Source organism: Mustela erminea, chromosome 7 (assembly GCF_009829155.1).
Source record: "Mustela erminea isolate mMusErm1 chromosome 7, mMusErm1.Pri, whole genome shotgun sequence".
NCBI classification, from domain to species: Eukaryota; Metazoa; Chordata; class Mammalia; order Carnivora; family Mustelidae; genus Mustela; species Mustela erminea.
Window position 1 is genome coordinate 62,109,237 of NC_045620.1, and position 64,232 is coordinate 62,173,468.

The 64,232-nt window shown below is 41.4% G+C and overlaps 1 protein-coding gene and 1 long non-coding RNA gene across 2 annotated transcripts; one reads left to right on the forward strand and one right to left on the reverse strand.

The window, feature by feature from the left end:
- Window positions 1–28,825: 28,825 nt before the first annotated feature.
- LOC116595459 lies at window positions 28,826–32,274 on the reverse strand. Its single transcript, XR_004287686.1, has 3 exons — window positions 32,144–32,274; window positions 29,243–29,504; window positions 28,826–28,935 (listed from the first exon to the last, which is right to left on the reverse strand). It is a non-coding gene; the product is annotated as an uncharacterized LOC116595459 (long non-coding RNA).
- A 10,746-nt stretch (window positions 32,275–43,020) lies between these two features.
- Window positions 43,021–59,882, forward strand: CALM2 (calmodulin 2). Its single transcript, XM_032351841.1, has 6 exons — window positions 43,021–43,139; window positions 49,760–49,790; window positions 57,536–57,679; window positions 57,772–57,878; window positions 58,371–58,506; window positions 59,241–59,882. Exons 1-6 carry the CDS (start codon window positions 43,137–43,139, stop codon window positions 59,267–59,269), a joined length of 450 nt encoding a protein of 149 aa, XP_032207732.1. The 5' UTR covers window positions 43,021–43,136; the 3' UTR covers window positions 59,270–59,882.
- The last annotated feature ends 4,350 nt before the right edge of the window (window positions 59,883–64,232 follow it).

Below are 64,232 nucleotides of genomic sequence, written 5' to 3' on the forward strand. Positions count from 1 at the left end.
TGTTTTTGTTTTGGGAAAAACACTGGGTTTTTGGTTATGCAGAGGAAAACTCAAGAGCTGATTCTAGAATGGACAAATTGAGAAAAGAGGAAATAAATGGCTGTGTATACTAATATAGAGGGCTGTCTTTCCAGTGGGCAGACAGAGCTACCACTCACTGCAGAATTATTCTAGTATTCACTTGGTGGAGGAGAAGCTTTCCTCTTCTCTCTTAGGGAAAACACAGAGTTGGGGCCTGGACTCCAGGTAGGGGAGTCTGGCCAAGGGTCCTCCTGTCTATGGGAATTAGGTTAGCTCTGCAGTCAGAGCAGACCGAAGGCTGTGAAAGAAGGCAAGAAGGGCACCCAGGCCATGGAGCAGGTGCCTCTAGGAAAGTCTATAGGCAGCTTCCAACTTAACTGATTTTATTCTGCAATTATAACTCTATTGCCAACCTAAGCTTTTAGAAATTTTGTTAACCTTACAGCCTTAGGAAAATGAGAAGCTTATAGCCACACTTGTGACAGAGTGGAGCAAAGAAGTGTGATCTTTCCTTAGACCCCTGACCTACAGCCTGTTGAAGGAAGCACAGTGGTCCTGGAGCCCATGTGAGGCACCACAGATTGGTCCTGGGGAAGGAAGAGACTCATGAGGATCCAAGTGAAGAGAGAGACTCAAGTTCAGGTCTTGCTCAGGTAGACAGGTACAGAAGGGAGAGTGAAACAAATCTCCTTCACCATATAATAGAGAGAGAGAGAGAGAGAGAGACCTTCAGAAGGAGAAACTACAATGTGCAAATTACATGGGCCTGGTTTATTGGCTAGCAGCCATCTGGGTTGCCCTTAATATACACTGCAATTGGCCAGAGTCTCAGAGGTTGTCCTGCCCTCTCTATACTCCACACCAGCTGTTCAGGGAAACAGCCAAACTGTAGCAGCCTCCAGCTCATTTCCCAGGAACGTCACCACCAGCTGCTCTGCAGAGCCCTGAGCCAGTAACTAGAGGCAGCACTGAACCTTAGGTCATTGTTCCCAACCCTGCTGCAGGTGAGGAAACTGAACAGTTCTGGGGCACTGTATTTCATCATAGTGAAATGAAGAAAAGAGGTGTCCTTAGACTAGGCATGGAGGAGATTGGAAGGACAAGAACTGAACAGGTATTAGGCGACACGGTAAATAATTGGCAAGCTGGCTGGGTGTCCTAGGCCAGCCCTCCAACCTCCATTTCAATGAGTGGGAACTTAGGTTCAGAAAAGTAATGTGACCCATTCAAGGTCACTCTATTGATTAGAAGGGTTCAGGACTTGGGTCTCAAGCCTCCAACTCCTAACTTAATGCCCCTTTTGGACAGTCAATCCTCAGGTGAATTTCTTTTTTAGCTAGATACAGGGGGACTAGCTCTCACCCCTCCATGGTATGCATGTCTAAAACATACTTAATTTTCTTCTAAAACATACTTAATCTAAGACCTGTTTTCAGTTTCATCTGTAGTATGTATCCCTGAGGCAAGAGAAATGGTATCCCCTGGAAAGCCAGTTGCTGGGGATATTGGGTTCAAGGAGCTAAGGAAGTAAATAACTTGATGAGTGAACTTAGAAAGGCCAAGATGTTAAACTCAAAGCCAACCAGGATTTAATTTATTTGTTACTGAGGTCAATGCCATTTTTACTGCACACTAATAAAAGTCTGAGCTCTGTTGCCAAGATTCAAGAGAAATTTTAGTTGTCATTTTTCTCTCTACTAGTAAGAAAATGGAGACTGTCAAATCTGGGAAGCCTGGAAGAAAGGAAATAAAGGAGAAATACAGAACATTTCTCCCCCCCACCTGTCTGTACTGTCTGTTTCTGGGATAGATGGAGTCATGTCATCTTGCTCATCAATGTCATGGCTGCTCTAGGAACCAAGGTCCCTTCCTGGGGTGAACTTCCTTCCTTGGAGAGGAAATAAGAAGTTACAGCCACACTTGGAACTTAGTGGAGCAAAGGAGTATGATCTTCCCTTAGACCCCCTACCCTGGAGACTGTGTGAGGCACCACAGATTGGCCCCTATGAAGGATAGGAACCACCTCCAGCTCCACACATGCTCAGTTCGCTTTAGTAAGTCATTAAAAAAAACTTTTCTCTGGAATTTCTTCTCTAGTTCTCACTGTACTTGCCTGGGATTACACAGATTGTGCGCCCTGAGACCATCCTTCATAGGCCACTCCTGTGCTCTACTGATGTCCCTTAAAGAATGGCAAAGCTCACAGGCTGGTAAAGAAAAATCAAAATAATATGAATAACAGCAATTAAAACTGACCACCTATTGAACAGCTACTACTTTTGGGCTAGGAGCTTCACACAGCTTTGTTACCTCACAGATTCTTCATCTCCACCCTGGAGCCCTACAAGGTAGCTTTTATTATCCTCATTTTGCAGATGAGGAAGCAGATATAGAGAGGTTGGAAAGTTTGAATACCTGGCCCAGGAAAGATTAACAGTAGCCAGCGACATGACATTAACCAATTAGGGGGAAGAACATGTGGATGGCAGGGGCACTGGGGCAGATTCTCCGGCATGACCTCTGGGAAGCAGCCTCGATTCACAAACATGCTGGACTGGCAGCCTTCTGTGGGGTCACTACTCAGGATCACTTCCTCCCCTGCTCTGGCTCTTTAAGCAGCCTCCTGACTGTAGCTCACTTCCCTGTACTGTGTGCTTGCAGGGAAAAGGTGTGCAGGTCTGCACAGACAGGGATCCCAGCCTGCTGGGCAGTTGTTACTCAGGACTGTGCCTACTTGCTATTCTCTTGTCTTGGAATGCCTTTCCTGCCCTCTCCCCTTTGCTCTGTGGAGATGGCTTTACCTTGGCTCGGTGGTCCCCACTTCCTCCTATTACCTACACCTAACCCTAAGTTTCTTTCATGGTGATTATCATTCTCATCATTATTTACATGGATTTTTTTTTAATGCACAGATTTTATTTAGAGTAACTTTAGGTTCCTAGAAAAATGGAACAGATGGTACAGAGTTCCCTCTTAAGCCCTCACCATCCCCCAACCTCTCCCATGCATTACCACCAACCAAGGACCACAGTTTATGTGAGTCATTACTTTTTGTTGTACATTTTATGGGTTTGGACAAATTTATAATGACATGTATCCATCATTATGGTATCATGCAGTGTTTCACTGCCCTCTAAATCCTCTGTGCTTTGTCTATTCAAGCCTCTCTCCCCACTAAACCTTGGAAACCACTCTGTCTTCATAGTTTTGCCTTCCCCACAATGTCATGTAGACTTACACAGTATGGAGACTTTTCAGATTGGCTTGTTTTACTTAGTAATAAATATTTAACTTTTCTCCATGTTTTCCATGGCTTAACAGCTAATTTCTTTTTACCGCTGAAGAATATTCCACTGTATGGATGTACCACAGTTTATTTCTATCCATTTACCTGCTGAAGGACATCTTGGTTGTGTCCAGGTTTGGGCAGTTATGAATAAGGCTGCTATAAACTCCTGTGTACAGGTTTTTATGTGAACATAAGTTTTCCAGCTCCCCTGAGTAAATATCAAAGAGCACAACTGCTGGGTTGTATGGTTAAGAATATGTTTAGTTTTGTGAGAAACTGCCAAATTATCTTCCAAAGTGGCTGTACCATTTTGCATTCCCACCAGCAATGAAAGGGAATCCCTGTTGTTCTACATCCTTGCCAACATTTAGTGTTGTCATGTTTTGGATTCTGGCCATTCTAAAAGGTATACAGTATAATCTCATCATTGTTTTAATTTGCAATTCCCTAATGACACATTGTGTTGGGCATTTTCTCATACGCTTCTTTGCCAACCGTATTTTCTGCGATGAGGTACAGATCTTATGCCCAATTTTTGAGCTGTTTGTTTTCTTGTTGGGTTTCAAAAGTTCTTTGTATATTTTGGTCTAACATTCCTTTTCAGATAGATCTTTTATAAATATTTTCTTTAGTCTGTGGTTTGACTTTTGATTCTCTTGGAAGATATTTACTTTTTATCTCCCCAATGAGAATGCATATTCTATGAGATTGGAGACTGTGTTTTATTTATAGCAGCCTGGCACATGGTAGGCATTCATTAAATATTAGGAAGAAAGAGAGAGAGACACAGAGAACTAGTATATCAGTGTTTTATTATTTTGGTTAATGTTAGTGTGTTCTTAAAAGACAAATCCACCCCTCAGCCTGTTGACAACATTAAGTTTGGAAGCCCAATAAGGGGCAGCCCCAGACTTTGGAAAATTTGTCAAGGTATGCTATGGCCTTGGGCATGCTCTTGGAAGCCAGCTGGCATCACGCCCTCTCATGCTATGTATCTATTTTCTAACCGATTGAATTTCCTGTAAGTGATGGTGAGTATTAGAAACTGAGACCTGCTCCCAAGTATTCTGCCTACAAAGGGGCGTGAAGTCATGTCCAGCTTTGGCAGTCCTGTGTTAGAGTACCCAAGGCACTGCCCTGAGGAGACCACTAGTCCCTGGCACTGTTCTGGGGACCATTTGCATGCAATATACTTGGCACCAGCCACTGAGCTCTCCCAGCTTCTGCCTTTTCCCTCCACCAACCCCTGAATTCCTCTAGCTAGGAGAGTTGATCTGGGTCTGGAATTTGTTACTGTATAACCCTCTCAGAAGTAGGTGTCATCTATTACTGTTAATCCCCCATGGACCCTTGTTTTCTTTGCAGCTGGGAGAGAGGGTAGCTAGATGAAAAGAGATGAGTGTGGTGGTAATATTCTTGAAAATGGCTCATTTCTTGAGCAGCTACCGTGTGCCAGGGCCTATGCTAAGCACGTTACACATATGATTTTACCTAATCCTCAAAAAAACTCTATAACACAGGCACAGTATTACTGTTATCCCTGTATTTCAGATGACCAAACTGAGTTAGGGAGACTAAGTACATTTACCAGAGTCAAACCGCAAATGAATGGCAGAGCCAAAATTCAAACACAGGACTCCATGCCATGCTTTTGATGACCACAATAGCCCTCCTTTTTCTTGCACCCCCCACAAAAAATTATGTATCTCTTTCTTACAACTTTTTCTTACAAAATTGGTCCTTAATATCTGTGATTCGGGCTGCCCTGCCTGCACCCTGGGATTTTCCCCAGGGGCATCCACTTCCTGGCTATCTTTCCAGGGGCTGATCCTCCCAACCTTCCTCCTCCTCCAAAGAAAACGTGCAGCTTCAAGGCGAAGGTGCCCCAGCCTCACACTCCAGTCCTCCAGTCCTCCTAGACTCTTATTAGCAGTATCTTCCCATAAGCCATTCAAGGAGACTTTGTGGGTTCCAAAATAGAGTCATTTAAATGGTTTATTGCTTCATAAACAGTGTTCTGCAAGGACGCTGCAGGCCCATGTTGATTGAAACAGTCAGTTCCTGTATTTTCAAGTTTGGATTTACCTTTCCCGGCTGTGGGTACTTCCTTATTCCGGGCAGGCTGACCTTTGGAGGAGCTTGGGGAGAGGGGGAAGTGGAGACGGTTGATGTGCTGGGCTGGCAGAATGCCCTTCTTGCTTTCCCAGGCCTGCGTGATGAGGAGCCAGGGGAATATTCTTCCTCTCTCTTTCAGTCTGAGCAAGCAGGGTGTATCCAAGGGGAAGAAAGTCTCAGGGACACGGGAGAAGGGATGGGGAGACCAACAGAATCTGCGAGTCTCCATCCTGACAGCCCTAGGGTGGAGCCTCACCTGGATAACAGCAGAGGGAAACTGTACGCATTCTCTTGTCTGATGCTCACAATTTCTGGTATGCTGCCCTGTGATGAGGAATGGAGTTTTGACTACCCTGGGTTTTTATATAGCTAACAAGTGGCTGTATCAGGCCTGTCCTGGTAGGGAGTAGGATATGCTGACTATGCTTCAAAGGAAGGGTTGCATTTAAAGAGGTGAGGGCAGGATTCAGGGACAAGCAAAAGCTGGTGAGGCACCCAGAGATGAGCAACAGCGGGAAGCTCTGACTGCCCACAAGCCTGAAAGATCAAGGATTGAAAAGAGTGAGACCAAAGATGGGAGGGAACTGAACCAAGTGGGGGCGGACCGAGAGTCACAGAGGGACACAGCCACTGCCAGGACCAGGCTTCAAAGCAAGAGGCAATAGAGGAGAAATACCCTGACCTTTTTTCTTTCCAGCTTTCCCATCTTTCCCATGCCTCCCATTTGCTGAACCCATCTAAAACCCAGGTGATACAGTCTTGAGGTCAGTCACGTGGACACACAGCAGGATAGAAAGAGAGGGAACATGCTGGTGGGCTGGCAGGGCACAAATGAAGCATTACCAGCATAGTATTGGATCTGGATTTTGAGTCATGGGTTCTTACGAGCTCTTATGCCTCACAGCCTTCTAGCTGAGATGACCTTCCACCACGCAGCACCTCTGACTCTGCCACAGCCCCCTTAGAGACTAAAGCTCTGACTTGGCTCACCTATTTGTTAATTTGAATGATCATTTTCTTACTTCTTTCCTTCTCCCTGTTCCTGTAGGAACCTTTCCCAGGGAATGAATTTGCCTGGACCCAGGCTTCTGGCCAACTAGATCCCACCACAGCTCTGACTGCTGGTTCTGTTTTCTTTTCTTTTCCTCCCCATCCTCCCTCCCTTCCTTTCTTTCTTTTACCTTTTTTTTTTTTTTTTTTAAGGAGGAGAGGGTTGTGCTTACTTGGCCCAGCAATGGATCCTGGAGAAATCTCTTTCAATTTCTTTCTTTTTTTTAAGATTTTATTTATTTATTTGACAGAGAGATAGTGAGAGAGGGAACACAAGGAGGGGGAGTGGGAAAGGGAAAAGCAGGCTTCTTGCTGAGCATGGAGCCCCATGAGGGGTTGATCACAGGACCCTGGGATCATGACCGGAGCTGAAAGCAGACGCTTAAGCGACTGACTCACCCAGGCACTCCTCTCCTTCAATTTCTGACCAGCCATCTCTCGTCCCCAACCTCTACCCCTACCAGTTAGTTCAGTGTTTCTACCTTTTCTACCTAAGTTTTCTGCATTATTCTCTACAGATTCTTCTGTCCTTAGCAGCCTTTGGTGGCATTATCGTTGCCCTGTCACCATTTTTCTAGGCAGGGACTGAGTGATTGCTCTGACCGCCCAGACCAGAAAGAAGCTCACACTGTACTGATTCTCTCGGTGGCGCCCAGATCTAGTGTGAGCTTGATTAAGCCATGAGAGGTGACTGCATGGAAAGTATTGGAAGGTTGAAAGGCGGCCCCTGTCATATATTAGGGAACCACCTTCTGAAAGAGAAGGATAAGGAAGAGTTTATCTTGCAATGTGTCTAAGACTCACCAGCAAGGTATTGACTAGACACTTGGGAACTTCTGGAAGAGTCCCTATGTAGTCTGTCAAACTGTATTTTCTCCACACACTTTCATCCAGGTTCATCCACTTACCTCTCCCTTGCAGCTTTGAGACTGGCTAAACCTGGAGTCTGGACTCAGGCTGGTCAGAAGTTTGCCTCACAATACCATTCCTTTGGGTAGTGGGACTTCTGGGTATTCCATTCAGACCTGAATTCCTGACTTCTCACCTATGCCCCTCTAGCCTTAGAGGATCTCTGCTGTCTGCCTTGTATTTCAATCATCACCTTTACAAATGATGATGATTGGTGATGATAGCCAACATTTCACATTATTTAGCTACTGTTCCTAGTACATTACAAATTTCAGACAATTTTGTCTTCACAACATTATTATTATCCCCATTGCACAGATGAAGAAACCAAGGCTTGGAGAGATTTTTACATGATTTGGCCAAAGTCACACAGCTAGTAAGTCACACACAGAGCCCAAGTCCAAACTCTGGTGAAGTCTTCAGAGCTCACATTGTAGCCATGAGTCTGTATTGCTTATTGATGGGGGGAGAGGGGGTCCCTTTTTACTTCTCCTTTTTTTAAAAAAAAGGCTTTGTTGAATTATAACTGATATACAATTAACTGTAAATATTTAAGAATACAGTTTGAGGCATTCTGACGTATGTATATGTTCATAAAACTGTTGCTGAAATCAAGATAATGAGTAAGTCTGTCACTCCCCAAAGCTTTCTTGTTCATCCCTCACTCCCCCCATTGCCTCCTGTTCCTAGGCAACCAATTATCTGCTTTCTGTCCTTATAGATTGATTTGCATTTTCTAGAATTTTATACATGGAAGCAGATAGCAAGTAGTCTTCATTTCTTTTTTTTTTTTTTTTGCCTGACTTCATTCAACATAATTATTTTGAGGTTCATCCATGTTGCTGTATGTAATAATAGTTTATTCCTTTTTAGTGCTGAGCAGTATTTCATTGTACAGATGCACTAAAATGTGTTTATCCATTTAGCTCTTGATGGACATCTGACTTATGTCTAGGTTGGGGCTATTATAAATAAACCTACTATGAACACTCAAGTGCAAGTCTTTTTGTGGACATAGGCTTACATTTGCTTAGGGTAAATACCTAGGTGTGGAATGACTGGATTACGTAGTTAGGTGTATGCGTAATATTACAAAAAATGATAAACCACTTCCAAAATAGTTGTGCCATTTTACATCCCTGCAAGCATTGTATGAGGAGTTCTAGTTGCTTCCTTTCCTTGCCAACATTTGGCATAATTAGTTTTCTTAATTTTAGTCATTCTAGTAAGTATATAATAGTTTTTCTTTTTTCTTTTTATTTGAGAGAGAGAGCGAGCGAGCATAGTAGTTGGAGGAGGGGCAGAGGGAGAGGAAGAAGCAGACTTGCTCTGAGTGCAGAGCCCAACTTGGGGCTCCATCCCACGACCCCAAGATCATGACCTGAGCTGAAATCGAGAGTCAGATGCCTAACTGACTGAGCCACCCTGGCGCCCCAGGTTGTACGAGTTCTTTATACAATCTAGAACATGTCTTTTGTCACATAAGATTTTGCAACTTTTCATGTCTCACCTTTTCATTTTTATAACCATGTCATTCACTCATTTATTTATTTATTTGTCAGACAGAGAGAGAGCAAGAAAGCACAAGCAGGGAGAGCGGCAGGCAGAGGGAGAAGCAGGCTCCCTGCTGAGCAGGGAGCCCTATGTGAGACTCCATTCCAGGACCTTGGGATCATGACCTGAGCAGAAGGCAGACACTTAACTGAGCCATCCAGTTGTCCCTATTTATTTATTTTTAAGATTTTGTCAGAGAGAGAGAAAGATCTCTCTTGTGTGAGCACACAAGCAGGTGGAGGAGGGAAAAGCAGCCTCCCTGCTGAGCAAGGAGCCCCCAAAGGCAGACACTTAACCAACTGAGCCTCCCAGGCATACCTATAATAGTGTCTTTTAAAGTACAAGTTTTAAATTTTGAATTTTCTTTATAGTTTGCAGGGTTTTTTCCTTAGCAATTGCCTGAAGGGAAGGTATTCTCTCTTTCTTTCTCACTATTGTAAAATATAGATAACATAAAAGTTACCATTTTGACTACTTTTTTTATTTTGACTATTTCAGTGTACAGTACAGTCACATTAAATATAACCACATGTTGTAGTTCATACTTTTTGAATCCTTTTAAGGGATTTTTGGCAAACTCAAGGTCACTTTTTCTCCTTATTTTCTCTTAAATGTTTTATAGTTTTAGCCTTTGCAGACCAATTTCAAGTCAAATCTGATGTATGGAATGGTCAAGGTTCATTTTTGCATATGGTTAAAATTTTGTTTCTGCATCAGTTATTAAAAAAAAAATCATCCTTTCCCATTAAGTTACATGGACACTTCCGTAAAAAAATCAAGTGATTGTTTTTTGACAATTCTGCTGGTTTGTTTTCAACTCAACTCTTGACAGGTTGCCTTCAGATTTTCACATATTGTCTTTCTGGATAGGCTCCCCCACTGGCCACTCTGTTCCAACCTGGATCTTGACCGTCCCTCCTTGCTGGTTGACAGATTTCTAGTGGCATTTTCCAGGTCTAACCTAATCCTTTCCCTATCCCCTAATCTGCTGCATTCAGCCTTGCTCTTGCCCTCCTTATCTGGGCTCTATGCCTGGGACCTAGGACCTGCTGCTGCCCATAGTCCTCATAGTGTCAGAGTCCCAGAGGGCAAGAGCTACAGATGATGGATCCTGTTCTAGCACATAAGATTTCCCAGCCAGTTTCTAAGGAAACCCTCACTTGGGAGACCAGAGATGCAGCCTTCACAGCAATGACATAGCCATGACATAGCCTGAACTTCATTGGTATTAGCCCAGTTGTGAATCCTATTTAGATCAGAAGAAATGAGATTTGAAGAAAAAATACTGATGGATAAAACTGAAAAAGGGAAATGCAGAACCTTGCACATCAGTGTTCTTCCACAAGGAAAGAAAATCATTTAAAAGACAGCACTATGGAGTCCATGGACCCTAATAACTTAGAGGCAGAAGGGCCACAATGGGTGATCCCTGACTCATCAGTCATAATACCTGATTAACAAAACCTGGGAGAGGACTTGGAATGATTTCCTTACATTGGGTGGACTTTTCTACCAATTTGGATGAGAGGAGAATGGCTCAAATTTTCTGGGAGATATCACTCTGTACCCATCAGGATGGACCCAGGGAATGTGGATCTCAGCAGGGACTATGCAGCTTGCCTCCCAGACTGGTTCATGTTAGGGCCTCAAAGCAGCCTGTGTGAGGGGAGTATCTTTTGGAAGGATTTTATTTTTAATTCAACCGAGAGGGGTTATTGCACAGGACATCCAAATCAAAGGTGAAGGTTTATTATGTAGCAAAAACATTTTCCACAAGGAATAAAGAATCCCTGTAGTCAGCACATGCTCAGGGGAGCACCTGAGAGAAGCCATTCCTAGCACAAATATCCCTCCACTCCCGAGAGGCTGAAAGGGCAGGCACCATGAATGCACATGTTGGCTTACACAGGCACCAGGCCCTGCGCTGTTTTTCCAGCCACTAGCCACCCTTAGGCTCTGCCTTTGTGAGCCAACAACTCTAGTCTGGGAGGTGGTCAGACATGTGGGCAGAGTTTTATTTTAAGGTTGTTCTACCCAGTTCACTCAGGGATGACTAAATTTAGGACCATTAACACTGGTCCTAACTAAAGTCCCTACCCTAGCAGGAAGTCACACAGAAATGCACACAGGCTGCCTCCCTAGTGGGCTATGTCAAATGAACAGAATGCATGGGTGTAATGGTTGGGGAAATATAGGGATGGAACAAGGCATGGATTAGCATCATCACCCTCATTACCCCCTTGGCCATGGGCTTTGTCCTAGAGGAAAGTAGGCTGAGATTCATCCCTCTCCCAGGCCTGCTTGAACAGGAGCAAACAGAAAAGGCTTATGCTGATACTCGACTCTGATATTACAGGACTTTAGGGACTTACATGTTTTCTCAGGCTGTTGCCTCCCCAATATAAGGCGCTATGCATACCATGTGGGAGACATAACTTCTGCTGCTGTGGACAATGATGACGGTGAGGAAACAGAGAAGTTTCTTATGGTAAATGTCTAAATGCAGTCTAAAATGAAGACTTTTAGGACATAGTTCCCCATATGCCCAAATTTCTGGCCAGACTCCCAGGTAGGCAGGTTAAGCTGAGGATTTTATGGTTTGAAACCCAAATGGTGTTATGGGAAGAGCACATCTTTAGAGTTAGATACATCTGGATTTAAATCCTGGCCTTTGCAGCTATCATTTGAGTGAGTCTCAGAAGTCACTTGGCTTTGTTTATTCATCTATAAAATAGAATAATATCTATCTCATTGTATTATTATGAGAGTTTTTTTTTAAAGATCTTATTTATTTATTTGACAGATCACAAGTAGACAGAGAGGCAGGCAGAGAGAGGAGGAAGCAGGCTCCCTGCTGAGCGGAGAGCCCGTCTCGGGGCTCGATCCCAGGACCCTCAGATCATGCATGACCTGAGCCAAAAGAGAGTCTTTAACCCACTGAGCCACCCACATGCCCCAAGGGTTATTATTATTTTTTAAATAAACCTGCTTTTAATCAATTATTTATTATATGTCAGCTACTGTGTTAAACACTTTATATTAAACCATTTAGTCTGAACTCATTATTTAAATGGTATGTTTGTAAACTATTTTGTTTATAAAATTCTATGTTTGTAAACAATGTCAACTACAAAGTAGATGCTCAGAAAATGGTAACTGCTGTTATTGCATTATTTCAGTGATTGAAGGAAAGACCTCTTGTTCCTCTTACTTCCCTCTTCCCCAGGCTATAGATGCCAAAACTTGAGAAATGTGGCTGAAAACAGAATCATCTCTGGAAAAGAGCAAACACTGGCATCGAAATGAATCCCAAAGTATAAATGACTGATGATAGAACCCATCCAGAGAGGAAAGGGGAAGGATATGCAGAAGGGTAGAGGGGGCAGGAGTGGGTAAATAAGATAAACTTTGTTGGCCCTGCCTAAATCGCCCACAGCAGTAGAGTTGGGGAGATTCAAAATGATGTTTCAGGGGCCAATAGGGGACTTTCTGTACATTTGTTTTCACCTATGGTTGAGTGGGAATGGAAGGGGGGGTCACAGAGAGCCCAGGAGAGTTCTTTGTCATTGAATTTTAAGGAGCACCTGGGATAAGGGAAATGGAAGTTCCTGAATCCAAGTGAACCTCTGTAGGGGCTGCTAGAGCAATGAGCAAAACTTATCTCTGAGAGGTCTCTGACTACTTCAACCCAGACTCAAAACCTTCTACTCTGGGTGACTCCAGTGTTGGGGGTGGGGATACTGAAACTGACAAAATTATCCAGTAGTGGTGTCTTTTTTTTTTTTTTTTAAGATTTTATTTATTTGACAGAGAGAGATCACAAGTAGAGAGAGAGAGAGGAAGGAGCAGGCTCTCTGCTTAGCAGAGAGCCCAATGTGGGACTCGATCCAGGACCCTGAGATCATGACCTGAGCTGAAGGCAGAGGCTTAACCCACTGAGCCACCCAGGCAGCCCCGGTAGTGGTGTCTTGAAGATCTTCTGGTGGGTGTGCACCTGGGAGGGCTGTCCCTCAGGTGCTTGCCACAGGCCACAAACGTTGAGCTTCTCATAAAAGTATTCTGGTTGTCTGTTCTCATAACTTATAAATCTTCTTCCAGGAAGCAAACATCTTTGAGGGCAATTACAGAAAGCTTGCAGAATTCTCCAATGTAAGGCAGTATTGGAGCAAAGTGAAAACCTTCTGAGAAAGAGTTCTGGGAAATTTGTGTAATGCGTCTCCAAAGATCTTACACTTAAAACAAACAAACAAACAACTTCTTCCTGCCAGCCTGCACTCCTAAGAATCCAAGCCCCACAAAGGTCATAACATTTGAGCTTTTATCGCTTTAGGAAGACTTATTCATATGTTTATGCATTTTTTTTGGTTTGTTTCTTTTTTATTTCAAAATTACTACTTTTTACATATATTTCAATAGACTGAGTTTCACTTCAGAAATGAATATAAAGAGTCATTCTATATCACCTATTAAACGGTCAAAATCCAGAACACTGGCAACAGCGAGTGCTGGCAAGGAAATGGAGCAACAGGAACCCTCATTCATTGCTGGTGGGAATATAAAATGGTGTAGCCACTTTGGAAGACTGTTTGGCAGTTTCTTAAAAGACTAAATATCCTTTCACCATATAATTCAGCAATCATACTTCTTGATATTTATCCAAAGGAGTTGAAAATGTATGTCCACAAAAACTTGTAAATGCATGTTTACAGCAGTTTTATTCCTAGTTGCCAAAACCTGGAAGCAACCAAGATTTCCTTTGGTAGATGAATGGATAAGTAAATTATGGTGCCTCCAGACAATGGTACATGATTCAGCACTTAAATTCAGCATTAAACCACAGAAAGATGTGGAAGAAACTTAGATATGTATCACTAAGTGAATGAAGCCAATCTGCAAAAGCTATATTCTGCCTGAGTCCAACTATATGACATTTGGGAAAAGATAAAACTATGATGACAAACAAGTAAAGTTAAAAAAAAAAAAAAGTAAGTAAAAAAATCAGTGGTTTCCAGGGATTAGAGAGAGGGAGGAATGAATAGGTAGAGCACAGAGGAAGTTTGTGGCAGTGAAATCACTGTGTAGCATACCTTAATGGGGCTACATTTCTTTATACATTTGTCCAAACCCATAAGATGTACACCACCAGGGATGGACCCTACTGTAAATAAGGACTTTGGGTGATTATAATATGCTAATGTAGGTTCATCAATTATAACTAATGTACCTCTCTGCTGGGGGAGGTTGATAATGGGAGAGGCTATGCAGGTGTGGGGGTACAGAATCTATAAAAAAATCTCCGTGTTTTCCTCTCAGTTTTGCTGTGAACCTGAAACTGCTCTAAAATATGAAGTCTCTCAAAAAAAGTGATGCGGGGGGCACCTGGGTGGCTCAGTGGGTTAAGCCTCTGCCTTCGGCTCAGGTCATGATCTCAGGGTCCTGGGATTGAGCCCCTGCATCAGGCTCTCTGTTCAGAAGGGAGCCTGCTTCCCCCTCTATCTCTGCCTGCTGCTCTGCCTACTTGTGATCTCTCTCTCTCTCTCTCTCTGTCAAATAAATAAATAATATCTTTAAAAAAAAAAAGTGATTCTGGTCTTCACGGCTATAACAACAACAATAACAACAACAAAATAGCACAAAACAGACCACTTCACTTTTAAAACCATCTGCCCGAAGTTCTACAAAGATCTACAGAAGATCACAGGATGGGGATGGCAGTCATGAGAAAGGAGGAAAAAGCACCAGGCTGCCCAGTTCACACCTGATGGCTCCTTCCCTTCCTTCCTCTCTGCCTCCTCCCTCATTCATCAAATCCTTGGTAAGCACCTATTTTGTACCATGCACTTAGCCTGGTGCTGGGGATACAGCAACGAATAAACAGAAATTCCTGCCCTCATGGAGTTTAATTTCTAGTAAGGGAGACAGCATGGGCAGAGGGCCTAGGCAGGAATGTGCTCTGGGTGTTGCAGCAACCCTGAGGATGCCTCTGTGGCTGGGGTACACAGGTCAGTGGGAGGGTTGAAAAGTGATGGGGCCAGACCATGTGGGCCTGGAAGGTTACTGTCAGGGCTTGGCTTTACTCTGAGTGAGCTGGGGGAGCCACTGGGAATATGGAAGCAGAGGAGTGACTGGGCCCATCCTACATTATAACAGAGTGCCTCTGGCTCCTGTGTGGAGAAGAGACTTCAGGGGCATGAGTGGGAACAGTGCCTCCAGTGAGGATGCTGCTGTAAGAGTCTGGGCCCAAAACAGTGCTGTCTGGACCAGGATGGTGGCAGTATTACAAGTATTATTCCAGGGGCGCCTGGGTGGCTCAGTGGGTTAAAGCCTCTGCCTTCGCTCACGTCATGATCCCGGGGCCCTGGGATCTAGTCCCACATCAGGCTCTCTGCTTAGCTCCCTGCTTCTTCCTCTTTCTCTGCCTGCTTCTCTGCCTGCTTGTGATCTCTATCAAATAAATAAATAAAATCTTTAAAAAAAAAAAAAAGAAGTATTATTCCAGTTCGGGACTTGTTTTTTGTTTTGTTTCGCTTTTAAGATTTATTTATTTATTTTAAAGAGAGAGAGAAACAGAGACAGAGACAGAGTGGGGGGAGGGGCAGAGGGAGAGAATCTTCTAAGAGACTCCCCACTGAACATGGAGCCCAATGTGGCGCTTGATCCCACGATCCATGAAACCATGACCTGAGCCAAAACCAAAGTTGGACACTCAACTGACTGAGCCACCCAGGTGCCCCAGTTCAGACATGTTTTGAAGTGCTGGTAAGATCTGCTGACAGATGAAATGTGTGGTGCTACCAGGTCCTAACTTAGTTCAACTGTGTTTTCATTTAATGGCAAGTACTAGACCTCTAGGTTTTGGGGCAGAAGCACCAAACCCCATGTACACAAAGTTACAAATGGGTATTTTTCTGGTAGGATGTGCAGATCAGTAGGAACAGCTGTAGAACTGGGTTTTGAAAGTATAGGGACTTGGATAGCAGTATAAGAAGCTATCCTTCACATAAGGCCCTCTTCATGGGTAAAGAGTTCCAGCAGCTTCAACTGAGGACTCAAATTTTAGTGACAGAGCAATGAGTAGGCCTACCTTGGGCCACACAGTCATCAGTGGACAGAGTCACTCAGATGGACAGCTGGGGTAGATACTTCACTAGAGTCAAATTGGGTTCTGAGAGCAAAAGGAACAGGGGAAAATGGGTGTTTAACAGGGAAAAATCTGAGTGGAATCAAGTACCTGATTCCAGCACATAGAGTTTATGAGGTGAAAGGAATGGAAGCTCAGGTTTTGACTGACCAGTGGGCAGTGAAGGATCAGTTGGCTTCAGAATGCTGGCCTGGTCTGGGCTCTGCTGCTCCCTCACTGTGCTGTTGAGGTCTGTGATTACCTGCCTTGGGCACACTCACGTGGACTACAGCAAAGGCTGTAAACCTTGTCTTTACCAAAATCCACCTAGATAATTTCTTCAAAGCCCTTCCCCTCAAAACCCACATTAATTCATAGCCTTATTCTGTAGAAATGTACAATGTGCTTTAGGTTTCTTGAAATTTTGAGACCAGCTGGGGAAGGGAAATGCAGACGAGGTGTCAGAGGGGGGCTGGAAGCAGGGAGTGACTGAGGCAGGCAAAGTATGAAAAAGAACATAAATTACAGGGCACATAGGGAAGGCAATAGCATTTCACAGGTAGGATTAAGAGAATCTTAACATTCTCTCCTACTGTTCACTTTCTGCCTTTACAAAGTCCAAAGAATCTGCATCCTCTGAAAGGTTTGATCCACCCAGTATTTTTTAAGCTTCCAGATTCAATACCCTTGCTACACTGTCACCTTGAATTCCCCATTGGGGGTGCTGCACAGGCAGGAAATGGCCCTGGATTTCTCCCCCATCCACACTGAGCACTCCAGTCTCGGAGCTCTCCCCTCCTCCCCAGCACTTATGCCCACTTACATCTCATACCATCCTATTTAGCACTTGATTACATATTGCCTTGAATTGTTCTCCAGCCCACTCTGATCAGAGCCTCCCACCTCCCAGCCCGCCCCCTCCTACCTCCCAGTATGCTGGATTTTCAATCTCCTCTAGTCTCTCCCTTGCCATTTTCTGTTATTGTATCAAATCACCCTTCTTCATCTCTCTCCCCATTCAGCCCAAGCTTCCTGAAGCATCTCATCACTCTCCCATTTGCCCAGTCCTGCCGCTGCTCCTGTCTGACTGTGCCCTAGCCTGATCAGGGCAGCTCTTCCTTCTCTGACATCTGGGCTCCGATGGTGACATCAGCAAACTCAGCCTTTCCTCAGAGTAGCTTTTCTAAGGATCTCCCACCCCTCCAGCATTGCTGAGAAAACAGAGGCCGTCAGGTAGGAATTCTCTTATCTTCACGTATCCACACCTCTGCCCCAGCAGGAAAAATGTGTTTCCCTCCTTCATGGTCCTTGCCTCCCCCTGGGAGGGGGCTGTGATCTCCTTATCTGGGCAAAGAAGCCCTTCTGAGTGTTCTGCAGCCTTGCCACCACTTCGGCCTCCCCAGACTCCCCCCTCTCCTCTGCCTTCTGTCCCTATCTCATCCTCTTTCTCCTGAGCACACAAACATGTTGCTTCTCCACCATGTTGAGATTCTTCTCCTCCCCAGCCAAAGTCCACAGAAAAGTATGCTCATTCAGGCCATAGCCCAACATGACTGCAAATGTGTGCAAAGGACATGAGTGACCTTCTCATTGTCAAGTCCACAGCCACTTTTGCAGCCCATCTGACTTGACCGTGCTGAAGCTATGACACTACTGACCTTTTATTCTTCTTGTTTCTCTCCCTTCTCTGTTCTCCTGCTCTGCCCCCACCTCCCATTTCAATCTTGTTAAACTCTTCTTTCTCCCTGCTGGTACTCTCCTGTGGATGATCCTTCAGGCACTGGTCATGGGCTCTGGGATGAAATTCAGGTTCTTCTAGACAGCAGAGAAGGGCCTTCACCATTTGCTCCCGCCTCTTCTCCCTTTCCCTATCATATGATTTATCCCCTCCTCCATGCGCCACATTCTCTCCATCTCTGTACCTTTAGTATATTTCTTCCCTTCTTTCTTTTTGCCTCACCAGCAGAACTCCTGTTTATCTTTTAGGGATCTGGTGTTGCCTCATTCCTATGCCCCTCTTTCATGATCCCACCTCATCTAAATTTCTAGAACACCCTGAGCATTTCTTCACATTATGTGAAATGATTTACATGTGTCTGCTCCACTAATTTGTCAGTCCCTCACAGCTGGGGACTGGATCTCTTAAATCTTTTTTTTTTTTTTTTAAGATTTTATTTATTTATTTGACACACAGAGAGAGCACAAGTAGGCAGAGCAGCAGACGGAGGCAGAGGGAGAAGCAGGCTCTCTGCTGAGCAGGGAGTCCGATGCGGAACTCAATCCCTGGACCCTGGGATCATGACTGAGTTGAAGGCAGCCGCTTAACTGACTGAGCCAGCCAGGCACCCCAAAGGGCTGGACCTCTTAGCTCCCATATGCTTGATGCCTGGCACAGCTTGGCATATAATGAATGCTCAACTCATTTATGTTTGCCAAATGAGTGAATGAATTAATGTATTAGTTATTATTCTCAACAAGGCTACTACAGGGTAGTGAATGTGATCAGTCTTCTCAGAGCAATTGACAAACATAAGATACACACACACACACACACACCATGTATAGATACAGTTGTGGTAAAACACATACAAGATAAAAATTTAAAGTGCACAACTTAGGCACATTTAGTATCTTCATGCAACCACATGATGTGCAACCATCACCACCTCCTAATTCCAGACCATTTTTTATTACCCCCCAAAAAGGAGTTCCTGTAACTATTAAGCGGTTATTCTTCATTCCTGTGTCCCTGTAGTTCCTGGCAATCACTAATCTGTTTTCTGTCTCTAAGGTTTTGTCTAGCTTGGATATTTCATGTAAGTAGAATTGTAAAACGCAGTGTCTTTTGTGCTTGGCTTCTTTCACTTAGTGTAATTTTTTTAAGGTTCATTCACACTATAACATGTATCAGTACTTCATTCCTTTTTGTGACTAAATACTATTCCATTGCATGGTTTTACCATAGTTTGTTTATCCGCTCATCAACTGATGGACACGCAGGTTGTTTCCACCTCTTGGCTATGGTTAGTGTTGCTATGAAGATTTATGTATATGGTTTTTGTTTGAACACCTGTTTTCAATTCTTCTGGGTTTATACCCAGGAGAAGAATTGTTGGGTCATATGGTAATTCTATGCTTAATTTATTGAGGAGCTACCAAACTGTTTTCCATAGCAACTGCACCATTTTACATTTATATTTATATTACCATTTACATTACATGAGGGTTCCAATTTCTCTGCATTCTTGCCAACATGTGTTACTTTCTTCTTCTTCTTTTTTTTTTTTTTAGTATAGCCATCCTAGTGGGTGTGAGTGGTAGATATATTTTGAGGTATATGTTCAGCTCAAATGATTTCTATCTATAAATGCCTTATTGCCATCTGCAAAGGGTGGCTTTCAAAGCTGTTTAAGACTAACAGGACTCTGACCCCTACTCATAGTTGATTGGATCAGGGATGGATCCCTGAGTCAATTTGAGCCAAAAGAGCTCCTTCCAAGAGACTTTGTATTTGAGAGAGAGGAATGGGGAAGGGAGAGACAGAGTTGGTTCATACGGCTGGAATGTGAAGTTAGGAGCTGTGATTATCTGTCTTAATCCTACAGGTGGACAGAGCAGAAAAGGGAACTCTCCAGAAAAATGATGGGCAAAACACATTTCCTCTGAGTTTCTGAAAGTCTGCAAGTTCCCAGTTCTATTCTTTCTGTAAGCCAGATATGATTCTTGTCCTTGAGGCCTTTAAGTCACCTTTCCTATTGTGGATAAGCCAATGCCAGTGAATTTCTATTTCTTGGCAAACAATAGTATCCACTCATTGGTTCTCTCGCAATCTACTTGACTAAGAGGGGACCTCAAATGTAGACTAAAGTAGCTGTAAGGCTACTTCCATTTTTTGTGTGTCTCAAAAATGATTTCTTGTGACCTCAATGACCTTACCCCTGCCCCCCAACCCAATGTAAATTTGGAGGCAAGTCCAGTGTATTAATATCATCAAATATTCATGAGGCATCCTCAAGGGCAGGGTGTCCAGCACTTTGCTACCACCTTGATGTGTCTTTTGGCATCTGTTCTAGATTTTTTTCCTGTAATGGCAGAACTCTTTCAGCTCTCCAAGTGTCATGTTTTCTTGTTTAAGTTATCACTATAACTTTTCTTACTCTTAGAGTTTTTCAAGGGCAGAAAGGCAACATGGTGTGGAGGAAAGGACATTCAACTGGGAGTTTTGAAGAACGAAATCCTAGACCCACTCTTTCCATTAGCTTTGCTCTGTAATGCTGAGTCAATCATGAGACTCTCCTGATCTGTTTTCCCATCTGTGGAAGTGGGAGAGAAAAATAATACTTTCTCTGCCTACTTCACAGAGATGCAAGCTAAAATTAGGTCATGGATGTGAACATTTTATGAGGCAAAAATATATAAATTGCTGTATCCATAATGGTAATTAACTCTCTTTTTATCTATCCCACTCCCAGACACCAAGTTCAAGGTCCTCACTTAATTACTTGAATTTAACTCTACCTGCTTATTTCCTTTCTTTAAAATAAGATTTTATTTATTTATTTGATACACAGAGATCACAAGTAGGCAGAGAGGCAAGCAGAGAAGTTGGGGGGGGAGCAGGCTCTCCGCCAAGCAGAGAGTCTGACATGAGGCTCAATCGCAGGACCCTGGGATCATGACCCGAGCCAAAGGCAGAGGCTTTAACCCATTAAGCCACCCAGGGACCCCTGCTTATTTCCTTTTTAAAATGTGGCTTTGTGGGGTGCCTGGGTGGCTTAGTCTGTTTAGTTTCCGACTCTTGATTTCAGCTCAGGTCATGATCTCAATGTTGTAAGATCAAGCCCCAAGTTGGGCTCTGTGCTGGGTATGGAGCCTGCTTAAGATTCTTTCTCTCCCTCAGCCCCCCTGCCAAAAGGTGGCTTTAAATCTTCATTCATTTCTCTTGAACAGTGATAAACACTGTTTAAAATTACAAATAGGGTGCTGGTTGTGCAGTCAGTTAAGCATCCATCTCTTGGTTTCAGCTCAGGTCATCATCTCAGGGTCCTAAAATTGAGCCCTGTGTCCAACTCCACACTGAGCATTAAGTCTGAAGTCTGCTCATCCTTCTGCAACCCCTCTGCTAGTGCTCTCTCTCCATCTCTAAAATAATAAATTTTTTTAAAAATTACAAATAAAGGAAACAAGAGACATGTATCCTGTTCTAAAGCAGGCTAATTTCTTGCCACTTCCTAATGACTGCATTTAGTTTCCTTTAACCTAACATGTCACCGCCTAACATGTCTCCACCGTGCATATTGGTCATTACACAGTGGTTCTCAAACTTGTCTGCACCTTGGAATCAATGAGGAACACTGAAACTTACTAATGCCTGTTTCCCCCTGTGTCCCACCTTAAGGTGTATGGTATATAAGGTACACACACACACACACACACACACACACACACACACACACACACATCAGCTTTTATAAAGATCTAGAGCAGATTCAAACCTGAACACAAATTTCCTTAGGCCTTTTGGGTCACTCCCTGACCCAAAGGAGTACATGAATTTCATCTCAACATTGCTCTGAATTCTAAAGCTAAGGTTGCTGTTTCACCAGGGCATTGTCCCCACTCAGGAAGAGTCACTGTCTTTCATCTGCCTTGGCCCTCAGGATTTTTAACACCATCACCATCTGCTTTTAGTATGTGGGGATGACAGAAGAATGAATGTTTTCAGTCAGACAAGCACTACTGAGTCTTGATCTGTTTTAGTCCACGTGGTACCACAGCCTGTGTGTGTGTGTATGTGTGTATGGTATACCTTAATTGATATAATTGGTCTACAGTATGGCCTCGGGCTTTGGAATTTTAAAAAGATCCCTAAATGATTCAAATATATGCCAAGTTTGGGATCCACTGCCTTTAGGGCTCTTCTTTCATGGAAAAAAAAAAAAAATCCAACTCTAATCATTTGGGGATTAATTCCTAGCTAGGCTCTTACCTGAAATGTTTCCTTTATAAATTGCTATATGAAATAACAGGGGATTAATCCTAAATCTGTCTCTTCTTCCTACTGTGAACACCTTGAACTTCATCAGGTTAATTGAAATACCTTCTAATAAAAGCAGTGAAGCCATTAATGGAGCTTCACTTGTCCACATATACATTTCCTGTTCTGCTGTGGTTTACTCCAATAATTTAGCTATAATTTGCATGATACCTCTGCCTCCCCCTACCTCGGCCCCCAATTCAAATGGCCTTTCACTGTCCCTCAGTGGCTGGCTGGCTGTCTACTTGCTACCTTCACTTCTGGATGGAAAAAATCTCCCTCTTTCTGGTTATATTATCTCCATCTTCTGGATCTAACCAGCCAGCTCGGTGAGCTTGGGCTATACCTTAGACTAAGATATTTCACCATTTGGAGGCAGACTTGATAAAGCAATTATGCACTTCTGTGTTTGTCTAATCCTGCCTGACTAGGGACCAGATTGAATCTGCTAATTCTGGAATCTAAGCAAACTCTATCAGAGACCCTCTAATGGTGCTGGCTGACACCACATCAGTTTTTATAAAGAACTAGAGCAGTTTCGAACCTGAACACAATCTTCTTTAGGCCTTGTGGGTCACCCCCTGACCCAAAGGAGTACGTGAGTTTCATTTCAACATGGAACTGAATTCTAAAGTAAAAGCTATGATTGTGGTTTCACCAGGGCATTGTCCCCACTCAGGAAGAGTCACTGTCTTTTATCTGCCTTGGCCCTCAGGATTTTTAACACCATCACCACCTGCTTTCAGTATGTGGGGATGACATAAGAATGAACGCTTTTGGTCAAACAAGCACTACTGAGTCCTGATCTGTTTTAGTCCATGTGGTGCCACAGCCTGCGATGGTCCTCATTTCTGTCTCTTCTTCTTGTGGTTCACTACCTCCCCAAATGGCTCCAGCCAGTGGTTAATCTGAACCAAGGGTTAGAGTTCAGATTCACCCATGTCATCAATGGAGAAAAATCTCTCCCTCTCTCTCTCTTAAAGTTTAAGAACTTCTTAATTATTTTAGTTGTTTAAATTATTTTATTCTCTTTCTGAAGAAAGCAGTTTTTACATTAAAATATAATTTGAGGCATTTCAAGGAAATTTACCATTACTTTCAAAGACTGAGACATAACGGCATTTCCCTACGTTACTGCTTCAGGAACCCAAAAGAAGTACAGAAAGTTGTGTGATGCCCGAGGCCACAGTTGCTTCTCTAGATTAAGACAAATAAGGGTGAGTTTACTTATGTATTATTAATGGAGTGTCACTCTTAATACTAACTGACTATTGGGCATTTACTGTGTCCCAGATACTATGCTAAGTCCTTTCCATTATTTATTTCAATTATTCCTTGTCCCACCCTATGAAATAGGCATTAATTATTATATCCATTTCACATCTGAGAATATAGAAACTTAGGGAACTTAAAGCTTATACAGCTAGTAGATGGTGGGATCAGAACTTGAACCTATTCTAATCAGTGCAGAGTCCCTGCTCTTAACCTCCAGAATCTTCTGAGATGATCTCACTTTATGGAAATGTGCTTACATCTCAGGAACACAGCTTTCTCTGATTTAAAAAACTAAGGCCTGTACGACTATTGGGGTTATAAATATGAGGGATCAATAGTTTAACACACATGATAGTCACCTGAAAAATAATTATCAATAGGTTGACTGATGAACAGCATTTTATTCTCCAGAGAGGGTTCTGGTTGGTATTAGGAATGGATGGGAGGGGAGCCAAATTTGGCCTCATAGGGGAGGTTTGTGCAGATGCTTCTTCAGCCATGCCTGTGTCCTGTCATTGTTCCTTCCAAGTCTACTCTAAAAGGTCCCTTATTTCAAGACCTAATATAAGAGTGATGGAGCTGGCTGACAAGGCTGAGGACTTTGAAGGGGTTTTGAAGGAAAAGACAGCAATTTCAGAAAATGAATCCTGTGATTTAGAAAGAAATCAGCTGAACTTGTGATCATTCTGCTCTGTTCTTCTTCTTCTTCTTCTTTTTAAAGAAAGGAGAAAAGAGAAAATAAAATTGTTGTCATCACACCCACACCAAAAAACCCCACAATTTCCTTAGGCCTGACAAATTACAGTCTACCCACAATGACTTCAAATTTTAAGATACCTAGATTTTTAGAGCCAAAGGGGACCTTTAAAGATAACTTTTCATCTGAGTCCTTAATTTCATGGAAAGGAAACTGAGGCCTGAGACAGTGAGGCATACGACTGGTTAGTGAAAGCCGACTCTCAGTTTTCCTCCCTTCTCTATCCCATGCCTTCTCTCTTACTTTTGTTTTTTGAATGACAGGATATTCAAAGGTCACTGAGAGAAAACAAAAAAAAAAACCAACAAGATAATTTCTGCCTTTTTAAGAAAGGTCAGAAGAGCTCCAAAACTTCTAGAAACAAGACAGCCAATTATTTAATCTAATTTCAGGAACAGTCTTGATCTTATTAGCTTAGGGACTGAATAAGGAGGCAGAGGCCCCACAAAGCAAGATTTATTACTGCTTTCCATGAAAGCAGAGGGAAAATGAAAATTGGCTTAATGGGGATTTGCGCCCATAATGTAATTCTTGTCTCAGCTTAGAGAAACAATCCACAGACAAAGGGCCAATGGTCCTAATAGTGTTCTCCTGAGCTAGTGAAGAAAGGGGTCACCTGCCATTTCTCCAGAGGCTCCTAGGATTAGAGGTTGCCTCTGTGGTAGGGAAGCCTAAAAAAGAAGAAATCCATTGAACTCACATTGGCTTGGAAAATCTGTTCAAAGTACCACAGCTTCATCAGACCCATAAAGCAATGAATAAGATTTTCTTGGAAAATCTCTACCAAAGATGGGGCCAGTGATCCTAACATTAGCTCCTAGGGGAAGAATCTGGAGATGAAATGGAGAAAAGGAAGGGAGGCTGGGGCAGTATCAGTTCAATAAGCATTTACTGAGTGCTATGTAGTAGACACAAGAAATAAATCTTTTCTGTTCCTAGAAATGCCTGTAGATGAGTAGGAACTAGCATCCACAGAGGAACTTATTCCCAGGATTCAGGCACCAATATGCAAAACTGTCCAGCAACCCACAAATTCATTTCCATTCTGAGACTCTTGCTCAGTTATAATTATTAGGCAATACAGCTTACTCCTGCGGACTACAAAACTCCCCAACTAATTAGCAGCTCACAGATGTTACTCTAGCAGCTGGGTACTGGGTGAAGCACACACACCCAGTCAAAGTCAGAGGATGCTTAAGAGAAGAAAGAGAAATTCAGAGTCAACTGAAGCACTCAGTTCCCTTCCCAGGATGTCATCAGTGCAAATACCCAGCAGAGCCTGCCCTAGTCCAGCTCAGAAATTCAGGTCTCAAAGGCCACTTTACTCTACAAAGTCTTTAGTTATTGTGGAAAGGGACTGTTTGCTTGTGTTACAAAAAAAAAAAAAAAAAAAAGCATTATCCATCATGGGATCTGATCCAGGCCAATGTCAGTTGGATCAATCAACCTTTTAAAAATCTTTTTAGGATAAATATTCAGCTACAGTCATGAATTAAAGATGTGAGGGAGAGAAAAATAGTACACAGCTTACAGTGGTTAACACTGGGTTTAAAACCAAAGTGTGATGCTGCATTAATCTTCTTGTTGAGGCCTCATATGAATTGAGTAAAACTTGCTTTAACCATCTCTGTTCTGATAAACATTAAGGATTCTTGAATTTCATGGAAATTAAGAAGGGGAATGATTTCCGTAGGAAAAGGGGAGGCAGGTCATGGCTAAAAAAACCTCCAAACAACAGAATTTGTTTATCTGGTTGCTGAACATTAAATTAAGTCCTTTACTAGCCAATTTTACTCAACTTCCTATGGATATATTTCCAAGTTATGAATCCTTGTGCACACACAATATAGCAGATGAGGGAAGTGGCAGTATCCACAGCCATTAGGGTAATCCCTAAATGAATCCCTAAGTGAATTTACCCATTGTTCCTCTGTATTTTTACAAGTCGAGTTATGCCAAAGACTTTAAGAAGCAGAAAGACTGGCTTCATATGTTCAGCCTCTCACTCAGAAGGGCTCCATACTTGGGGTTTGATGCTCAGCATTTGCCATCTTGAAACTGTTAGTAAGTTAATTTTGAATTTGTGTTCTGTAAGTGAAGTCTAATGGAACAATGGAGCATGTGCCCAGGGGCTTAGAGCCTTGACTCTCCTGCAGTCCTGTCTTCCTACACCTTCCTGACTTTTTGGGGTGGATTCTTGATCATCTGCTCCCTATTGCCTAATGCCCTGATCCTCACCTGGCCTCCCTTCCCCCATCCCTGCCTTGTGATTGCTGCCACCCTCCCACTGGAGTGGTGACCAATTCACATCAGTGGAGGGGAGGCCTGTGTGCCACTACTGCCCTCTGGTTCATGGCACCGGCCTGGGCATAGGTATGAGGAGGGTCAGGTTGGGTGTGCATTTTAGGGTATCTCATGGTAGGGAAGGTGGTAGCAACTCCTGCCCTGGACTGGCAGTGCCACAGTGCATTTGGTCAGCAACCTAGAAGCATCCTCTGACCCAGGTACTAAGTGCAGCCAGCATGAAGGTTATAATCTTGCAGGGAGTCACCTATTGATCACAGGCTGGTGTAGAGGGCCCTTGATAAAGGGGAGATTTCTTTCCACTCCCAGCTTAGGTCCTATATTTTCATTTTGCAATGGACCCTGTTAGCAAATGGTCAACTTCAAAGACTAAGGGAGTAGGGAGAACCCTACCTCTTAATCAATATAGTTTTTATTTGGCATCTAGCTTGGTACGAAACTTGCTGGTAAATACATTATAAGAAGAAAAAAATAAGGGGCGCCAGGGTGGCTCAGTTTGTTAAACGTCTGCCTTCGGTTCAGGTCATGATCCCAGAGTCCTGGATAGAGCCCAGCATTGGGCTCCCTGCTCAGCAGGGAGTCTACTTCTCCCTCTCTATCTGTCCCTCTCCCCTGTTGATGCACTCACTCACTCTATCTCTCTCTCAAATATATAAATAAAATCTTTAATTAATAAAAGAAATAAGAAATAAGTTCCTGCCTTCAAGGGGCTTATTATCTAGTTGGAAATAGAAGAAATTGACATAGATAAAACAAGGTTTCATAAAGGATGTGGAATTAGAGAGGAGTCCTGAAAGTAGCACTTAAGTCTGGAAGGGAGGGAAGAAGATAGCTGGTAAAAGTGCTCCAAAAATGGGGACACCTGAGCGGCTCAGTTGGTTAAGTGTCTGCTTTTGACTCAGGTCATGGTCCCAGGGTCCTGGGATCGAGTCCCATGTCTGGTTCCTTGCTCAGCAGGGAGCCTGCTTCTCCTTCTGCCTGCCCATTTCTAGCGCAACCTTACAATGGATCCTGACTTGAGGGTCCTTATATATTTTCAGTTCTAGAACACTCACAGCGTTCTGGGGGGAGCACTCTCCTGGTACAAGGGAAGATGTGGGAATAGGCATGGTTGATGTGGACAATGGAGGAGAATATTGCAGAGGAAAGAAAAGAAAATGGGTTCAAGCTTCCCAACTGTGTACACTGAGGTAACACATAGTGGCTGCTGCTATTTAACATGGCAAACCACTCAAAGTTCTTCCTAGACCAGCAAAGACAGAACCAGGGGAGCTGACCTTATGTTTAGGCAAATGATGGAATGAAATCAGGTTTCACAGTGAGCTCCATTATGACGAAAAAGCAAATATTTTCTGGTGAAGGTTGACTTAATCAGCCATTTTAGTAATTAATGAGTCTTTAAAATGTTTGCCAGAAGATTCAGAGCTCAGATTCTGCTTCTGGTATTTAGCTCTGGGCTTTCTCTATCACAGATTGTGCTACCTCATAGAGCAACGGCAGGAGTGAGTTCAGGAACGTGCAGTTTGGTTTGGCCAGACTGTGCACAGTTCTTAACCTTAACCTTTTGGGACTTGGAACCTGTTTGAGAATATGGTAAAAGTTCTAAACCTTTGGTCTAGAAAAATGTATTCAGGGTCTTCCAGACTCCCTGAGGTCTTCCCTTGAACTAGAGCTTAAGAATCCATGGTTTAGATGATCTCTAAGTACTCTAACATTCTTTTTAACTTACCCACAAGCTAGCCTGTCACTTGAAAGGCTATGTCACCTGAAAATGTTGTGACTCTTTGGGCTTGCAGGCAAGCAGCCTCGTGCAGATGTTCACAAAGTGAGAAATGCATAATACAACATTTGTTCATGAGGCTGCAGCAATGCTAACGCAGAAAAAAGGACTGAATGAATCAAAAGCCATGAGTCAGCTCCCTACCCGCCACCTGCCAGCAAAGCAGCCTGCTGAAGCTGAGAGGCTGAGCTGGGAGTCAGACAGCCTGGGGTCCTCAAATCTTGCCTCAGGTACTTTCTGGCTATGACTTGGGGGACCGACTTAACCTCTCTTAGCCTCAGTTTCTTCATTTATAAAATGGGGCCAATAAGATGCATCCTATATTCCATGTTCTGAGGAAAAACTGAGCCAACCTTTGTTAATTAGGTATAGTTCCTCGGCCATAGTCATGCTCAGTAAAGGTAGTTCATTCCCCTGATCCCACCCACGAGGAGGAGCAGCACTGTGAATTTAATGCTGTGGGAGGGGACAGACTGAGGTGTGGCTGGGAGCTCTCTCTACCAACTCTGTGGATAGGTGGTCCCTCTCCCCATCCCTTGCTCCTCATAAGACTCTCCTATAGGAATGTGGGCTGGGTGCAGCCCAGGAAGCTGGGGAGGAACCCTGTGTAGCAGTGTCGGCCTGAAGCAGCTCCATGTCTTCTCCCTTCTGCTGCTTCTCGGGAGTGTGGAGGCTGCAGGAAATTATGGGGAAGATCCTGGGTTTTTTCTGGCTGTAGGCCTGACTGCAGCAGAGAAGAGAAAGAGGCGGGTGGGGGAGGCAGTGTCCCTTCTAAGCAGGCAGTCTGTGTGTTATTCAAGAGCCCACAGTGAAGCTGGGGCTGGTCCTGGGGGACATGCCTAGCTGGGCAAGATGCAGCTCCTGCTCTCAAAGACTGCACAACTTGGACATGAAATAAGACAAGCCCCAGGAAGGAGAGTGGGAGGGCGCTGCATTTCTGGATGCAGAACATTCCGTCCAATATAGGGTCCAGAAGGGTGGGGGTTATGAGGGTAGGACGGTGGCAAGAACATTTGGGCAGTGGCAGGTACCTGATGTACACTAGGTCTCACTCTCACATCCCTCTCCAGGGTCTGTGCTCGGATCCTTTCCTGTATGATGAGGAAACTGAAGCTCAGAGAGGTAGTGATTCACTGAGGCAACAGCTGCAATGTGGCACCAAGTCATTCAAATCAGGTCTGCTGCATCCTTTCTCCCCATTCCCCATCCAGGCCAGCACTCTGAGGTCTGTGACACCATTACCATCTGCATACAATGCTACGCGCAGAATCCAGGCTTGGTAAATATTTGCTCCTTGAACAGGAAGGAGAGAGTGCTCTAGGCAGCTCTAGGCAGTTCACGTGTACTGTTTACATTTCTTCCCACATTCTCCCATGAGGAATCATCATCCCTCCCTTCCCTCAACCGAAAACAAAGGCAGAGTGGAATGAGTGACATACCTGGATTATACAGAGTCTGTCCTAGAGACTGACAGTGGATCAGTGAAAAGTAGGTCTGCAGCGGACAGCAGCAGGGAAGCATCAGCCCAGCTTGGGCCTCTTGCCCAGGAGGAACCCTGTCATCCTAGGGAATTTTCTGAGCAGTCTCCTGACCTGATTTGTAATGAGTGATGTGACTGCATTACCTAAAGCCGGGTGCTAAGCAGAGAGCAAAAGGAGACCACCTGTCCATACATTTCCAGCCACTGATTTGATGATGTTGATAAAATGTGACTTTTAAATGGAAAGGGGTTCGTCATCACAATTTTTCAATAAAATTCTAGCACAGCTCTTTATTTCTTGACCGAGGTCTTAGGGATCTGTTTTAACATGCTGGATATGACATAATCCCTAGGGTCAGCCTTTTATTTCATTGCCATTTTAAGGATATCAGAGCATGTGGCTAGAATTTTACCTTAAATAATGGATTTTTAGAGGGTAAGAGCTTATATTATTACTTATACTTAGTAAAGTCCCTTTGGATAGTAAGAATCAACATAATGTTAATTTTTCTTACTGTCACTCGACAATATGAATTGGTTTTGTGTAAGAACCAGGAGCTCATTGGACTGAACTTAGGAAATTGGAAAAACAAATTTGACTTCAGTGGGTTTGAATGATTACAATGTAATAAACACATAAAAGCTAGAGAGTTAATTTATCATTGCTTTCAGTTTGATTTATTTGAAACTCCTTCATGGTTGGTATAAACAGGCTTTATTAAAGATTATGAATTCAATTTCCAAATGAGTTATAAACGGCTTTCTATAGAGAGATTACTTGATTTGTTGTTTTCCTGAATAAAACATGTTTCTGCCCAGTGGGGTTATGTGGGCCACATATTAATATTGGAACATCATTCTGTTGAGCTTGGCATCTATGATGTGCAACGTCTGATTTGTTCTCTGATCTATTTGTCTTCACTTTCTTTAATAAACACTGAGACCAAATACATAACCTCTTATGACCTGCACTTCAATGAATCCTAAAAGAATGTCTGTCTGTGTGGCAGTTTATCATTTGAATGATAATTCTGGTTCCCTTTAAAAATGTGAAAGGGTCTGCTCTCAAAATAGACTGTTGTGAAAGACATGAGGGATGCTGTAGGTCACTGGTGGGGAATCATAATTGACCTTAGCTTTTGTTGCATGGTAACAGACTCTCTATGGATATTAGATCATTGCATACTGCAGAACTATCAACACACTGCCCTCAAAGGGGAACATTTTGTATTTACAATTTAGAAAATCAGATATAGCAGATCCTTGCAGAAGGGCAGCCAGTCAGTAATGCTGGAGCCTCTGATGAAGATGGCCCTCCAGAGCCTGCCATACTGTAAAAGCCCATTCAGTTTCAATCCCTTCACAAAAGATTGTGACTTTTGGGCGCCTGGGTGGCTCAGTGGGTTAAAGCCTCTGCCTTCGGCTCAGGTCATGGTCCCAGGGTCCTGGGATCAGGGCCCGCATCGGGCTCTCTGCTCGGCAGGGAGCCTGCTTCCCCCTCTCTCTCTGCCTGCCTCTCTGCCTACTTGTGATCTCTCTCTCTGTCAAATAAATAAATAAAATCTTTAAAAAAAAAAAAAAGATTGTGACTTTTATAGCCCGGTGCCTATCAGAATAATGCACTGCACAAATGAAAACACTGTAAAGGGAATTAGTATCCATGTGAAGTATCTCAGAATGCTGAGGCTGGGGAGAACCTTGAGAGCCCATTTATTTTCATTGTCTCAAGGCCAGTTGGCATATTTTCATATACTAAAGCTACTGTCTGAAGAACTAGGAAAGCTAATTGCTTAAGGACAATAGATTCTACCTCTCCCCGGGAAACCCTGTCTGTTGCTGCTGTTATTTTACTATATCATAAAACTCCAGACTGAAAGATACAGAGTTCTGGTGGAGAGGAAGTCATTACCAAATGTCACTTTTGAAAGAAATGATTCCACCATTAATGACAGTAGTATGTTCACACCATAATGCAGCAACTTTCAAGCAGTCTCCAACAAAGAGACTTGAGTATCTTAGATCAAACTAAATTGGGTCACAGACTAAACTGATTTTAAATTTATTGTCATTAAGATTTGAAGTCAACTCCATAATTCTGAAGACTAGCAAAGATAAACTATTCACTCATAAATGTGTAGCAACCTCAAGATTGAGTCAGTCTAGAAAAAGCAGTACAATAAAAGCAAGTCAAATTCCCATCTTGAGGGAGCCTGCCCCTTGATGGGAGGGTCGTGAGAAGGCTGAAAGACTGCTGGTCTACTTTCTAAGTTCCTACTTAAACCCCAGACTTCCTCTCCTCTTTTTGAACTACCCCAACAACAAAGTTTGTCATTTTCCACCTCCTATTGGAAGATAATTCTCTTTTCCCAAGATGCTTCAAATAATCCTAAAGCCCAGCCCTTTCTGGTCACATCAGCAAAAAGGCACTGTATGGACCTCAATCCAGGCTTACCTCTGATTGGTCTGAATGTCCCAGTTGTCCTCCTTGTCTTTGATTCTTTCAGGTACCCATCACTGCACCTACCACATAGTACTCAACTTTACCTGTGGCTGGCAGTTAACACAGTCATAGTGGAAATTACAAATTTGATAAAAATTTATGACTTTAATTAGACTCGCAGCACAAATCTGCTTTCTCAACTCCAACCACTAGTTTTTTTTTTATCTGACAAGAGATTATTTCCATTAGCCGTCCGGAGTCCACTGTATTCCAGAAACCATGGATTGAACACTGCCTTCAGAAAGTTTTTAGTCTATTGGCATAAAAAATAATGACCTGGAATTCTTGTATCGTACATGTTGCCTTGAATTGTATTCTAGTTGTTTCTCCATATTGATAGATTTTGGATCTCCAGTTAAAACAGGGACTTCCATTACTTTTCATTTCACATAGTGCCTAGAACGGCATTGGGTACTAGTAGGTGCTTAGTAAACAATGAATGGGTGAGTAACATTATACTGTCTTCATAGAAAGAAAAGCATTGTGGATTGGTGTGGAAGTCAAATAGAGAGGAGTTAGAAATCTAATTCTGTGAGCTACTAGCTGTGTGACTGGGCAAATTATGTAAATCCTGTAAGCCTCAGCTATTCCATCTGCAAACTTGGATGACTGTAGAACTGACTCTACAAGTTTACCATGAGGATTAAACGTAATACGAAATGTAAAATGGCTAGTATAGAAATTAGAATTTAGTATTTGAAAAATGTTAGCTACTACTATTATAATCAGAAGTGATAAAAATGCATACAAAGAAGTGAGAAGGGTGGGAGATAGGGGTTACTGGAATTACTATGGCTGGGTTAGAGAGTTAGCAGATTTTTAAAGAGGGTGGGGATGGAAGTCAGTTGTGTATAGTATAGAAGGGACTAGTTTGGTAGTCAGGGAAACCAGGTTCTAGAACTGCTTTTCTAACTTCAACTACATGTAGGATTTGGGGCAATTCCCCCATGTTCAGGGACTAAATTTCCTTATTAGACAGTTATATTAAATGACCAGTGAAATCCCTTCCCACTCAAAACAATCTATAACTTGAAGAAAAACATTCTAAGGATGTTTCTCCTCTTCAACCCTTACTAAAAGGGACCTCAAAATCAAGAGATCTCATAACTGATTTGCAACTTGAGGTCCAGGGAGGTTATGAAACTTACCCAAAGATCACACAGCAGTTGGTAGTGACTTGAATACAAATCCCTACCTCTGAGTCCCTATGCAGTAATGTGTCCTCTATATGATGTCAAATGACTGGGAGACAGGAGAAAGTATAGACCAAGAGACACTGGCTGTGACGGTGGTAGTATAATGCAGGGCTTGTGGGAGATAACACCACCAGATACAGAAGGATACAGCTGAAGTAGACCTCTGGTCTAAGAGTTTTAATATGATAAAGGTAACTAGAAATCACTTTAAATAATAAAATTAGAATAATTTTACTTATTACTTAAAGATATAGTATACCCAGACAGAATATATTCAAATAAAGAAAATTGAACATAAGAGATAAATTAACATGAGAGTTTCTTGGATGAGTAGTCAAAATGATAGTCCTATGGGTTCATATAATATTGGAAAGGTCTTTGGGGAGCTGGAATAATAGTTACCTCCTTTTTTCTCTTCTGACCTTGGGGTCATTCTACCCCAACATTGAACTCTGAGATTAAAGCAAAGGTCCTGTTCTGCCCCAACTCCTCTCTGCCTTCAGGGAAGTAAGCAAATGTGAGGATGAGAGGGGCTAATGCGGGAAGCTGTGGCCTCACTGCTGAGGGCAGTTGCAACTGTCTCCTGCGGGCTGAAGGTCTTGCTCTTCTCTTGTCCTGTCCATGCCTATTTAGGCCTTTCACTTGCAGCTTTCAAACCAGCTTTGAGATATTATCCATTTTCCAGTCTGACCCAGTACTCATGATTTATCATGTTGGGAAATATGATAAAATGTGACACCTCTGGAAAGGACTTAAGGAGATGCTAAGAGCTACACAGAGAAAACACAAAGAACCCAGCACTAAGAGCAGGGTCCAGAATAAAAGCTGCATTGAGAAGAAAAATTTCTGAGGATCTAGAAAGCCAGTGAAGTGTTTATGTACAGGCTGAGTACAACAAATACATAATGATGACTTTTTACAAGTTTGGAATGAGATGCATTGAACTTCTCCGAGGATTCTTGAACAAAATGGCTGATTCTAGATCCAGGCAGAGAGAGTGGAAGGTGAGCCTGGAATATTTTGTGTCAGAAAGCAACAAACTACTCAAAAACTGGTGGAGATAGGTCAAAGAAACTTAAGACCTGGCCTAAACAGGAAATATTGGTTAAACTTGGGACAACTTGAACACCTAAACCTAAAATAAATTTAATTTATTATAGTACACTGAAATTTAAAAAAAACCCACAATAAATAGTAATGCTCAGAAAACATGAGAAGAGGGGAGGAAAGAACTTTTTTGTAAAAAGAATACCAGCTAATACATATGGAAGGATCATAGAACTAGAAAAACCATTTGCAACCCTCAGTGTAACTATATTATTAGACAATGATCATCGACGCATGATAAAATCACTAGGTGAAGAGCTGCTAGAGAAAGGATATTTACATGCTAGCAGAGTGTCCCCCACAGGTTCCTTATCAAATAAACATGGAAAACACACCCTTACAATGGTGAGGTCTGGTAAATGACATCTTAACTAAGTGATCAAATTTATCATCTCTAGGAATGGAACAATGGCTCTTATGTGCTCTTGAAATGATGTAGTATAAAATGCACAATATTACCTATGAAGTATTTTTGCCAAAAGTCTTCTACCAGAATCTTGTCAAGTTGTTAGTCCTAAATTCTAGTTTATAGGAAATATAGGGGATAGAGCAGCATGTTAAATAATACTATGAGACAGCAATCAGACAAATCTAGGATGTGAACATGGAAAAGAAAACTGTTCTGGATCCTTCAAAATATCAACGTCGCGAACAACAAGGGTAGTCGAACTATCTAGACTAAAATTAGGAGTAAAAAAGAGATGTAAACTTGCAGAAGTGCAACCCCTGTCAGATCCTAGTTAGAAAAACTAAAACAAGCTATAAAATCATTTTGGAGATAATTAGGGAAACTTAAGTATAGATTGGATCAAAGATAATATTACAGAATTTTTTAAAAGCATGGTATAGTGTTGTGGTTTTGTTGGAGAATATCCTTATTCATAGGAGAAATACACTGAAATTCAGGGCTAAAGTATGATCCCAGCAACTTTCTTTCAAATGTTTTGTCCAAAAATAATTTGTAGATTGGTGTGCACACACACGCACACGTGTGTGTGTGCGTGCACGCGCGCAGAGACAGAGAAAGAGAAAGCAAATGTGGCAAATGCTAGCCACTGTGGTAGAAAGTGAAAGTGGAGAGTATATGAATGGTTTATTGTACTATTCTTTCAACTATTCTGTACATTTGAAATTTTTCAAAATAAATTGAGAGCTAAATTTTTGAGGAAATATTTCAGTTTAAAAAAAAGCTTACATCTAAAAAAAAAGAAGCTCTTCATTCCTAATCAATTCTGTTACTGTAACAGCAGCACATCTATGTCTCTGCCAGCTTCCCCACCATGAGTGGCAGGGGCTATGACTCTTTTCACTTTGGAACCAATGAAAGTGATAATGTGGCAGTAAAATAAAAATGACTGTTTCCCTTAATGCAACTCCCATTTTCTCATGTAGAGGGGACACTGACCTCCCTCCTAGGAAAGACCCCAGAAAGTCACAAGAGATAATAATTCCCCAGCGAGTATACTTTCTTTTATTAATATGATTTCAGGGCATCAAAAATAAAAACAAGTAATATGGGGAATTTAGCAAATCCAGATACTAATCCATAATCAAGTTCTAGTGGGGTGTATCTGATCCCACAGCCATATCAAACTGTGTACCTGCTTTACAGACTGGCCCCTGGTTCCTGGTTTCTCTACAGAAAAGAGGTCAGTGAATCTCACACAGAGAGCAAAATGGCAGACAGGCTTCCCAAATGAAATTATTACCAAGAGTTTCATGGAAGATATAAGAGATAGTATGATTCAGAGCATACCATAAAGAAAATTGAAATACAGAAAACGAAGGAAAGAAAAAAGGCAAATAGATAGCTAAGTTTAGAACATTTTGAAATCTTTTTTCAAAGCAGACAATGATTTACTACAAGTTCCATGAGAAGAACCTAGAAATACTGGCTAGATGGTTAGATGGGGAATTGGGAACAATGTGTAGAAGGGAAGAGAGGACCGTAATAGTGCCAACATTAGTCTTGAGAACGGGAATGCTGATTTTTTAAACCAAAGGATAATCACAAACCAAGCTAGTATGAAGAAAATGAAATTAAAATAGGAGGTACAGATTTGAGGTTAAAATTTGAGGTGGCAGAGAATCTGCACCCCCCCCGTAGGTCCCCATGTTGCAAGCACAATACCAACCATGACATAAATCACCTCTCTTCTGTGAAACCATTCACAGTTTTAAAGTACAATTTTTTAAACTTAATTATGTGGTGGTTAATTGCTTTAAATCTTATTGCATCAAGCTAATGCAGTCTGAGCCATAAATTCTCTAAATAAGATGAGAAAAAGAATTTAAAAATTGCATAAACAATTATTATACAATGACATAAAAAATTCTAAGGAAGATGAAAACTACATTTATTAAATATATATTTAGTATTTTCAAGTTGACTTTATTTTTTTTTTAAGATTTTATTTATTTATTTGACAGAGAGAGAAATCACAAGCAGGCAGAGCGGCAGACAGAGAGAGGGGGAAGCAGGCACCCTGCTGAGCAGAGAACCCGATGCTGGGCTTGATCCCAAGACCCTGAGATCGTGACCTGAGCCAAAGGCAGAGGCTTAACCCACAGAGCCACCCAGGTGCCCCACAATTTGACTTTAAATAATAACTTACATTAGAAGATGAGAATTGTCCTGCTGGCTGTTTTCTCTGTTTTTATTATTTATAAGACAACTTACACTTTGTAATACTCTTCTGTTTTTTAAGAGCCATGTGAAGAAGACATATGCAAAATAAAAATATCTTTGTTCTTTCATCCACCTATTCATTTGACAAAATTTACTGGGCATAAACTGTGTCCCAGCACTAAGAAAGGTGGTGAGGGTGCGAATATAATTACAGTCCCTCAAGGGACTCAGTCTAGTTGGTACCACCAACTTAAAAGGATCTAGTACCATGAGGTATTATAAGGTTATTTTGAAAGAGAATGAGTATTTCTCTGTGGGCAAAAGGGAGAGGGCTAGTGGATTAGGAAGACATCACGGGGGAGATGATGCTTGGGCCAAGGATGAGGGGATGTGCAGGGGTAAGTGGGAAAGGGAAGAAGAATGTTCTAGGCAGAAGGAAGAGCACGAGGAAAGATGAGGACTGGGAAAACAGTACAGTACATTACAGATATCTCCAAGTTGTTCAGCATGACTTAGGAGATAGGATGGAGGTAGGTGCTTTTCAAGGAAGCCAGGAGAGAGGAGAGCAGGTTGGGGTGAAAATATGATGGGTTCAGTTTGGATGTGGCTTTAGGGCCCGAGGACCTCCATGAGGAGTTGGCAGTAGGCGTTTTCAGGACTGCAAGCGAGGGCCCTGGCCTAGCCTCCCTCATAGTCTGGTTATGGCCCTCCTTCAGATGCACCTCTACACAAAGGGCTAAGGGGACATCCTACCTAGAGCCCACATTCCCCCACCCCTTTAAGACTACTCTTTGTCCCCAGGATCACAGGATTCCTTGTTCAAATAGCACTGAGGCTGTTTTCAGGGCCTGTGTAGGCTTTTTCCTCAGGTCCAGAAAGCAACTGTGTCTCCAAAGAGCAAACTGCGTCTCTAGGGTGCATGCCTCTAGGCCCTGAGGGATGGATGAGAAGCAGCTTTTTGTGGGACTATTGATGGGAGACTGCTTAGGGTTAGAGTGTCCATACAAGTGAATGCAAGACCTCTCACAGTGTGGGTAGAGCTTGGGGTAAGAGGAGAAAAGGGTGGGCTATGAGTTAAAGGATGGCTTCCTTACACTTTCATAGTTTGATATGTAAATCCAAGATTCTAAAATTGGTTTTGGCCATCCAGGTTGTTATGAAAGTTTCTCTGTCAAGGTAGGAGAATAGAACATATTTCTTCGTTAGCTTGACACACAACTTTAACATATATAACATGTGCTATATAAGCCTCATTTTGTATGACTGAGCCCATAAATGTTAGGGCTGGCCTGAGTGGCTGAAAATACTGATCAGGAGTTTAGGAAAGATTGTACCTCTAGCCATCCATATTTAGAGGTCATGGGCACAGGGCCAATGTTGTGAAAGTGGGGAGTTTGCCCAGGGCAGGTATCAGAAGTCAGAAGGAAGAGCGCTATGACTTAAACCTGGAAGCACACCATCTTTTAAGCAACAGCTGAAGGAGCCAAGGAGCTTGAAAGAAACTGCCAGAGTGGTAGGAGAAGTACCAGCAAGGGGTTGTTCCCAAAGCCAAGTGAGAAGAGTGTTTCAAGGGGAATGGAATGGTCAACAACATGGACGATGCATGTAAAATGATCAGTGCAGTGCCTGGTCCACGGTGAGCACCCAATCACCAGTGGCTATGAATGTAATAATGATGTCCATGATGGAGGTGGCAATGCTGATGTCTCCGTTCCTCTGTGCTTCTTCTCTCTGCCTCAAATATCTTTTCCTTTTTCTCTATTTCTACTCAAATTGCTATGGATCATATTCTCTAGGAAGACTTCACTTTGTCCATTAGGTTGTCCTCCTACATGCTTCCATGGTCTCCTATGCTCATTCTTATCACTGCACATTCAGCAAATAATAGGCTACTGGTATTTATTGATTGAATGGTCACAGTTTCTAGGGTGCCCAATCACCCTGGTTTGCCTGGTACTATCTGTTTTTAGCACTGACAGTCCTGGTTCCCAGCAAATCCTTCAGTTTTAGGCAAACCTGGATTTTGAATTTTTGAATGAGTAAATGAATAAAAGGCAGAGTGTCACTATCAAAGCAAATGACCCTCAATTTTTCCTGTGTGTATACGAGTATAAGCCTGTGCAGGATGTTGTTTCCATATTCTCTCCATCCCTTATTGAACTGAGAATGCTATAGGCAAGACAGTCTCATGACCTGGTTGGATTCCTGTTCCAGCTCTGTTTTGTCCCATGATCCTGGAAAAGGACAGCTTTACTTTCTCAACCAGGGCTTCTTATCCAATCCACAGAGAAACAAAATAAAGTACTATAATTAAAAGAAAATAAAGTACTATTATAAAAGAAAATAAAGTACTATTTTCTCAATCTCTCAAAATTGACACTCAACAAGTGCCATTCTAGATGCAAGGGAGGGAAGCTGATGCATAATTCTGACACCTTAGGGCATTTAGGGCTTAATTCTTTCACCTGCCAAGAATTACAAAGGCCCTACAATCAAGAATGCTGGTCTTATCTTCCTCTGCCCTTATTGGTTAGCACAGCTGGATGGAGAAGAGAGCTATGGGAAGGAAGTATCAAAGGATAGGGCTTGGTTATCTGTGTTCTGCAAATTGAGGAACTGGGGCCTGGAGAGGAAGTGCATTCTCATTTTCCCAAGATGGCCAAAGGTAGAAAGCTGTGAGAGCTCCCAGTGAGGAGAGGGTTACAGAAAGTCAAAAAACCACCTCGTAGGCCGTGGTATGGTGGCTGTCACCCACATTGCTTCTCAGTTGGCAATTACCAAAGTCAGGCTGCACTGTATGTCATCTTGTGGAAGACAAATGCTCTATAAATAAAGTGACTTGGAACAGTCTCAAATACACATAAACCACAATGGCTTTAAATGTAAGTCAACTTTTTTCTCATTTTCTTTCTCAGAGAGGTCAGCAAGGAAGTTTCTGCAAGAGAGGCCTTACTGAAATTCAGCCTAATAAACCAAGAACTTTCCCGTAGTCTTTTTAACAGGCATATTTCATTAGCAAATACTTGTTTAAAAGCTTCTGGATTCAATACATACAATGCTAAGCATGCACCTGTATGTTAGATTTAAGCCTGTGCTTGTTATTCATCACACATCAATCCTCTTAAAAATTTATTTTCTAGAACAGGTGATTATTCATTTTGCCATTCAACTTCCTATCATTAAAAACTTCACATGTAAAATCATGCATACTTATGGGTTCTGTGTGAAGAGAGAATAAGTTTCGGGACTCAGAGAAAAGATTGTTGATGGCTTTTCCATCTGAGGAGGAATCAAAGACAAATTTCTGAGGAATACCTTGCAAAGAGTTGGGAGCTACCAAAACACAGGGTAGTGGAAATGTGGCCTTCGGGCTCTTGACTCCAGCTCAGATTCTGAAGCATAGGTACCCACTTTTAAGTAACATTCTCTAAGGTATTTCATTTGTGGGATAAAGCTAGTTAACTTCTCTGACCCCACCTCTTTACATCACTATATTAGCAAGGACAAAAGAAGCCACAGGGGTCCTGAGTTTTCATTAAAGAGTTATTCATCTGAAAGGGAGGTCACAGTGCTGCCAACACTAACTAAAAGAGCACTTTATGTCTGATTTGCATGACTGAAAGAAAGAGGATCCCTCCCTGGCCTAGGAAATACTTTCAATGGTATGAAGAAATGTCTAAATAGGCTAAAAGAGGTTACATTCCACTGAAGCTTGCCAAGTATGTGCAGATAGCAGTTACAGAACGTCTTGGTCTTGCTGGGCAACTTTCTCAGTAGGCAAGATTTCACCTTGGCCTGCTAAAAATGCTGCTCACTTAGGTTTCAAGGGTCCACAAGCCGATGTTTTTTACTGGGAAATGTTAAGGCCTCTGTTCTGTTCTTTCATCCGGAACTTGCTTCTCTCTTCCTCCTTGCCTGTTGCTTGTCTCCTAGGCTATTTATCATATCAGACTCAGTTTAGCAGTTACCTTCTTTAGAAATCCTTCTGGGAAACTCTGTGCCTTATAAACCCCCTCTATGGTAACAATTACGCTGTAGTCAAATCAAATTCATACAGGACGCGTTCACAATGTGCTTATTAAATATTCCAGGTTATGCCTACTCTTGCTTATTTGGGGTAGGACCAAGGAGCCAATTTTTAAAAATGTGTGTGTGTGACAAAATACACATAAAATTGACCATCGTAATCATTTTGAAGTGAATCATCATTTTCAGTGATATTAAATACATTCACAATGTTGTGCAAACATCGCCACCATCTCATACTCTTTTCATTTGTAGAACTGAAACTCCATACCTTCTAAACAATAACTCCCCATTCCCCCTGCCCCAGGCCCTGGTAAACTACTGTCTGTCTCTGATTTTGACTACTCTAAGTACCTTATATAAATGGAATCATATAGTATCTGTTTGTGACTAGCTTATTTCACTTACCACATAATGTCCTCAAGGTTCATCCATGTCGCAGCATGTTGTAGCATTTCCTTTTTGAGTCTGAATAATATTCCAATGCACGTATAGGCCACATTTTGCTCAACCATTTATTTACTGATAGACATTTGGGTTGCTTCCAAGTTTTAGCTATAGCGAATCATGTTGCCTTGAAGGTGGGCATACCAATATATCTCCAAGATCTTGCTTTCAGTTCTTCTGGGTACAGACCTAGAAGTGGAATTATTGGATCATACGATAATTCTCTTTTAATTTTTAAAGGAACGGCCATACTGTTTTCCACATCATTTTACATTCCCACCAACAGTGCAGCGAAGGTTCTAGTTCCAAGGAACTCCTCAACATGTTTTTTAAATATCCTCTTAAATCTGAGAGGTTAAGAGACCCAAAAGGGCAAATTTGCTCTGAGGGGTAGGCATATTACAGTGACCACTTGCTGGGCCCTTACCATGTGCCAGATACTTCAACATTTTACATTAACTCCTTATGTTATTCTCATCTTTACAATAACCTTTTCAGAGAAGTATTAGTACCTCCATTTTATAAATGAGGCTAAAGATGAAATGACTCAACCAAGGTCACACACCTAAGAAAGTGCACCAACCAACACTTGTCCATAGCTCCAAACCAGGACCCTGTTTTCTCACAATATCAAAACGCTAATGGGAGTGACTAATCCCACTGAATCTCGCATACCGTGGGTTCTGAGTGACTTTTCTGGGAAAGTACCCCAGGTAAGAAAGGAGAATGGCCAAGTATGAACAGAAGACGCTTTCGGATTTGTCTCTCAGCTAAGCAACTGCATTTATCCTTACCTAGACCTTTATTGGTTTTGTGAGGGAGTAAAATGAAAAATTTGTGGCCTCCACAAGGCCGAGAGGCTGAGCGCGGGGTACAGGTTTCCTGCGGTCTTTCTGCGTCAATCTTTACTTGCCCTAGGTGTTCTCGCCTACCCCTGCACAAGGGGCGGGAAAGTGTGTGTAGGAGTGCGGGAGGGAAGGAGGGATGGAGGAGGAAGATTCTGCGGCCAAACGCAAAGGAAGCGACTCTGCCGCCTGGCGCAGTTGCCAGGACAGCGCGGCCAGAGTAGCAACGGCAGAAGCCGCACCGCGTCCCGGCGGCGGCTGCTGCGATCCCGAGTGACGCATTGCAGGTACGAACCAGCCAATCAGAGGCCGGTTCAACGATCATCGGAGATCGAGTCGCCACTATGATGCTCCTCCGCGCCGCAAAGTAGCGCCCCTCAGGCGCGACTCCCTCGGCCTTTAAACTGGCTCGCTGGGGAGTGAAACCCACTTACGTCATTCGTTCGCCCGCTTTCCTTTATCTCTTGCTTCGTCGAGTAAATAACAGTGGATAAAGGAGTCCCGAGAAGAGTTAGAGAGGAGGGGGTTTGCCGGAACTCGTTTGCGATGTTCCGTTATCTGGCATGCGGCGGAGGGATCTGGCGGAGGGAGGTGTTTATGAGGCGCTGGGGGCGGAGGAGGAGAATTAGTCCGAGTGGGTCGAGCGAGCTGAGTGGTTGTGTGGTAGCTTCTTGGAGACCGGTAGCGCTTGCAGCATGGTGAGTGTGTCTCTAAGCTGCCGGCGCTTGGCCGGAGGGGGGACAAGGCTGAAGCAGATTTGTTAAAGAAAGGGGACGCTGCTCCCCTACATCCCTCAGGAGTGGTCTTCGCCAGAGGGATGGCGCGAAAGAGACCGGGGCACTGCGGCGGTTACGTCGCAGGTGCTCTCCCATCCTCATTCTCCTCGGAGAGGAGTCCCTTAGCGTTACGGGGGCCGGGATCATTGCCTTCGAGGAGCTGAAGCTCCTCGGGGGCTTGGCTGGGTGAGGGTGATGAATCGGGAGTTGGGGGGGGGCAGCCCAGCACATGGTGGAGACGGGAAAGTGGAAGGGGCGGGGGGGAGAGCGGGAGGGCAAAAGCTGCTGGTCGGGCATCTCGAAAGGTCGGTGCCGGGGCCTGATTCAAAAGCCCAACGGACGGTTTGTGCTGGCGCCAGGAAGCGCCTTTGTCCGCTTTCGGCCGCCATGCGCCGAGGGGGCGGGAAGGGAGCGCGAGGCCCCGGGCGAGCGCCAGCGCCGCCGTTAGCCCGCATCCCCCGCGTGCCGGGGGCGGGGGGCGCGCGAGCGGGCGCGGCGCGCTGTGTGGGCCGAGCCCGCGCGGCGCGGGGAGCGGCCGGGGGGCGGGGCGGGGCCGCCGCCCGCTCGGCTCGCCTCGCGCCCCAGCTGCTGTGCTGGCACCTGCAGGGCTGCGGAGGTCTCGGCTGCCCGCGGCAGTGCGGGGCCTGTGAGTTGGGGATGGGTGGGGGAGGGCGGCTTCGGCAGTTTCCCATCCCCCTCCGGTGGCGAGAAGGAAGCTCGGTGGACCCTGATCTTTCCCACTCCATTTGGGGCCCTGGGGCCTTCCACTACCCAGCCTGGACATGAGAAAAAATGTGGCTTTGTCGTTGAAGGAAACGAGCTTTATACCCGAAGTCTGGCGCACGCTCAGAGTGCGCATCTGACTAGAGAAAGTCGTCAGCTCCAGTTTGGGTCTGAAATGCTTTTTCTAGTCACCTGCCAAAAGCAAGCTTTGGGGTGACTGACGTTCTGTTGTGAAAGTCGCTTTTATCCTGCCGTAACAGTTGAAAAGGCCAGTGTCTATATCCTATTCTTAAGTACTCACGTGCACTCCTAATGTTAAAGAACTATAATCACAGCATTGCCCCTGCTCCAGTTCCCTTGAAAATGAGTCGTATTTCCGTCCAGAAAACGCCAGACCATGGTAACGTGCAGTTCAATTCTCTTAAATAGTAATGGCTGTCAAGTACTGTGGTGATAGAAGAGTATACCGGGGGCAGAAGGAGCAGGGAATCTTAAAAAGCATTTCCTGTCACTTGAGACCGGAACTCCTGGTTTTCTAACCCTAATGACGGCGGTAATTTGCAGTACCTACTTTTTGTTTCCGTCTGCCAAGTGGTTACAGCGATGGGTGTGTCCAGAAGGCAAGGTGACATCTTAAACAGAGGAGTTGAGAATTCTTGCCAACTGAAACCTCCAGCCTGTATGGGTGTGGGGAGAGGAGTTCACCTTGGATAAAACTAGTTAGTGTTCACTCAAGTTTGATGCATTCGTTCTATTTTGATATTTTAAATTATTTCATTCTGATTTTGAACATACTAGTTGAATCTACTTTTTAGTTGAAACAAGGTATACATTATGCATATGTAATCAAGGTTCTGAATTGTGCAGTAAATTTTTAAAAAATGTTTTTAAATGAATGGTAAATTTTTTACCTAATCAGTCTGATACTTGAACCGGGAATTCAGTAGATTTTCATATGTTGCATATAGTTTGTATCGACACTTTTCATGGTCCTTTACCAGTGATAAGCTTCTGTAGTTACTGTTTACATTATTGGTGCTTTGGGGGTTTTCATTGCTAGTTGCTAGTCATTGTTAAGTAAAATTAAGTTGGAAGTTGTCATAAGGTAACTTGATAATTATAAGACTTGGGAGATTTAAAATGAAGTCTCTAAGTTAAAGAATGAGTTTGTGTGGAAGCAGAACAAGATTGTTCAGATAGCTCTTGGGTTTACATGTAAGTGTTACAAGTACAAGTGCATTGAAAGAGCCAAGGATCGCTTTAAGATTTGGGGCCCAGATGGTAAGTAAGAGATACGAAGAAGTAGAAAGTTTTGTGCTTGTCAAAGTCATCATTATTGTATCAAATTGCAAGTAGATCAGTTTGTGTTACACTGAGGAACTTCACTGTGGCCCTATTAAAAATACATAGAAAGTTCTAGATTTAGGTACAATGATCAGAGTAGGCCTTTAGTAAAGGTCTTAATTTCTGTGAAGTAATTAATTTGTCCTGATGGTTTTTCTTTTGATCAGTGATATATAGTACGTTCTGTTCTGTCAGAATTAAGGTATCTGTTAATTCTACTGAAATAATTTAAAGGCTGCTTTTTAATACAGGTAGGACATATCCTGACTTCTGAAATTTAAATAAATAAATAAATAAAAATTAATGAAGGCATTGTTTTATCTAAATAGAACTTTGAAATAAAGAGGAATGAATGAAAGCTAGAAGTTTGTGTTCCGATTTAAACCTGTGGCTTCGTACATTTATTCAGATAAGAATTTTGGATTTTTTTAAACTGCCATTTACTAGATAAACTCCAGGAATATCCATATCTGCTTTGATAGGTACATAATGCATTCACTCTTCAGATCACACGTGAAGATAGGTTAATGTTTCTCAGTGTTTACAAATCACGTAGGGTTCTTCAAAATGCAGATTCTAACTCAGTTGGTCTGGTGTGGAACCTGCGAGTGTACTAATGGCTGGAAGCTTTCTCTGGAGTGATGAACAGGAGAAGGAAGTCTATCAATTGTAGAAATACAGGAATAAGAACTAGTCATCTCTCTAGTGGATTATTCTTCACGGAGATAAACACACGTGTTAATGAGCTCGAGTTTTCCCAGAAGTATAATTCTTCCAGTTCTTCTAACTAAGAAAATGGCACTCTCCATAGACAGAAATAAAAACCAAATTTATTTGCATGTAGTTGGAACAGACTTAAAAATTAGAGTGCTAAGGAGTGGTGTAGTTTTGCCTCTTAAAGGCCTTAATCTTAACTCCGTTGGTAAAGTTTATTTTCAAGCCTTGAGCTCTGGATTAGTTGTAAAAAAAACAACAACAACATTGCAAGCAAAATTGAGGAACATTTTTAAGGCTTTGTAACTTAGCATTCTGTTTGATAGCTTATTCCTTGAAGTTTTTCTGTGAATTTTTCTTTTATTTTGGGTGGGAAGGGGCAAAGGGAGAGAATCTTAAGCAGTCTCCATACCCAGCAGTGAGATGGGACACAGTCACAACCCTGAGATGATGACCTGTGCTGAAATCAGGAGCCGTCACTTAACCAACTGGGCTACCGCTCATTTGTGAATTTTTCTAAGATTGTGTCTGGCTAGAGGCGGAGAGCTGGACAAGATGGTGTGGGACCATTAAATTTTGACTTTCCAAGCAAAATTGGGTAATTTTAAAGTTTTGTTTTATAGCTAGCATCCTTTTCCGTCCTTTTCTTCCTAACTTTAATATAAATGCATCTTCCCCAAATCCACCCCTACCCCCCCTGTTGAGAGAACAACACTTTCCCTTCCTGCACATAGCAGTCCTTCCTTCAGCTTTCATACATACTGTGCCTTCCATACATTCTGCTTAACTAAGTCTCCTAAACTGTTTTCACCTGCCACATCTGTCCCTGGGCTGCTGCACCTTGTGCTTTCAGTTCATGTAAATTTATTCTCATCTTAAATCATACATGGAACAGGGGCGCCTTGGTGACTCAGTGGGATAAGCCTCTGCCATCGGCTTGGGTCATGGTCCCAGGGTCCTGGGATGGACCCCCAGTGGGGCTCTCTGATTAGCGGGGAGCCTTCTTCCCCCACTCTCTCTGCCTGCCTCTCTGCCTACTTGTGATCTATCTCTCTCTCTCTCCTATCAAGTAATATCTTTTTTTTTTTTTTTAAGATTTTATTTGACAGACAGAGATCACAAGTAGATGGAGAGACAGGTTGGGGGTGGAGGAGCAGGCTCTTTGCTGAGCAGAGAGCCGGATGCGGGGCTTGATCTCAGGACCCTGAGACCATGACCTGAGCCAAAGGCAGAGGATTAACCCACTGAGCCACTCAGGCGCCCCTCAAATAAATAAAATCTTAAAAAAAAGATAGCATGGAACAGTGGTAGGTTTGCTGGGTTTTTGTTTCGTTTTTAAGGTGGTTAACAAATATTTATTGTTCATGATGTTTAATTTTATATTCTGATATCTAGAAAAGACAATAGACAATGTTATGCAATGCTTAGTTATAAATGAATGTTAAGAGTGAAATTAAGAAATAAATTCCATGTAGCAGTGAAACATTTTAAACTTAATAACTTCCTAGAAAGGGTAAGTTTAAAATAGGCATCTCCATATTATATGAGAAGCAAAGCACACATGTTTATTTGTATATTTTGGTCCCCTTAAGTATTTCATAAGAAGAGATCTGGTATACAGACGACTGGGATAAAAGACGAAAGTATAGCAGGAAGAATAAAATTCAAAATTCCTGCATATAATACAGTCTCTGTAAGATCTTTAATGTGGACCCTGCTATTCTCTGAAGCAAGAGTTGATGATGCCATGCATGTCTGTTTACTGTGTGGAAGTTGAACTAGTCAAGTTCATATTTAACATTGTAGGTTCTTTGATTAGTTAATATATATAAAATAATTATCACTGAACTCTTTGGGTTCAAAGAGTTTTACTTTATGTAGAAGTAGCTTCTCTTTCTGCACAATAACCTTGTAAGGTAGATACTAATACTGTATGGATGAAATGGACTTATGAGAGGTAGAGTAACATGTCCAAGGTCATGTGGCTTTTTAAGTGGAAGAGCTAGGATACTAGTATGTCCAGCAACGATACAAAACGCTATGCTTTTTCCCCCAACTCTGCCATGTTGCCCTTTTTCCAGAAATGATAAAAGTCTTGCAAAATGGAATCAGAAGTAAATCCTTTATAGCCTCTAACAAAGCAGATATCAAGTCTGGATTTACCGTGTTTTAAATCTTAACTTCTTAGGGAAAACAATTGGATGACTGATGTTATATCAGATGGAAGATTGGGATTTGGAAGGTTAAAAGTAGATCTTCTTTTCTTTAACTCCTGCATTTGAACTTAATTATTGCCTCTTCAATTTTAAGTTACCAGGCCTTTGGGGCCTGTTTTTTTTCCCCCCTTTTTTAAAATAGAAACAAGTTGAGTTTGCATTGAGGTCAAATCAAAATTGTGTTGAGTGGGGAAAGAAACTTGCGCTTTGCGGGTTCCTTCCTAAATTTTCTCATGTTGTCCCCTAGAAAAATGTGATGCTACTTTTCATTAAGGTAGTCTTTAAAAAAGAGTGAAACCAGGCAGTGTTTATTCTTTCATACTAATAAATGAATGGATTAATCACAGAATGCTTGATTCCATATAGGTAAGAATATTAGAAGACTGGATCTAATTAGTGCTAGTACCATATAAGCAGTTGCTTCATGGGTTTTTGTACTGCTAAGTGGTGAAATGTCCAAAGATGAAGGCCACATGAGGAAAAAGGAGCCTTGGTATTTTGCAGATATGTTATTATATATTATGGTGCTCTGCATTTGAAACTTACAGGCAGTGAATACATCTGACACCTTTGTGTTTAAATTCTAATTTAATTCTAGTATTTAAAACTAGTTACTAATTATTTTATCCTCCCTGAAATTTAACCTGAACCTATAGGGGATAATGATACCATTAGAGGGTTATTGTGAAGATTGAATAAAAACAGTATCTGTAAAAGGCTTTAGGAAATGCCTGGTCTTTTTTTCCTTTTAGCAAAAATAACTCTTCTCTCTGTGCTAAAAAATCACAAACTTTAGGCACACATTGGGATTCCAAAAGTCCAAGAGAAAATGAACGGCTGGACTTAATATTTAGTAAATAATTTAGTTCAAATGTTGGGAATCCTGATTCTTTAAATTTGCCTGCCAGGTGAGAAGTAAAAACTGGTAGCTTTCATGTTTCCCCAACCAGGACAGCTTGGATTTTTGCTTAGTGTTACTGGTTTGTTTTTTGTTTCAGGTTTGGAAGACCATTCTCATGTCCACATGATGTGTTTAACCATTTATAGGGGTAACTTTGAGTGTAATTCTTGGACATTATTTTTGGTTCAGTGAAGATTTCTGATAATTTCTGTTAATACTGTTTTTTATTTACCAAAAAAGGTGAAAAGTTTAGGTATCTTAACTTTGAGAAAGGAAACCATGTTTTTGTTGGATTCTCTCCTTGCTTTAGAAGAATAACAACTTCTTTAAATTTTCTACTATGCCAAATTGCTTTTTCCCCCCAATTTGTGTGAAATTGAAACTTTGATGTGTATTCTAAAATAATAGTTGGGATTTAAGTATTAAACTTGGTCAGCATCGCTTAGCTTTGAAGATAAATCTATCAACTTAATATGTGTTTTCTACCTTAAAAGATAATTCATTTTCTACCTATGTATGTTGCTAGTACTAAGGAGTGTTATGCTAAATGTAATTCATGGTAAAAGGTGAACCTTGAAGGTTTTTAAACTTGATTCTTAATTTAACTGCTCATCTGCATACCTGTCTTTGTGATCTCTTTGTAGGCTGACCAACTGACTGAAGAGCAGATTGCAGGTAAGAAATACTTTGCTAAGTGGTATCCATTGGATTTTATTATAAATCGAATGGCCAGTGTCGAAGTAAGATACCTTTATGAAAAAATTACATAGACTTTAGTCTATGTAATAGATAATAACAAGTGGTGTAATGTAATATAGTAATTCAACCTGCTTTGACAAATGAGAAGGTATGCTTGCCTTTGGGAGATATATGGGGCTGACTGTAATGAAAGGCAAGGTTTTAGGCTACGTGCGGGTATACTTTGGAACTTGGTGGTGGTGGTCTTTGTTTTTCCTTGAAGATTATCTTGAAAACATGAATTCTGGGCAGTTTTTAACACTGCAACTCCAAATTACTCTTCACAAGAAAAAAAGAGCCAAGTAGTAATTAATAGGTAATTTGAAGTGTTGAATCCCAGAGGGAACATTGAATTTACCCCAGTTCAAAGTAGCTAATATTTTAACCTTAGAACTGTATGTAGAATCAGTCAGGAATAATCATTATCTCTAGAGAAAAACTTAGATGCAGAAGATACCGTTCTGTTTTCTAAATGTATAGTATGTTGAATTTTGTCTTAAGGAAGGAACAGTAGCATCTGTTGAAATGAGCTTTTTAAATCTTGTCTCCTGGGGCGCCTGGGTGGCTCAGTTGTTAAGCTTCTGCCTTCAGCTCAGGTCATGATCCCAGAGTCCTGGGATCACCGCCCACATAAGACAAGCCTGCTTGTCCCTCTCCCACTCCCCCTGCTTCTGTCCCTCTCTCCCTGTGTGTCTATTTGTCAACTAAATAAATAAAATCCTTAAAAATAAACTTAAAAAATAATTAATTAAATCGTGTCTCCTTTGGTTTGTCATGGAAATGTATGAAGTTATGTAAAACTTGATGTCATATTGTCTTTATGCTATAACATTAATCATTGGTACTTTTGATTTTATTCTAACACTTTGAGATGGCTGGTTAACCTCAAAATACTAGGGAAACTCACTAAAGGATTTTCTTCCTTTTTTAGTTCCTTGTAGTGTTGAAATGCTTTTCAGACTCTTCTTTTACTCTCTTTAGACTTTTATTAACACAAGCATCAAGCAGTTTTAACTACCACAGCTTCCTGGTAGGCAAGAAGTTAGAAGTGTTCAAAAGCACTAAAGCTTTCTTTTTTCTTTTTTCTTTTTTTCTTTTTTATTAATGATAGAGAATACTGAAAATCCCAGTTGGAACTCAACTATATATAGCCCATTTAAAGTAAGCCCTCCTCTCCACGTAAACAAATTTGGAGGACCCAGAAATCACTAATCTTCTCAAATATTACAAATACAACCCGATAGGACTATATAAAGTAGGAAGCTGTTAGCATGAAGGACCAAATGTAAGCAGATTTTATTTTTACTGATTGTGTGAATTTGACTTAAATCTGGGATTTGGTTTCTAGGGTTGATAAATTGCATGTACTGAGTGTTGAAGAACCGAAGCAGAGCTTTGGAACTAATTTCTTTGTTCTTTTATACTATTTTAATGTATCTGTGACATGTAAATTCTAAAACTTTTAAAAAATTATTTTGTTAATGTAGCCTACCGGAAGTGACAAGCTGATTCATATATCCAGGCTTAAACTATTAACTTTTCTATTACTTTTGGCCTCCCTCTTTACTTTTCATTTCTTGGTGTTCCCAACCAAGTAGTTGTCCCTGCTGTAGATAGCACAGCATTTTCACATTAAGGTATCTGTTACATAGTTGGTGCCCATTATTGCACTCCCAAACACACATACAACTATTTTTTTAAAAAACCATGTATCTTTTAAATTCAAGAGAATCGGTCTTCAAAGACTGATAGCATTTTCATAAAGAATACTACTAGTAGTTCACTGGAACATTTATTTAAAGATAAATTTGGTGTTTTTGTTGGCTCTCATCGTATACTTAAATTTCCAGTGGGGATGGGGGAAAATCTGTTCTGGATTCTTTCCTTACCCTGCATTTTCTTGGGCTTTTAAAATCATTCCTGGTACCCCAGGTTTTAGTGAACCTTTAAAGGAGTCAAAACTTTTATACTGCTGAAGTAAAACCCTGTGCTATCAGGGATCTTTTTGCTGCCTCTTCTATCCCCGGTGCCTCCCACATAGTAGGGACTGAAAAATGGATACACTTCTTTGTTGTGTGTGACAACAAAAAAATGTTCCAGAACACTACCTACCCTGTCCTAAGAATTATTCTGCCTCCATTGTTTGTGTCCACCTTTGAGGTGGAGGCAAATTACTTTCTTTATTCTGATAAATTGTAATTGGTGGTAATCAGTAGCATCTTAGAATCTTTACCAAAAAACAAAGTACTTACAAACTTCATAGATAAATCAGCATTGAATATACTAAGGTTCTTTTTAAACTATTTTAACTTTATATGATAATCATTACTACTACAGATTTGTTTAGAAAGTCTACTAACAGCAAATAACTTGGTCTAGAAAAAGCATATTTTGTTTAGATGAAGTTACTAGAATTGTTTATATTACTTATTCTTAAAGAGCAATCCAGAAGTGTCCACTGTGACATCACTAGTTAATTTTGCTCATAATTCTGCCATGATGTCATAGTTGTTGGTGCTTGACACCTAGGGGTCTAATAGGAAAAACCTACAAGAGTTTTTCTTTCTTAAAGGTACAGTGTAGGAGTAAAACCTAACTTGAAAGATAACCTTACTCAATTTACATAGTGCCAACAAAAGTCTGATACATGTCCTTTAAGAGATTATTAGGTTCAGAATTTTCTAAATAAATGGAAGTTGGTAAACAGACATTTGATTCAAGTCATTCCTGGGAATTATAGTTAAGAATGGCATGCTTCTATACATAAAGATTATACCAGTTATAAAGTAAGGTAGGGAGCTGTAAGGACAGGTGAATTTAAATTATACTCTTTTTTTTTTTTTTTTTTTTTAAGATTTTATTTATTTGAGAGAGAAGGAATACAAGCTGGGGGGAGTGGGAGAGGGAGCAGCAGGTAGCCCCATGCGGGGCTGATCACAGGCACACACACACACACACACCCCGGGATCATGACCTGATCACAGGCGCGCGTGCGCGCGCACACACACACACACACAAACACACCCACACACACACACACACACACACACACACACACACCCCCGATCATGACCTGAGCTGTGAAGGCAGATGCTTAATGACAGAGCCACCCAGGCACCCCTAAATTGTACTTTTGGGTTTTATTTCAAGGAATTTTACAGGTATTTCTGGCTCTGGTGTAAAAATACAGATAAAAATTTGGAATAATGCTTGACATTTGTTCCTTTCTTGTACCTTTATAACTAATAGTTATAGCATAGATATGGTCTTTCTGCTTTTCACTATTTCAGCATTTTATTTATTTACTTATTTTATTCTTTTTTTTTTTTAAAGATTTATTTATTTATTTGACAGAGAGAGATTACAAGTAGGCAGAGAGGCAGGCAGAGAGAGGAGGAAGCAGGCTCCCCGCTGAGCAGAGAGCCCGATGCGGGACTCGATCCCAGGACCCTGAGATCGTGAACTGAGCTGAAGGCAGTGGCCTAGCCCACTGAGCCACCCAGGCGCCCTTATTTACTTATTTTAGATTTTATTTATTTATTTGACATAGAGAGAGATCACAAGTAGTCAGAGAGAGAGAGAGGGAGAAGCAGGCTCCCTGCTGAGCAGAGAGCCTAATGTGGGGCCTGAGACCGTGACCTGAGCTGAAGGCAGAGGCTTAACCCTCTGAGCCACCTAGGTGCCCCTCCAGCAAGCATTTCGAAAGTTAATGTATTTTAGGGGCAACTAGGTAGCTCTGTTGGTTAAGCATCTGACCTCTTGATTTCAGCTCAGGACTTGATCTCAGGGTTGTGAATTCAAGCCTTGCATTGGGCCCCATGCTGGGTGTGGAGGTTTTTGTTTGTTTGTTTGTTTGTTTTTAAGTTAATATACTGTGAAACTCCTTGAAATTAAGAATACATATTTGTAAACTTACTCTGCATCTTAACAATTAAGTCATACAGTAAAATGATTATAGTTAGTTACACATTGGAAACTTTTGCTGGTAATGGTAGTGTTAATACCTGTAGCTAGGTATTAATAGCAGCGAATGTAATGTAAACAAAACCATGTTTCTCAGTGCTTTGATTTTCTTGTAGCCTAAGTTACTAGGTGGTAAATGGCATGTGTTCAAACCCTAATAGTTGTTTGGATTTCTAGACAGTATTTCTACATCCTGTTGAAAAAAAGAAAAATAAAACCCTGAGTAAAATGGGAATGTCTTCATCAAATTCTATTTGTGGGATTTATTGATGTGTTTTTGTCATTGAGTCAATCTAGTTAACGTAGGCTAATTTCATAAAATCAATCAGTAGTTTGCTACTAAGCTTGTGATACCAGGGGAGTGCCTCTGAAAACAAATGGTTTTAAATGGAATGGAACTATGTTAATACTGAATGTAGTAAACTACCAACTAGTCAGTGATAACCCGGTCTAAAGCTAAGCAGTTAATAGATTTTAAACGTAAGAAAGGAATGTGGTAATCCAGAAAGGTAATATGACCCAGGTAGTTGTGTAGGTAATTTTAAATAAAGAACCCAGTTAGACGGCTATTGTAATAGTCTAGGCAAAAGAGGAGGGACCATGAAATAAGATACTGCTTGTTGAGATAAAAATAATCAGGCAGTATTGAAATGGGAGGATGCAACAGGACTTGTTGACATATTTCACAGGGAAAGTTAAAGCGTGTTTTGCTTGCATTCCTAGGATTGTTGGGGAATACAGAATTCACTTTAATAAGTCTCGCTTGGGGTCAGCCAAGGGGCATATCCTGTAGGAAGTCAGAAATAAAGGTACGGTAGACCCCGCCTCCCCAGTCTGTGGTGGGAAGGTATGCTCTAAGATGCCAGTGGATGCCTGAAACCACTGAGAGTACCAAACTGGTTTTTCCTATACACACACACATATGATACAGTATTTGTGAATTAGGTATAATAGATGAACAACAGTAATGATTGTGAAAGTATACTATAATGTAAGTTATACTAGTGTGGTCTCTCACCATATACTGTACTTGCCCTTTTTGTGACTATGTGGGATGGTAAAATGCCTCGGAGATGAGATGAAGTGAGGTGAATGATGTAGGCATTGTGATATAGCGTTAGGCTGCTGTTGACCTGTGGTATGCCAGAAGGATCCTCTGCTTCTGGACTACAGTTCACTATGGGTAGCTGAACAGGCAGAAAACGAAACTGTGGTAAGGGTGAGGGAACTACTGTATTATGTTGAGATAGAGGAGTAGACTAAAGAAGGCTTCATTATGAGTAGGCATAGATAAGAGGTGGTAGAAAAGAGGAAGAAAATTAATCACATTTACGTGTGAGAGATAAATAGGAGCAAGAGTCTTTGGCAGTGTAAGGCAGGTAAACTGAGGTACTGTTGTGAAAGCCAAGAGAAGTTTAGAGTTTCTCAGTATAGTTTTGGATCCTGCAGGAAAGTGAGGTCATCTTTTTCTTAACACTTAACTAAGTATTTACTTGCCAGACCTACTTCTTTTTTTTTTTTTTTTTTTTTAAGATTTTATTTATTTGACAGAGATCACAAGTAGGCAGAGAGGCAGGTGTGGGAGGGGGGAGCAGGCTCCCTGCTGAGCAGAGACGACCCCCCCCCCCCATACGGGGCTTGATCCCAGGACCCTGAGATCATGACCTGAGCGGAAGGCAGAGGCTTTAACCCACTGAACCACCCAGGTGCCCCAGACCTACTTCTAAGTGCTTTATGCTTAGTAATTAAGTTCGTAAACTTAGGAAGGTAGGTATAGTTATTCCTATTTAACAAAAATGATGAAGCTAAGATAGGAAAGGTTTAGTAACTTAACTTGCCTAGGTTACACTACTTACTGGTAAGTAGCAGAGCTGGGATTATTAAACACAAGTTGCATTCCAAAGTCTACTTTTAGCTGTGCTGTATGGCCTCATGTACTTAAAGACACTTGTTTAATTGGGCAACTAAGTTGTTACTGGGATTTTCAACTTGATGAGTTGGAGCTGGAAGTAATTTTAATAGTGGATTGGTAGAAGAAAAGGATATATATGAGTAATGATGCTTCCAAGATTTGGGGAGATAAGGGCAGGCATGTAAGAGAAAACACAAGGTTTGAATTTAGTTTTAAGCTAAGAGACATATGTTAATGGCAAATCAGTGGAAGAGTAGTTGAGTCCAGAGAAGAGATTATGATGGATTGAAACTGGGGTGTATATGAATTGGAGAAAGGATAGAAAGGTAGGGGGGAATAAATAGCTTTGGACTATATAAGAGGAAGCAAACTATCACTTAAACATGTCAGGTATATACTTTCAAATGTATAGATATATTGAGAGAGCTGAGCCCTGTGAACTTTGGAACTGTTTTGGGTTTGCTTAAAAAGGGTCTAATAGCTTTTAAAAAGTACCCTACCAGAAAATACTGCCATTGTGTTTTAGTTCATTTATATGACCTTGCACTACCAAATTTAATCTCTGCTTTAGTTTATGAAATAAATGGGGATGCCGGTATTCTAGACCGCCGCTTCAACAGCTTTCCATGTAATCTAATGGTGAATTAAAAGGAACATAATTTCACAAGATGATTTTTAAAATGTAATAGGATGTTTTAACTATATTAAAAGTTTGGGATTTTATATTCCTAAAAATGGTCTAAATTACCTTTGCTGTCAGTGATACGATACTTAGCTAAAACTGGCCATTCATATCTTGATCATCCTATTGTTAATATCATCGTAGATTTTTGGTGATAGTTCTTTATAGGTCAGAAAAGGCAATTGGTCTGTTGCATATTGTTCTGAAGTTTAGAGGTGTATTTTTTTGTTGTTCTTAATTTAGTAGTTTTGTTTTTAAGATTTTATTTATTTGAGAGTGAACGAGAGCTCGAGCAGGGGCAGAGGGAGAGAGGGAGAAGCAGACTCCCTGTTGATGATCGGGGAGCCCAACATGGAGCACAATCCCAGGACCCTTGGTATTACGACCTGAGCTGAAGGCAGTTTTGTAACTGACTGAGCCTCCTAGGTGTGCCCCTTAAATTGTAGGTTGTTTTTTGTTTTTGTTTATTTATTTGACAGAGACACCGCAAGAGAGGGAACACAAGCAGGGGGATGTGGGAGAGGGAGAAGCAGGCTTCCCGTGGAGTAGGGAACCAGATGCGGGGCTCCATCCCCAAACCCTGGGATCATAACCTGAGCCCAATGCAGACGCTTAATGACTGAGCCACCCCTCAGGCACCCCTAAATTAGTAGATTTTAAAGAGATTTAATTTTAATTTTTGAGGCTTACTCTGAGTATAATGCATATAGTTCTATAGAAACAGATGTTGGGTACCAGGTACTGGTGGTGCCAGTTAGGTACCAGTCTTATTTTTATATTCTGAGCTTTAATAGAAAATAGGGAAGCCACTCATTTGGGGCTTTGATTCTTTGCCTCCTTCAACCTAAAATAATTTTTTCTTTTATCTGGTCTAGGTATTGGAGTCCTTTTGTAATATTTTAGGTGAAAAAAACTTGCCGATAGATCAGTATGAGCATATATTGGTATGATTAGCTAAAGATGTTTGAAATATAGCAAGTTTTTCCCACATAATTCTTCAGGAATCAAAGGCTGGTTTCAAGTGTTACTTCCATATATACCTTTGCTTTAAGAGTTGATTAATATTTAGCATTTAGGAGGTTTTTATTGTTAACCTTTATGTTTGGATTATGGTCTCTTAAACAGAATTCAAAGAAGCTTTTTCACTATTTGACAAGGATGGTGATGGAACTATAACAACAAAGGAATTGGGAACTGTAATGAGGTCTCTTGGGCAGAATCCCACAGAAGCAGAGTTACAGGACATGATTAATGAAGTAGATGCTGATGGTAAGTTTTTTTAAACTGGGTTTTGGGGGAGGGGGAATTGAAGAGGGCATTTAAATTCGTTAGTACTCTTACAACTAAACAAACCATTTCAGGTAATGGCACAATTGACTTCCCGGAATTTCTGACAATGATGGCAAGAAAAATGAAAGACACAGACAGTGAAGAAGAAATTAGAGAAGCATTCCGTGTGTTTGATAAGGTAGGTATTCAGGGATTGGATTTGTTAAATTTTGTTAAATTTGTTAAATTTTGGATTTGTTAAATCTTGGCAAAGGAGGCATCACTGACTTTGGAACTAAGAAACCGATTTTGTTTTATTTTTTTAAGTTCTTATTTATTTATTAGAGAGTGCGAATCCATGAGAGGGGAGGGGCAAAGGGAGAAGCAGATGCCCCCACTGAGCAGGTAGCCAGACCTGGGTCTTGATCCCAAGACCCTGGGATCATGACCTGAGCCAAAGGCAGACACTTAACTGACTGAGCCACCCTGGTGCACCAGAAACAGTGATTTTAATGTATGATATCCTGCTGTTTTCAGTGACCATCTGTTGGTCAACTATAGTTTGGTTTTGGTTGGTATGTCTGAAGTATCTTTTTCTCCCTAATGTGAAGTTTATTGTAAACTTACTAAACCTCCAACCCAACTCTTGAGTCTATAATTTTACTTAGGTATCTTACTAAACTTTTTCTAGGATGGCAATGGCTATATTAGTGCAGCAGAGCTTCGCCATGTGATGACAAACCTGGGAGAGAAGTTAACAGATGAAGAGGTTGATGAAATGATCAGGGAAGCAGATATTGATGGTGATGGTCAAGTAAACTATGAAGGTAAATCTTTCACTACCTCATTCTGTGCTTTGATTTTAAGGTACAAGGTATGTGTTTATATATATCCAGGTCAAAATTAGTGTCTCCACTCCTGCCAAATAAAGATGCTAAAAGTTTTTATATTTACAAACCTTTTGCTATTCAGAGTATTTTCTACAGATAAGGGAAAATCACGATCATCTGAGGACTTTTTAGAACCGTTTGCTATCAGGTCCTACCATATACCTAGAATCTCTGCATTTTAACAAGATTGCTGGACAGTTTCATACGCATTTTAAAGTTTGAGAAGCATGGTGCTCCATACTATGCTAAAACAATCTTTTTATAATGATTGTGGAACAATTTGAAAAGCTTTAAACTTATTTCAGAAACCTCAAAATTAAAGTAAGGTGATTTTCCTTCCTTCATTGGATTTATTTTCCCTCTAATTAGCCATAGTCTAAGACCGTTTACTTCTGCGTCAGTTCAAAATTACCATGTTGTAATAAACTTAAGAGCAAAAATCCTTCTATTTTATAATAACTTGTCTAAACCATTAATTTGGTTTATTGATTAACAATCCTAAGTAATTTTGATTTATGAAGTTCTGGCCTTGACAAAGCTTGACAATTCTATACTGTCTATTTTTGAGGAAAGAAAGGGAAATTGGAAATTGCTTAGAGATTGAATAATGTGATTGGTTTTGTCATTCTTTTACCATTGATGCAACTTTTTGTGTACTTCTTCTTTTTCAGAGTTTGTACAAATGATGACAGCAAAGTGAAGACTGTACAGAATGTGTTAAATTTCTTGTACAAAATTGTTTATTTGCCTTTTCTTTGTTTGTAACTTATCTGTAAAAGGTTCCCCCCTGCTGTCAAAAAATATGCATGTATAGTAATTAGGACTTCATTCCTCCATGTTTTCTTCCCTTATCTTACTGTCATTGTCCTGAAACCTTATTTTAGAAAATTGATCAAGTAACATGTTGCATGTGGCTTACTCTGGATATATCTAAGCCCTTCTGCACATCTAAACTTAGATGGAGTTGGTCAAATGAGGGAACATCTGGGTTATGCCTTTTTTTTAAGTAGTTTTCTTTAGGAACTGTCAGCATGTTGTTGTTGAAGTGTGGAGTTGTAACTCTGCGTGGACTATGGACAGTCAACAATATGTACTTAAAAGTTGCACTATTGCAAAACGGGTGTATTATCCAGGTACTCGTACACTATTTTTTTGTACTGCTGGTCCTGTACCAGAAACATTTTCTTTTATTGTTACTTGCTTTTTAAACTTTGTTTAGCCACTTAAAGAAAATCTGCTTATGGCACAATTTGCCTCAAATCCATTCCAAGTTGTATATTTGTTTTCCAATAAAAAAATTACAATTTACCCAACTCTTGCTCTGAATCCGCGTCCTTTAATTACCTTGAGGTGGAACAGTTCTGAGAATCAAATACTGGGGTGGTTTTTACTTGGTGTAATTTAGATATGTTTTTTTTGTTGTTTTACTACCTAGATTTTGTTTCATTTTTAAATTGTGATACTTCCTCCGAAAGATTAAGACCTTTTGTAAGTGTACCTAGCATGGGAGCTGACATAATGTAGATGTTTATTGTTTCCAATCTTTTTACATATTTTTCAACTTTGGCATAATTTGTCCATATTAACTTTAGCCAGGCAATGATTTTAGGAATATTTTCAATTATAAGCAATCCAAGGTGGGGGGTTGTTACTATGTTTTTACTTCTATTTGCTAATGGTGCCTTTTCTTTTTCATAAAGCAGAGGAGAATTTTCAGTTGTCCTGCCTATCTGGGACATGTTTTACAAAGAAAGGTATCTTTAGAAGTTGGACTGGCAGTAACTAAACCTTGCTTTAGGTTTTGCTTTCTTCTAAACCATTGCTTTCTCTGTAATTTTAAGCTACTCAAAAAGTGGTTATCAGGGTTTTTGGTTTTTTAGCTGCATTTTAAATACTTAACAATATTTAATGAAAGATTCCAGAGCAAACCAGAGCCAAGATTAAAACATTAAAGTGTATTAAAACATTAAGTATACTAAAAGTATATTTATATAAAGTATATTAAAACAGTATAATACATTGATTATTGTAGCCACAGGTATATCTTCTCGGGGGGAGGTCCCTTTGGCAGGTTAGTGCCCATCTTGGACTATTTTAATACCATTTTTATTCTACCAGAAAATAAAAAACTGAATGGTTATTGAAGGACAAGAGAGAGAAGTGGGTTTTAAAGGGAAATTATAGGCATTGATAATCTTTTTTTTTTTTTTTAAGATTTTATTTATTTATTTATTTGACAGAGAGAGATCACAAGCAGACGGAGAAGCAGGCAGAGAGAGAGATAGAGGGAAGCAGGCTCCCTGCTGAGCAGAGAGCCCGATGCGGGACTCGATCCCAGGACCCCGAGATCATGACCTGAGCCGAAGGCAGCGGCTTAATCCACTGAGCCACCCAGGCGCCCCAGGCGTTGATAATCTTAATGGTGAATTACATTGTTACATATTAGGCAGACAGTCAGTTAAATAGGAAGACCTTCTTTACATGAACTGTTGAGTCAAAAGGAAGGCCAGCAAGATAACACGGGCTTTGGAGTTTCATTTCAACAAGTTCTCAGATCCCTGCTTGAGTAAACTTAGGTCAGTATTATCTAAGCTTCAGTTATCATACTTGCAAAATGGGTATAATTTACCCAACTGGTTTTTAACTTGTCTTTTGTAGTAGTGAAGGAAAAACACTTAGCATAGTCCTTGACATTTACAATAAGAAGAGTTCAGTTTATCTTACTATGCTGTTAAGCCACATATGACTCTAATACGAGTCAAAGTTATCTTTCTCACTTCAGTAGTTCCAGTTCCTACATTTTCAAGTATTTAACAAGGTAGAAGGGGGCACACTATTTGGGGGGGTACTTTTGTATATCACATTAATTGCTGATTTTTATATTCACAAAAGTCACAAAGTTGGCATTATTTAGATTTTATAGGAAATTGAAGGATACTGCATTTTTGTTTAGATTTATTTTTGAGAGTGTGGCAACTTGGGGAGGAGGGGCAGAGGGAAATGGGAGAGGGAAACTCAAGTAGAGTCCTTGCTGAGCGTGGAGCCAGACTTGGCTGACTTGGCTTGATCCTGAGATCACAACCTGAGCTGAAACCAAGAGTCGGACACTTAACCAGCTGTACCACCCAGGCTCCCCTGAAGTATAGAGCAGTTACCTATGTAACTTGTCATATTGGGTACGTACTGAGCTGGATTCATATCTCAATTCTATTTCCTACAACAGTGTTAAACTGGGTATCTTCACATCTTAACCATATTGCCTGTTGTGTTTTAGCCAGATTGTGGTAATTGGTAATCTTCCCTCTACTGTCTGTAGCATGTTTGCTCTCAGATTATTATTCTAACAAAAATCACTACTGCAGTTAAAAATAATCCATTCTTTAGGGTGTATTTTACAGAATTTTTATTAAAGATCTGATGCATAGAGAGGCACCGTTGACTTCTTAGTGTAGTCCCAGAGAGAAATGCCTCCCCACCCTTTTAAAACTGCTGTTAAGATAACCTGAAAACAAATCTTAAATTTTTTTCAGTGATACTTTAAAAGACTGTGTTTTTTTAAAGATTTAATTAATTTATTTATTTGACATATCACGAGTAGGCAGAGAGGCAGGCAGAGAGAGAGGAGGAAGCAGGCTCCCTGCTAAGCAGAGAGCCCAGTGCAGGGCTCGATCCCAGGACCCTGGGGTCATGACCTGAGCCAAAGGCAGAGGATTTAACCCACTGAGCCCCCCCAGGCACCCCTACAAGACTTTCTTAAGAGGACATTTTGTTTATCCTGCATGCTTAGTCTGTCTTATTGGTGAAGTCCTTGAAGTCATTGACCTATGCTGTTTCTATTTTTGAGATACTTAAAACTATTTTCTCATCTAGATGTTCTTTCTATTTCACACCTTGTATGGGTTTCTAGACTTCTCTGTACCTTTCATCATATTCTTTTAGTCTCTAGAGTACCAGTCCCTAGTTGGCTGGGCCAGTTTTACAGGCTCAGCCAAAATAAGAAAGTGAAATCAGGAACAGTGACTTTATTGAATCTCATACATTTGTGGAAACTCTGGTTATTAGCCTCTTGGCCTTATAATTTCAGTTGTGATTTCAAACTTGGTGTCTGGTTGTTTTTTTCCCCTCGTATTTTCGTATGTTGAATTTAGAATCCCACTAAGAGAAATGAAATGGGAGTAGCCTTTCCCTATTGGAGAGTACTCCCTTTTGAGTAGTCTCTCACTAAAAAAAAAAAAATCACCTACGGAATCTTGGGCCCTGCCTCAGAATCTGAATCTGTATTTTCGTAAGATCCCCAAATGTTTTGTATGCACATTAATTTTTGAAAACCAGTGTGCTAGTCTATCCTCTAAACTAGTCATTTATCCAAATATTTTAATCCCTCCTGTGTTCAGAAAACTCAGAATTAAGACAAAAACCTGGTTTGGGAAGTGTTTAAAAATTAGGGGAGAAACAATTGGTCAAAATGAATCCTCCCATAAAGATTGGCATAGGGTCCTTTGGGCTACAAGGGATTAATTAGGCCAGGGAGGATTTCTCAGAGGAGTTGCCTTTTGAGTTTGCCAGGCTGTCGAAGAAGGAAATAGCATTTTAGCATAAGGGCACACAAAAACGTGAAGATGGCATGTTTGGGGTTTCCAAGTATACATCAGAGTGTGAGGTTTTAATGAGGGAAAGTAGATGAAATTGGATTGTGAATTTTGCTTTTTGTTCCAAAGGGAATGATTGTCTGTAGTTAATACTTTGTGCCAGACATGGTTCCAAACATTTCACTCAGGTTGGTCTTCATAATCACCCTGTGTGGGTAGATACTGGTTTATTATCACATTTATAGACAAACAATAAATCACAGCAGGGAGTGGTCAAACCCTGGTAGTGGAGGAGAGGGATTCAGGACTGTGGGAGTGGAGTAATCAATGCAGCAGTGACAAATGGGGTCAAGATAGTTGGAGGAATCCGCGTTGAATTTGATGATCGGATCACTGGCTAGTTTACCAAGAGCAGTTTGAATAGAAAGTGTGTACACGTGTGAGATTAAGATGTCTTTAGGAGGGTGCCTGGGTGGCTCAGTGGGTTAAGCCGCTGCTTTCGGCTCAGGTCATGATCTCAGGGTCCTGGGATGGAGTCCCGCATCCGGCTCTCTGCTCAGCAAGGAGCCTGCTTCCTCCTCTCTCTGCCTGCCTCTCTGCCTACTTGTGATCTCTGTCAAATAAATAAATAAAATCTTTAAAAAAAAAAAAAAAAGATGTCTTTAGGAAAGTATGGGAGTTGAAAGAATGGAGTCTACTTTTGAAACTTGTGAAAGGAAGGAGAAACCTTACCATATAGCGGACAATGGGGTGCTGGAGCAAAACCTGGATTTGGACTCTGCCTCTGCCACTTCTATGTAATGCCCAGTCAACTATCTATGCTAAACTGTCCAAGGAAGCCTCTTTCCTCACCCATAAAATGGAATTACTCCCCTTGCAGTGTTGTGAGGATTAAATTAGATTACTCTATATTAAGTATTTAGAAAACCGCAGGTACTCCATAAAGTGGGATTAGTAGCGTTGACGGGTGGGTCTGTTTCTAAAGATGAGAATGTTTATGTAAAGCTTGAGAAGCTACAGCTAAAAGCTTGAAAGTGAAAAAGGACTATCAGGAAAAAAGGGTGGCCTTGCGTT

Excerpts from the sequence above, each read along its gene's own strand:
- CALM2 (XM_032351841.1), top strand. Across the intron at positions 57,879-58,370 it reads CATTCCGTGTGTTTGATAAG|GATGGCAATGGCTATATTAG; the intron begins GTAGGTATTCAG and ends AACTTTTTCTAG. Across the intron at positions 58,507-59,240 it reads TGGTCAAGTAAACTATGAAG|AGTTTGTACAAATGATGACA; the intron begins GTAAATCTTTCA and ends CTTCTTTTTCAG.